A 72,089-nucleotide genomic window follows, 5' to 3' on the forward strand; every position below is an offset into this window, starting at 1 on the left:
TTTAAGCCTCTTTCTGTTTTCTAGGAAGACAAGTTTGACTTAACATTTGAAAAATCACTGTAATTTGTCACATTAATAGAAAAAAGGGAAATTGCTTATGGCCATTATAATAAATGAAACAAATGATGGAATTCAACACTCATTCACAATAATACTTTTTGGAAAGTAAGGACAGAAAAAAATTTGTCAAATCCAACAAATGTATATAAATAAAACTATGTGCAGAATAATGCTTATTAATGCAATATTAAAATATCTTCCTTGAACTCAGAAACATGGCAAAGATATCTACTGTTACTACTTCCATCCACATTTTAATGGAGGTCTTATCTGGTATGGGAAACAAAGTAAAAATAATTTTGAAAAGAAACCAACTGGAAAAGAAACCAACTGGAAAGGAAGAAGTGAAGCTTTGTAGAATCTAGGAATGAGCTAGTGAAATTAAGATAAAGTAAAAATAATTTTGAAAAGAAACCAACTGGAAAAGAAACCAACTGGAAAAGAAACCAACTGGAAAGGAAGAAGTGAAGCTTTGTAGAATCTACAAATGAGCTAGTGAAATTAACAGGTGAAATTAAGAAAGATCAGGTGAAAAAATCAACGTAGAAGAACCAATAATATATTTATATACTGGCATAAATAAGTAGAAAACATGGTCTTAGAAATGTCACCTTGTGATGGCATGAAAAAGTCATCAAACATTTCAGAACATTATTGAGAAAGACCTACGTAAGTGGAGGGATATAACATTGCAGGGGCTTCAGTATTTATGTATGTGTGGGTATAAGCTAAAATGCTCATTCTAAAATCTATGAAGCAACAAAAAGGATGAAGAACAACTAGTAATCTTGAATAAGGACAATAAAGTTGCTGGACAGCCATTTACCTAAATGAAGACATGTTAAAGCATTGCAAGATAAAAAACTGCTGCATTGGTTGAAGGGCAGACTAATACACAATGAAATAGAATAGAAGATCCAGAAACAGGCGCACACCCCCGCCATGTGATTTATGATAAAGATGACACTGCAGTGTGGTAGGGAAGGAATAGTCTTTTCAATCAATAATGCAGAGTCATTAGAGGTCATGTGGACAAACGATGAACCTTAATCCCTACCTCACACCAAACACAAATGCAATTTCCAAATAGACTCTATGTAAAGGTGATGAGTAAAACAATAAAAGTCTTAGCAGAAAAGACAAAATAATAGCTTCCTGATATTTTGTTTAGCAAAGATTTCTCAAACAAGACATGGAAAATCCCAATTGTGAAGGGAAAATGTAAGACATGGGACTGCTATGAAGTTAAAAGTTAAGTTTTTTTTAAGACATTATTAAGAGAGTTCAAATGCGAGCTATAAAGAGGAAGAATTTGCTTTAAATGCTTATGCCCAATAAATAAAGCCATATTCTGACTCTATTAACAAACTCTTACATGACAGCAGGAAAGAGAACTCACAGCCCAGCAGAACGATGGCAGAACACTTGACAAGGCCTTTGTAATATGCACGATGTAATATGTAATAAGCACAATGTAATATTGCTGCACACACATCACAATGGCTACAATGACATATCAGATTCTGTCAGTGTTGGTGAGGATTCACAGTAGTGGAACTCTCATGAACTGAAGAGATTAAGTAGAAACAGGTACATCCATTTTGGAAGACAATTGGCAGTTTCTACTAAAAGTGACTATAACCAAGAAACAAACTCTGAACTCCAGGGAACAAACTGACAGTTGCCAGAGGAGAAGGGGGGGGAGGGAGGATGGCTGAAACAGGTGATGGACATTAAGGAGTACACCTGTCGTGATGAGCACTGGGTGATGCACGCAAGTGTTAAATCATGATACTGCACATCTGAAACTAATATTACACTGTACGTTAACTAACTATAATTTAAATTAAAACTTTAAAAAGTAAAGATTGAAGAAACCTGAGTCTTCCTTAAAAAAGAAAAGACCACAAATGCTGTATGATTCAGCAATTACACCCTTAGATATTTATCCTATTTATCTTCATCAACAGGTATTTTGTATAAAGTCACTACTTTGATTAGCTCAAAGTGAAAACTACCCAAAAGTAGAATAGATAAGTTGTTATATGATCATGCAGTGGATACTATCAGACCACTGAGAGTTAATAATTGCTATACATAACAACCTGGATGAATCCCCAAATATAATATTGAGCATAAGGTGCTAGACAAAAAGTATACATTATGAAATTTCCTATTTGCATAAAGTTAAAAAAACAGTCAAAGTTAATTTATGGTGCTACAGCTCAAGATAATGGTTATTTTTGTGGAAAATATTGGACTTAAGAACTCTGAGTTTGGGGGCACCTGGGTGGCTCAGTTGTTAACCATCTGACTTCAGCTCAGGTCATGATCTCACTGTTCGTGGGTTCGAGTCCCATGTCAGGCTCTGTGCTAACAGCTAGCTCAGAACCTAGAGTCTGCTTCGGATTCTGCATCTGCCTCTCTCTCTGACTCTCCTCTGCTCACGCTGTCTCTCTCTCTCTCTCTCTCTCTCTCTCAGAAAAAAAAAAAAAGAACTCTGAGTTTGTTCTATTTCCTGACCTGGATGCTGACTGGACTGCAAGATGTGTTTATTTCGTGATATTACTTTCATCAGTAAAGTTATGATTTGTGTACATTTTTGTATGTTTGTTATGTAGCAGTTTTACATAAAAATGGGTAAAAACCTATTTTAATGGTTCCCTGAGTGGTGATAAAAGTATGGAACCCAATAATGGAACGAGATGTGTGTGGATTTCTGTGCAGGTGCCTTGTTGTTACCATCAGCTCTTCCCAAACTACAATACACCAGCTTGTTCAATGTCTCACAGTAAATGCCTCCAAATGTTGCAACATTAAAAAAAACCCGATTCAATCTGAAGTACAATCCTAGTCTGGAATGTGTGCATGTCTGTGTGTGTGTGCATGTGTTTGTGTGTCTCTGTGTGTCTGTGTAAGGTTGTAGAGTCAAGGAAGTAGGAGTAAGGTTATCAGAGTATTAGAATTTACCTCTGTCATGCATAATAGCAATATCTAATTCTAACATATAACCAACTGAAAAAGAGCATGAATTCAAGAATCTATTGTTTTCCATTCCAACAGTGGGTATATGAGTCAAAATTACCCAATTATTGAGCAATAAACTTGGGTCCAGAGTGATAATGAAGGGCGGGAATGGTTGAAGTCAGGTAGCACATTTTATGTTTAAATATGATTCTTTGCTACTCGTTTCTTAAGAAACCATTAATATTTTTGTTGTATCCTAAGGAATACGTATTTCAAAACTTCAAGTTATTTATTTTTAAAATTTTTTAATTTTTATGTTTGAGGGAGAGACAGAGTGTGAGCAGGGGAGGGACAGAGAGAGAGGGAGACACAGAATCTGAAGGTGGCTCCAGGCTCCAAGTTGTCAGCACAGAGCCCAACACGGGGCTCAAACTCACAAATTGTCAGACCATGACCTGAGCTAAAGTTGGACCCTTAACTGACTGAGTCACCCAAGTGCCCCTTAAGTTATAAATTTATGGTTACTGGTGACTCTAACAACATGGATGTATGTTCAAAACTCTTTTCCATACCAATTGAAATAGTGTTTGATTATTAAAGTTTAAATAATTATTCTTATCTATGCAGGAAAAGTATCAGGAAGAAATTAGAATGCAAGAGTAGGACATCATTCCAGAAATCATATTCCTGCAACCCCAAGTTACCTGAGAAATAATTTAAAGAATCAGAACCTACACTGTTCACCCAAGTCATGTCAATTTCCAAATCACATTTTACCCTGATAGATGTTGCATCCAAGCCTCTCATCACACAAAAACTTCTTTCCAGTGCTCTCTCACCAGCAAGGGATTTTACTAACCAAACGACCTATTTTAGAAGAATACAAAAGAAGTGCTCAATTTAATGGCACCACTGTGAGTACTCAGAGATTCATGATAAAACCTGAATCTCACTTGTCCTACTCTACTTAGCTGCTTCTTTTCAAGGGCAAGTTCCTTGCTCCATTGTTACAGTTTCACATCCAGAAAAGCTCTCCTCTGTTCTGGAAGCTGTAATTTCCTACCAATAAGAATATTATGATTATTTTTACCACCTAATTGTTATTATGTTAGACAATGTATTTACTCCAAAGTCATTTGGGGTCATTGATTAGGTTGTTCTGTATCAGGAAAAACACAGTTGCCAGGGTCAGTGTGGACCTGAGCTGAGACAAAGGCCTCCCTCCAGTCTCCTGGAAGGGGACAGGCTACAGGGCGGCTGTGCTGGCAAGGCAAACCCTTCTTGCAGTGGGTGGTCCACTGGGAGGTAATTGGAGATCTGCAATATGTCCACTACAATCAACAAAAGGGTACAATAGCTTCTCTGTAGGGAATTGGGGGAAAAGAATTTGTTTAAATAAAATTGCAAGGTTGTCAGAATGTGAAAGCCATTCTCCCACGTTCTGTGCATTGTCTGAGGGAACGGAGATTGGGAATCATTTACTCTTAGGCCAAAGCACTGATAAAAAGAAAAGTTGAGTGGAAACAGTATAATATGAAATAAAAAACACATATGCTGTTACTGTCAGCATGTTGATGGCACATAACAAACTCTATTATAAAGTACTTCAAAGTGTAAATGTTTACGACTATCAACTTTTGTTTGTAGGCTATACCCCTTCACACAAGAGTTAGACGGTGAAACTGCTATTAACTATTTATGTATTTTATATTCCAATGCCAGATCTGATTAGTAAGTGTAAAAACACCCATGAGAAGGAATTGTTATGGAATAAAATTGTCGGTCGCATGCAGTCTAAAGTTTTATTAATGAAGTATAGTACATCTGCTGGTTATCCCTGCCTGGGTGGATGTTTGTTTATTTTGTTTTGTTTTTGTTTTTGTTTGGCTGTTTTTTGTTTTTGTTTCTACCAAACATGGTGCTATGGACATGGAAATTATTGGAGGCCCCTGGGCTCGAGTCTCTAAAGAAATTAAGTCATGGCTAAACCAAATCGTATCCTGAGAAAGTAAGAATGGAAATTGTGGCCCAGGGCAAAGTACTCCAAGTCATTAAGTTAATGGTGCTCCGTACCACTCAGTGATTCTTCACTTGGATTAAAAAAAAAAAAAAAAAAAAAAAAAAAAAAGAGCAGGCAGAGCCTCTGACAACATTCTGGACAAGAACAGAAGTTTTGACTACAAAACTATTTTTTTTCCTACCACGGCAAAATCAATTCCTTACCCCCAAACTCCTTTCCTTTGATATGCTTTTCTTGCCTTTTTGTTCTAGGGTTTGCAAAAGGTTTACAGTTTCAAGGGAGAGCAGGACCATTTGCCATTATGTTAAGTCTACAATGAAAAAAAAAAAGGAACTGAAGGAAAGGAATGAACAAATGAGAACAGGCAAAGGAAGGTTCTTAATATTCCCTCTCTATCTCTAATTTCTGTTGATATACCAAGCCTTGTTTTGAAAAATACATCTAAAGTAAAACATTCTCTATTTTACTTTGAAGTAAGGTGGTCTTCCTTTAGGTAGAGGAAATAGGATGCTGTAAACTCATGCCAGCCTATGGGGTCGCGGGAGTATTTGTTCTGGATGCAATTACGTGATCAAGTTGCTTTCCTGTAGTCAACATGTTGATTCCCGCAAGAAATAATAGAACCAGGAAAAACAAATCGCTCTGCAAACATCTATATGTAAAAAAGCTTGTGTAAAGCTCAGAAAGTAGAAAAGTCGCCATCTCTCAAATGTTGAGTAGACACCTGTCCAGAATGGTGTCCCCCATCCACAGATCCCTTTTGCTGTAAAAGAACAAACAATGCACGAAGGTCTATAATGTCCCTTACTTATGACTTGCATTGGCTTCCTTTTACCGGGACTGAATGTCCCCTAAGCAGAACACAGTGGCTGCACTCAATTGTGAGCAAAATCTGCCCATTGAGCTATGGGTTTCTGGGTGACTAATCATCTTCAGGGTGAATTCTCACATTGGACTTTGATCAATAGTTGGCTTTTGGGTTTGTTGTGTAAACTGTTCTGTGGATGATAAGGGGGTGCATTTACTCTTAGATGAACAGAGAAGAGAAGAGGCTCCATCAGCCTCTTCATATCTGGGGAACTGGATTACAGGTTCTCTTGGCTGAATATTTAATAAATGCTATGTGTTAACTACTATTGTTAGGAAATATTAAATAAGACTATTAATTTTTAAAGTTTATTTATTTATTTTTGAAAGGGAGGAGCAGAGACAGAGGCAGAGTATCCCAAGTGGGATTCTGTGCTATCAGCCCAGAGCTTAACACTGGCCTCAAACTCACCAACTGTAAGATCATGACCTGAGCTGAAATCAAGAGTCAGTCACTTAACTGACTGAGCTGCCCAGGCACCCCCAATAAGACTATTAATTTAACTAAGCCACCATTGATTTTTTTTTCTTGATCATAGGAAACTACTGAGATATAAAATGAATATGGAAAAGAAATAAAAATATGAAAATATATTTACATTTAAATAGATTTTAGGGGTGCCTCAGTCAGTTGAACATCCAACTCTTGATTTTGGCTCAGGTTATGATCTCACAGTTGGCAAGTTCAAGCACCGCACCCGCCTGGGTGCTAAATGTGTGGAGCCTATTCGGATTACCACTCTCTCCCTCTCTCTCTGCCCCTCTTCTGCTCTCACTCTCTTTCGCATTCTTTCTCTCTTTCTCTCTCAAAACAAATAAACATTAAAAACAGATTTTAAAGCTCTAGTTATTCAAATTTCAAGCAAAGTAAGTGAAGAAAGAATTTAAAATTGAAGGCTAAATTCAAAAGTAATACAAAGCTCCAGTTTGAGTAAGGGCATGCCAATAAGCTATCGGCAAAATAGTATTCCAAATCCCCAAGTTGCTAATTATTGATGTCCCTTACAGATTTAGTTCATTGAATAGAAAATGGCCTTTGCACATCACGATGTTTCTAACCTCTATTTCAAGGGTGTTCCTTGCACAAAGCACCTCTAGATGCAGTCTTCTGCTTGTAGGTTTGGGAAGTTCCATTTCACTCTTGTTCAGTGACTCCACGTACAGAGATTTCCTGCAGAAACACATCCTAGTTTTTATTTTCGTTGGCATTTTGTGATGCACACAAATTATTTGCTTTTCCTTAGAAGAACACTTCCTGCGAGGCCCGGGTGTCACAGGAAGATAACGTTTTCCAGGGGCATACTTTCAAAATGCAAAGCTCCAGGCAAAGTTGCCTTGGAGCCCCCTCGAGATCTCTGGGAGAGAGACAGCTCACACGAGGGAGGGATGCCCCTTCAGCCAGGGACGACGCCAACATGGACAGGGAGGGGGCCCAGCATTTTCCTGAGGCCCAATCGCAGAGGGCTGGGGCACAAGGCTCCAGACAACTGTCAGCGTCACGGGTCCACATCCGGCAAGGTCACTACCCTTTTAGTAAACACTACTCTGCTGTCCCCTCTTTGTGGCTCAGAGGCATTTATTTCCGTGAAAGCCAGGAAGCTTGAAAACACCGACCACCTCTGTCGCATCTTTCCCTTCAAGAATGTCTGCGGAACAATGGAGAGCAGGAAGTCAAGCATGGCGCTGCCTTTGGACGTGGCTTCTGCTGCTGATTACTGAATGCGGGCCCTGGCCTCGTCGTCAGGACTCACCAGTGCCCTTTGATTAAACACAGACGTGGATTTAGTTACTGCAACATGCATCAGCTTTGTAGTGCTTCCTCCTGGTCTCGCTTCCTGCTTGGGAAATGAGTTCTCACAGCCCACATTCTATCAGGCGCATCATAAACTCTCAGCTAAGGAGACAGAGGAGGGGGGTGTGCTCTCTGACACACACGGGCAACTTAGACATGGAACTTGAAGCTCTTGCTCCCACCTGCACGCAGACTTACAAGCCCAGCCAAGCGCAGACAGCGAAGAAGGGCACAGAAGAGATCTCAGAAATTTTTGATTAAAATTTTACCCCCCCTGGATGACTTGAAATGTCTTCAGTTTTAATATTTCGGCACTGATCCATGTTGTGCAATCGGAGCACACCAGCTTCACTGTCTACCAGACCCCGCTGAGGACTGAACCACATACATACGCTTTGGTCAAAACACACAAGGTGCTCAATGAGTCTGGGTTACATTATCGAATGAGGTCATCTGTGACCAGGTTTCTCCACTTTTCTTTAAAAAGGATTAGACTTCATTTTCTTCTTTCAAAAACGCAATTACAGATTATCAACTAAAGGAGAATATCTGCTCTCTAATAAATCTATTCGTCCATAGAATCAGAGAACTTTTGAGTCAAAAGGCAATGTAGATGCCGTCTGTTTAGTTCCCTGCCCGATACTAAAATCCCTTCTAGAATAGGTGATAGGCAGCAGCCGCTGTAATGGTTTGGAAAGTTCTTTATTTTATAGAAATTACTCATTGGTCCTAATTCTGGTGACACAACTCAGCAACAATAAGTGAGGTCACACAAGATGCTCAGTGAAATGGAAGAAGGCGCTAGAGGACTGTTCCTGCAATATCCTTCTGGTCCTTTGTCTGGAGCAGGTGAGAGTCCTGTCCTTAGGAGACATGGGGTCCCGTGACACCACCGTGTGCCCCACCCCCATCAATACTCCATGTAGGAGGAAGAGTATGAATTAGGCAGAATCCATCAGCTACTGATCTCTAATATAAAACTTATTTTTTTAAGACTATAGAACTTATACTCTTCACAAATCAACACTTTAAGACATTTTAGGAATTTTTATATAAAATAGTAAGATATTGATTATTTTAATTTCCCAACGTTTATAATGTTGTTTTTCTATTTTGACAGAGAGAATATTGACTTGGGAGCTTTTTGTCTGCTATTGTCTTTCCCCATTGTCTTTGGTTTTGAGCCAGGTCACCTGAGATCAAATCTTGATGTTTGTTCACGGGCCAGCACACCCAGAAAGGTCTGGGTCAAGTATTCCAAACAACCAGCTTCTTGTTCACAAATGTTCATTTGACTCCTTTAGTCATTACCGCTGAAGATTCAGGCACATGGCACCTTCTGACATCTGTCATTATCAGGGGAACCAGAAAGGAACTCCAGTACTGGGCAGGGGACATCACTGGGCCTCCACACCGGTATGGCATCCGTCTTCTTGCAGAGCCCCTGCCAGGAACTTGAATTTTCCTGGAGTTCTCTCTCCATTCTCCCTCCACTCAAATTGTCTGCCCCCCCCCCACCCCACGCAGATTCTTCCTCTTCAGATGTCTGTCAGATTTTTCTAGGTCAGAACTAGGCTTTATAGAGTATAGGGGGAAGGTCCCAGTTATGACTTTATTTCCACCACTTACATCTGAGAACACAGGTGCACAGGGCAGACTGTCCTGAATCTCAGGGTGCCCAAACTGTATTTACAGTCCATAAATCTGCTTCTCATTGTCTCAAATTTCACATTCCTGTCCAAGTATTAGCCTGGCATCATTCACTGCAAATGAGAACAGCTTATTTATAGGGAGGGAAATGAGAGTGGAAGGGATATATTTCAGTGGGTCAGAAATCATATTAAAAATAAGCTGCAAACTATTTGACCTGTATGATAAATGTTCAGGTGGTATATGGACATTGATAACCATGTATCTATTTGTGTGCTAGAAGCAAAGAACAGAGGATAGTATTATTGCCTACTTTCCCCAAATATGATCCCTAAAGCATCCTATGTATATTAGCATACAATGAGAACTCTCAGGTTTCTACATATGACCGCAAACCCAGGGATATATCACCGTGTTAATGTTAGCATGGCCATCAGTCCATAGTCTCATAACAAGAGAAATAATCTGTTGTATGCTCAAATGATGCCAACTGGAATAGTTTGACATCCTGAAATATGACATGATCCCCAAAGCATTTATGTGGTTCACAGGTCATCAGAGGGATCAAAACATTTTTTAAGAGTTAAAACATCACAAATATCATAAAAGCACCTTAAATAGTCAGAGAACAAGAGTGGATGGACTAAGGAAATAAGACAGTCTACAAACCACTATGTTAATTTCACTGTCAAGTCAGCTTTCTTTATCTTTCTTCTATATAGTACCGTAGGAGTAGACAGCCACCTCTTAGACCATTTCATAACTAAGCTATTCCCATCATGGCACTAGAGAAACTCAATCGGGACAGAACAAGAATCACCTCTTGAGCAATTAGACACTAGGTCAAGAGCAAAAGCTTATTGCATGGCCACATGATCATCATGCTGTGTCTCCGCTCATAGTATACTGTGACGACATAAAATCTATTTCAGCTGTTCCACGGCGATGGCGGTTATTTATGAAACATAAAACAATACTGAAATACAGAAGGACGTGAAAAGACCAGAGTAAGATCAGATAAAAAAAAAAAGAGAGAGAGAGAGAGAGAAAGAAACAGGCATCGTGGGATGGTAACTGTTCTGCCATGTACTGACAGGGAGGTTGTATATTTTTAGAATATACTGAACAGAATGGTGCTTTTACTTAGATTTTTATGGTTTACCACGAGATGCAATTTTCTGGCCTTATATGCAGTTGTAACAAAAGTCAGAGACGTTTTATGATAGCTGCCACAGTTCATAAATGATGGGATACACTAAAATATTTATAGAACTGTAAAATCTTGATTTCTCTCTGGTTTAGCAGATGGGGCCCTAAAACCAGTTCACACATTGTCACATCTTTTCGCCCTTTGATAACAAAGAAGCCTGTATCAGTTTTCTTCTCTGGAGAACAAGTTCACTGGTGTGAACAAGGTCACACTTTCCATCGATTATCTTTATTGGAGGAATGCCAATTAAGGAAGCTCTGAAAGAAAGTGTGACTACTCTGTCCCTGCTTCTATGCAGTAGTCACTGGGTGGCATAGAGAAGATACTCTCCAAATGACTTTAGGCCCATTGTCTTATCTTCATTTCCGGGGAACATACTCCGAAAGCTATCTCATCCACAGCGATAAATATCACACTGATATTAAGACTAGTCTGTTTAGCTAGCTGAGAAAATTTCTGCTGTCAAGTATGGTGTGTGTGTCTGCGTGTGTGTGTGTGTGTGTGTGTGTGTGTGTGTGTTGTGCTGCTTTTGGAATCTGTTATGTTCTAGAATAAAATCATTAGTCTGTGTAAGGTCAAGTATGCTTTACCATTAAAAGGGTCACCTGTGAGGGGCACGTGGGTGGCTCACTTGCTTAAGCATCTGACTTAGGCCCAGGTCATGATCTCACAATTTGTGAGTTCAAGCCCTGCATCGGGCTCTGTGCTGATAGCTCAGAGCCTGGAACCTGCTTTGGTTTCTGTGTTTCTCTCTCTCTCTGCCCTTCCCCTGCTCATGCTCTGTCATGCTCTGTCTCTCTCTCCCTTCTTCAGAAAAAAAAAAAAATAATAAAATTAATTAATTAATTAAAAATAGAAGGACCACATGCAAGCTGGATAGTGGTAAAGTAAAAAATACACACTGATGGATAGCTGATGGTATGTTTCCTGATTTTACAAGATCAATCAAAGAAATATAAATATTTAATAAAATTGGTTTACATGGCAATTATTTGAGAAGCATTATAGGAAAGGTAACCCAAATCAAAATTTAGGCCAATAGGTGGGGTGCCTGGGTGGCTCAGTCGTTTAAGCATCTGACTTCGGCTCAGGTCATGATCTCACGGTTCATGGGTTCGAGCCCCGTGTTGGGCTCTGTGCTGACAGCTACCTCAGAACCTGGGGCCTGGTTCGGATTCTGTATCTCCCTCTGTCTCTGACCCTCCCCTGCTCATGCTCTCTCTCTCTCTGTTTCTCAGAAATAAATAAAACATTAAAAAATTTAAAAAAATAAATTTAGGCCAATAGATGCGATAGATAAGTCAGATAGACAGATGATGGATAAGCCAATTGACAGATTTATCAATAGATAGCTAAGAAAACAAACTTGCATAAATGCAGTTTGTAGTCAGAGTTTGCAAATATTCTATATTGTTTTGAGGAATGTTACTGAAGTTAATTGGATGAAAACTACGATTGGGGTGTATATACTGGTGGAGATCCTTCAGCCAATAATGGGGAATCTTCAATGCATCCATTTTCCATAAAGTATATACCTCAAGAAGAAAAAAAACCTTTGGAATAAACATCTTCATACATGCCTTCATTGATGAAAATAGTGAGGAAATGCATCTTACTCGGTGGTGTCCATAACGAACAAAGAGCATGAAAACTTTCAGACTTACTGAATCTGAATCTCAGGGTAGCCAGACATGGAAAGATCCATGGTGCAGCAGACCCCCAGAATGATAAAAATGATTCATTACATTTGTGGACCAAGGACTTCTTTCATTTCTCTGATGCTTGATGAGGCTGCATTTTAAGCCATTAATTAGGATAGGTGAGCTAAATATTTTATTTTTAATCTATGTTTTCAGAATCTTTGTTAGTACAATATTGCATAACTACCTAAATTTGTGTAACACTTTCACGTGGTGCTCTTATTTAAACATGGGTGTTGGTTCAGTCAGTTAAGCAGCCAACTTCAGCTCAGGTCATGATCTCGCGGTTCATGAGTTCAAGCCCCACGTCAAGCTCTGTGCTGACAGTTCAGAGCCTGGAGCTTTTGTCTCCCTCTCTTTATGCCTCTACCCTGCTCATGTTCTCTCTCTGTCTCTCTGTCTGTCTGTCTGGCTCTCTCTCTCAAAAATAAATAAACATTAAAAAAATTTAAATGGATGAAAGTAATTATATGCTAAGATCTATCATTCATTATATTCCAAGACATTAGTCATTCCTTTAATGATTAGTTGAAAGAATTTACTGGAAAGACTTAAAAAGCAATGAGAGTTTTAAAGAATGAAAGTACAGGTCACTGACAGGATGTCTCAGTCGGTTAGGCACCTGACTCCTGATTTTGTCTCAGGTCATGATCTCACAGTTCATATGATTGAGCCCCATGTCTGGTTTTGCAGTGAGCGTGGAGCCTACTTAAGATACTCTCTCTCCCTCCCCCTCTCACCCTCTTTTGTTTGCACTCTTTCTCTCTCCCTCCCTCCCTCTCTCAAAAAATAAATACATAAAATAAAATAAAAAACAGAATGAAAAGAATAATACAATTGAAAGGAGGAATTCCAGTGGTACTGCTGAAGAAACATTTTGTGAAGGTATTGGTGAACTCCAGAAAGGAAATGTTTATCTACCTGAATCCAATGAAACTGCTTTGATTTTATTTTGAAAAACAGAAATACCTGGCAAATAGGAACACCTTTGTGCACTATAGCAAAACTAAATGAGTAAATAATAACTTCCAAGCATATTTATTTGGTGTTAGTCAGTCCCGACAGGGGGTTAGGATAAAAATTCTATTAGCAGATAGATGAGCTAAAAGGGTTTAAAGATGAGCTTCAAGGTGAAGGGTGCTGTCAGAAATCCACAGAGTTACATAATTATCCTAAGTAATGTTGCACCAGCTCACAGGGTACAGAGTTTTGGTTTGTTGTCTTTGGAAGAAACCAACTTGGAAAACTGTTAGAGTCAATTCTAGAATGGATTCGCAACATCACGTTCCTAAATGGAGATTGTCATAGTGAATTTGACAGCTGGGAAGATTCAGCACCGATGTGTCTGTGTTTGTGACTAAACACTCGGTATATTCACAGAAGACAAGAGTGGAAGGCATTACCTGGTTTTCCATCTCTGGGAGGAGTTAAATGGGAAGCTTATGTCACTGCCTCCATTTTATTCAGATTGCTTTCATAGCTCAGACTTTTAATGTAGCGTTCACCTTCTCCTTTACAGTGGCTATGAGCACACAAGCAAAGATTTAGATGTTGAATTCTTCTCCCAGTTACGTACATAGGTATTTAGTCATGAAGCCTCAGAAAACCTATCCTTTTCTTGACTTCATCTGCATGAGGGAAGAAAATAAATAACTATGTGTTTGGGGAGTCTACCCATAGGGTTGACCAAGTTGGTGTGCTTTAGACTAAAATGGCTACCATATAAATATCAAGGCACTTATATATAGAATAGAGCTGAAGAGAAGCAGAACATATTTTAGTTTGAGTGTACCCTTCATTATCGTAGCATCTGACATATTTTGCAGAAACTACCCTGGAAATATACCTGAACAAAAGCGCTCACTATGAGAAAATGCAAGCAGTTTACAGATGAGAATATTGAAGGTAGAGAAGAATAGTTCATTCCTTAATAAGACAAGAGTTCCTTAGCAATTGACTATGTTTAGTCAAAAACATTTCTCCATGAAAGTCAAATATGTCATTACTTACTTTTTCACCAAGGGGATGTTCCTTCTCCCATGAATTTCAGATTGCATTAAAATATTTTCCACATTTCTGTTCCTCCTTGCCCTATAGAAATCAAGGGACTGCATTTAATTTTTTTACTCATGTATTTTATATCTTGTATAATAATTTATTTCTCTCAGAAACAAATCTTTTAATGTCTTTATTCTTTATGTTGTACTCCTTAAATTGGAGTAAGGAGAATTCTCAGATTCCCACCTGCTGCCGTAAATGCCTCACTGAATCCCCTCTCCTTCAGCAAATAAGGTTATGAGATTATCTTGTATGAACAAGGCTGGAGGTGGGGGGGTGGGGGAGATAGTCACTATCATGACAACACTGTGTTATATAAGAATCGGAGCAGAAGGTGAGGGGGAGAATTTTCCCTACTTCTCTTGAAAGAACAGGGAGAGGACTATGGGACAAGGAGCAAGGTGGCCTCCAGGAGCTAAAAACGTCCTCAGTTGACAGCTGGCAAGAAAGTAGGGACCCCAGGCTTACAACTGCGATCTTCCAGCCATCTGAGTGGGCTTAGAAGCAGACCCTGAGCTTTGGATGAGATGGCAATACCACCGGACACCTTGATTTCAGTCTGAAGGGATCCTGGACAGATGGCTAGCTGACCCACCCCCAAACTCCTGACCTTAGGGAATTGAGTTGATAGGTTAGTGTTGTTCTAAGTCTCTAAGTGTGTGGTGATTCATTATGCAGTGATAGAATCCTAACACCAGCGCTACAGATTCATCGAGGGGAAGCTACCTCTCTTTTACCAGATACCTTGAAATCACAATGGATGGGAGGGCACAGGTGGGGTAGGGGTGGGGAGATGGGAGTAAAGTGTGAGAACACCCAAAGCAGGAGGAAGCTGAGGCTGATCATAAAGGCCAGAGCAGGAAAAGAAAAGAAAGTAAAGCTTCACATATTAAAATTTCATTTGAAAAACATTGTATCCGTTCAAGAAGGCATTTGGTCTAAAGTGCGTTAAGGAAATATCATGACAGTGGCACAAAAACTGAAACAGTGAAAGCTCTGATATTCCTGAATAGTTTTGATGATAAAAATAACAGACCAGAAACTATTGAGGTCAAAGCTGTAAAGGCCATCAGTTGTGAGGAAACTGCTATTTCCCTGCCATGTGCATGGTGCCTGAGTGTAGTCACGCACAATGGAGCAAAAGCACTTGTTGCTTGTTGCTTTTTATTCTTAATATTTCTGTCACAGCTTTCTGCTCCTAGTTGCTATCAGGTTCTCAAAATTGGTATTTTGAAACTATTTTGGAGGTTATACATTTATCAGTATGAGAAATAGTAATTATTCCCCTTTGGTGTTGGACATTTATACAGTTTTGCAATATTTATTACTGAAAATAATATTACAGTGAACATCTCTATGCATGAACCATGTCGACGTTTTGGCTTGTTCCTTATGAGAAACTGAGAAAGTGGAGTTATACAGCCTTCACCTCATACCATCGAAGTTATCCTTACAGAAATACATTAACAAGAAGATTGACTTGCCTATAAAGCCACCTCAGCAAATGTTACAGAAAGTAACAAGTATTTACTCTCCAAAAAGTTAACTTGATAATTCAGGAAGCAGGCCAATTCACACAATGACAAGTAATCTAATTACTCATAAATAGATGTGACTATATGCTTGTATCTGTTCCTGGAAGTAACAGAAATATTGAGTGTTAGCTGTTCTAACAAATGATTCTCAGGTATAATAATAGAATTGTATTTAAGAATGTTTAATAATAATAGTAAAAGTAGTGTAGACTTATATATGTACATTTATATGTGTACATATATATGTATGTATGTAATATATATACACACATAGATAAAACCCATGAATGTTACTGAAAATATCAGAGAATATAATTAGGAGAAAAGACCCGTACAAGTAAATTCACTAAAGTCATTACATGTGGCTAAATATTTAAGTCAAATATTTGAGTTTGGCAATGAATTGGTCATAGGCCTTTCAAACATCGCTAAGTCCTGTGACTTATTTTTATCTCATGTTGATGACTAAATTTCAGGAAACGTATATTTGTAACATCTCTGCCCATTGGAGAGGGGGTATAGAAAATGTGGATACCTACACATAGGTGTAAACATTTTGTCCTATATATGAGATTGCATCTGTCAGATTGATTTTCCATCACTAAAATAATTCCTTTCTTTGGTCTGTAATAAAGGCATCTTCTCTTTTCTGGAAGGGAAGTCATACTGTTCCAATATTGGTTGTCAAGTAGGGAAATGAAACTTATAATTTCTGGGATAATGAGGATGTTGTAGTTCCTCTGTGACTGTGTTGATGGAATTCATGTTCAGGTTAGTGCTTTCTGGAATGAAATGACTTTGTGTGTCCCTGTGTAATAGACAGAGCTACTCTGATACTGAAGGCGGTCCAATGTTTCATGAACTTGAATTCTTTATCTCTTCATCATTAGGACTGGATAATACACAACGCACAGTTCTGGGGAGAAACAGGAAGACAGGGAGGGGGAGGGAGAGGAGAAGAAAGAGGGAGGAGGAAGGAGGAGGAAGAAGGAGGAAGAAGGAGAAAAGAAAGATGAAGAGGAGGAGGGGGAGGAGAAGGGGAAGAGGGAGGAAAGAAGGAAGACAGAGAAGAGGAAGGAGGAGGAGGAAGAGGAGAAAGGGAGAAGAGGGGGAGGAAGAGAAGGAAGAGGAGGAAGGAGAACTTTAGATTTGCACAGTCTCTAAAATTATAGGGGTAAGTTTATTGCTTTCAGAAATATATGTCTTTCCATCCAAGCCCAGCGACATCATCTCTCAGGACGATGGATCTAAAGTCAGAGAGAAGGTTTTGCCTTGTGTTTCCTCTTGATCCCTGCAAAGTACTTAAAAGCATTGTGCTAAAAATAGTAGAAAGGAGCACACTGCTGGTGTGTCTGCTCTGCTGGTATAGAGCAAATGCTTCTATTTGGGCCACAATAGGATGTGGAGAAATTACATATCATACTGATGTGGTGTGTGGAATTCATTCTTAGTCCATTATGTTTCCATACATAGATGGTAATTTCTACCCAGGAAGTTGTGATACATAATGCTAATGCCTGATGACTTTAATTATATGAAGAGTTCAGTAAAAGCCAAGCTCCCCCATCCCATTAAAACCACTCCTCACTCTCAGACTTTCTCAGGGAACTGTGCATAACTGTTAAATCCACTTGACTATTATTCTAATCCAGAGGACATGCAATCATTTACATTTATATGCCAGCAATTTCTTTCCTGTTGCCCACAGAGGGCGGGGAAGTGATTTATAAGGATGTAAATGTTCTGGCACAGACTTTCTACAGCTTCAACATGTTCCCGCTGCGTGGTGTGAAGAACGCATCGTCAGATGTACAGATGCTGTCCTAGAGGTAGTGCAAGATAGGACGCCGGTGCCGACAGGTTCCAGATTGTTTTAGTACAGGGCAAACACCGACCCCTGTGATAACAAATGTGTCTGGCGTTCATCTTTTTAGCAGGTCAATACTAAATGCCACCTTTAGGGGAGAGTGGCTGGTTAGCGTCTTGCGATTAGTTTACTTGCCTCTGTTGAATCCCTACTGGACTCCTATACCACACAAACATTTCTTTCTGGAACAGTAGACAGTTTGGTTATGTTTGCCCATCCTCCCAAACTTCCTCTTCCCCAGTTATTCTTTACCTGGGAGAAAAGAAAGAAAAGACCAAGAATACAAACCTGAAAGATTAAAATGATAATAAAAGCAAAACGATTATCCCATGCCATTCCATTCATTTACATATTCCATAACCAGAATCAAATGAATGACTCATTCAAGTTTTGTTGGACTTATGTTGTGCATGGAGTAATGACACTTTTTTTTAAACTTTGAATAAGACTCAGCTTCAGGTATTTTGTTTTTTCTCAGAAAAGAATCTCTGGAGATCCTCCTGCTCAGCCGTCAAGGTGAAAATGGTCACCACAATTCATGTCATTTCCCAAGGTGATATGATCGTTATTATTTCTTATTAACTTAACAAGATGACAATCACAGATAGGCATGGTGTTATACCCCTTGGAGTTGTAACATTTTTGACTTCCCAAGGATAATACAACCAAATCTATAAAAAGGATCTATACACCCCAAATAAAGCCATCCAGGTTGGAAACACATTTCATTTAACAACGTGAAATTTTGTATCATTGTAGGTTAGCTATCAGAACAGTCTTAATGTAGTCTTTTAAAACTGTGCAAAATGGTTCTCAAACTTTTGTCAACCCAAGTAAGGATCACCTAGTGTGCTTTTTAAAAAAGTATATATTCGTGGACATCATCTATGGAATCTCATTTAGTAAGTATGCAAACAGATCAATAATCTTCATTTCAAAAAGTACCCCAGGTAACGGAGTAGTTTGTAGAATAATCTTTTTTTTAAGCTTATTTACTTATTTTGAAAGAGAGAGTACCAGCAAGGAAGGGGCAGAGAGAGAGAGGATGAGAGAGAGAATCCCAAGTATGTTCTGTCCTGTTAGCGAAGAGCCCAACACAGGGCTCGATCCCATGAACCTTGAGATCATGAGCTGAACTGAAGTCAAAAATCAGACGTTGACCCAACTGAGCCACTCAGGAGTCCCTATAGAATAATCTTCAAGGAAAACAGCTGTAGGTCTTTTTAAACAGATATATTTTTTCTTTAGGCTAATAAAATAATATTGATCCTCACCTACAGATTATGATCTATTTTTCTGAAATAATGGGTCCAATTTACCTTTTAAATAGAATCAGTAAGAAGGAATATACTACCTTGGGTGACCACCATATCTCCATTAGGTCTCCATAGGCAATTGCAGTATGTCTTCTAAAGACTAGTTTTGGGAATATTTTTGTGTGTCTTCTTTTTCAGTAAACATTCATTTTTTAGTTTTATTTTTCCAATATGCTTCTTTTTTAAGTTGTTTTTTGTTTAAATGCTTATTTATTTTGAAAGGAAGAAAGAAAGTGAGCCCAACACGGACCTCAAACTCACAAACCATGAGAACTATGAGACTGTGACCCAAACCTAAGTCAGAGGCTGAGCTGAAGTAGGAGGCTTAATCGAATGAGTCCCCCAGGTGCTCCAAGTTTTTATTTTAATTCCAGTTAGTTAACATATAGTGTTACATTAGTTTCAGGTGTGCAATATAGTGATTCAGCAAGTCCATTTTTCACATATTTTTTGGTTTTTATGTTTTATATTTTATATTTTTTTATATTTTATGTTTTATATTTATATTTTATATTTACATATAAATATGTCACTATGAGTGAACATTTCAAAATTAGTAACACTATTCTCTTGTCTTTTGTTTTATCTGAGTGAATGTCAAGGGTAATATATGTGCACAACTACCTGTTAGGTTTTAATATAGTCATTCATTCATTCATTCATTCATTCATTCATTCTAGCTTTAAGATTCCCAACATGATCTGTCTCAAGAAGTGTTAAAATTTAATACAGGAAAATGTGAAGAAGAATCATAGAAATGCAAAATCCCACTTACTAACAGATTGTTAAAAAAACGACTTGCCAGTTTTGCATGGGTTATGTGTCCCTTTGAAGGGGTTGATAGAGTCTAATAGGAGAGCATTCTGTCCTTATTCCCTTCTCAGCCTGGTGAGATAGGGTGCTACAAAGTTGTTGCTTAGTAACCTGCCCAGTATGACCATTTTTCCTCTCCCCATATGCAGATGTCGTTAATTGCCAGATTTTGAATGATTACAGTAATTTTCTATTTCAGTGACCTTATTGGTATAAAAATGAGAGAGTTTCTGAAGTCAAATTTTCTGGTCTAGTGCAGCATAGGGTCATAACACTTTATTACATATATGTGTAAACTACTTCTTAGAAATGAGTAAAGAGTTGATTTTGTCAGTCACATCGAAGAGTGTTGAGCTCAAGAGGCTTAAAACCAGATCTACCTTTTGCCAAATTCATGCCACCCCAACCCAATCACATCGCATTTTATTTGACTATCCTCACCATTAATTTATGTCCCTGATAACTAATGACTAAAATGACATGGGCACTCTTCTCCACACTTCCCATTAGTTCAAATTATTAAATGACACTTTGAACTAAATTTGGAATAAGTTTCCCTAATTACTGACTCAAGGAACTGTAGACAAGATGAGAATTTTTCAGATGTTCTGAGAGCAGAGAATGAACAGATACCCAGGAGCTAGATTCTCTTGCATTTATGCTGATATATCTTGCATTTATGTCTGGCTTTAATCTATATTTGGGAACTATCTATAACCCCAAGTGACAAGATAGTCTGTAGTCTACTTCCATACCAGAATCTTTTTTGTTGCTCTTTGATCTTTGCCCCATTGCTTTTTAATGTGCTTTCTACATTAAAGGATTTTTCACTGTATGTGTGGAATTTCTTGATAAAGGAATTTGTTCTACTTTGGGGTCTATTTATTTTATTTTATTTTATTTTTTTCAAGCACAGCATTTTTCTCCCCATTGTCAGCCAGATTTTATCCTTGGTCTTATCTGTTGAATTCTGGGCTCTTTAATTTTTTTCCGCTGAAACTCAAACCCAATTAATTACTTATTGTCTATGGTTTTATGTACAAGGTTTCTGAAGCTTCTTACTTAAACATCCTCTCCACACTTCTTTGCCTTAATGTTTTCTCCAGAATATTTTTTCTCCTTCTTAACGTATCAGTTTAAAACTCTTTTCATGTGGTTATTCTCTTCCTTTCTTTTGCCAGTTACTCTTTAGCCCTGCCAAGAATCCATCATTTTGGCATAATCCAAAAAACCAAATCCTGTTCTTTGATAACATCTTCATACTCAGCGGTTCATTTCCACATCCTTTTTCCTTGTTCTTTCCCAATTCACAACATTCCATTTGAACTTGCTTTCCTATATTTAGGTTTTCCAGCCATGAATGGAGATAATGTGAATGGAGATGCATTCCAGGTTTTCTTTACATAATTCATCCAGTATAAGAAGTACTTCATCAAGTTTAAGACGGAGGATTAGCAGGATTGCCCTAGAGATTCACCTGACTTCTGGATTAGCCATGTCAGTCTCCATAAACTCATGTCCTTACTTCTCAAGAGGGAGTCTCCAGACAATATGAACAATTGTCTTTTTTCTCAACCTGTCACCTCATGCTCTAAGGTTGTTGCTTATGTCTCAGACCATGTTAAGGAAACTGTTTCAAAAGATGTTCAGATTGGCTATAGGTCTGCTTTCAGTGATACTATTTCTTACAGTCCTTTTTTACCCTTCCTGTGTTACATTCTTCCTATTCACTACCTATGTATCTTTTTTAAAAATTCAAACTTCAACTATTTTCTCAATCCTCTCCAAGAGTTCTTTATTCTTTACAATAATTCAATGTATAAAGAGACTCATATCTCAACTTCTCCATGAGCAGGAATACTCCCTTATTTTTATACATAGAATAGATTTTTAAAAAACGAAAGTATATTCATTCCTTACTACAGCAATGCCAGGAATAGAGTTTTAGCACCCATGCGTCTTAAATATAAAGACATATTCTAGTACTTTGTAATTCTATCTGAAGACTTCTCTTAAAGGTTATCACTTCCAAGCAACTATCTAGAGAGGAGGAGCCTGGAAACTGCTTTGAGGACAGCCAGATGGCACCCTGATAATCTTGGCTTCTATGCTGAAGTGTTATAATTTCCAACTGATTAGCACAGCAAGGATGTTTCAACCCAGCATTCTTCTATCTGGAGAACCATGGAAGCTCTTGCCCTAAATAGTTATCACTACCATTTGGAAGAAAGAAAAGAAGAAGAAGAAGAAGAAGAAGAAGAAGAAGAAGAAGAAGAAAGAAGGAGGAGAAGGAGAAGAAGGGGAAAGAGAAAGGGAAGGAGGAGAAGGAAAAGAAGGTGGAAGAGGAGGAGGAAGAGAAGAAAGGAGGAGGTGGAGGAGGAGAGGAGAAGAAGAAATATTTCTATTTGTGTTTAGGGTTTTGTGGCATCTCAACACAACAGGAGGTGCCTGTGGAAAGCCTCCAGTGCCATTCTTGTTGTCCATTTTGTGTCAGCGTATAACGCTCAGGTCTCACTTTCCCCGGAGTCCATCATTATAGGGAGAGCACATTTCTTCAGCAGTCCAAGATATAAATGGACCTGAAGGGTTGCTTTAGAGATGCTCTGAGTATGTTACGCTGTGATATAAATACAAGTCTTTAGACATTTTTTATTCAATTGTTTCCAAAATTTCTCAGCCACGGGACAAGGGGTTGTGGGTGGTGACAGCTTAAAGTTGTCATCTCCACACTATTTGAACTACTTGTAAGCACAATTGGGGACCAGACACAGCCCTGCTGTACTCAGGCGTTCTGTTTTGCTTTTGACCAAAGCTAAAATTCTTAGGGTGCTGTGTGCATGTGTGTATGCACACGTGCACATATGTGTAAGGAAAGAATTATTGAAACTGGCAAGAAAATCCCAGAAAAAACACTCCAGATTGTTTACATATTTGTTTGCTGTAAGGAAAAAACATTTTACAGAATATATCTCGTTCCAGTGTTCCTTTAGATTCTGCAGTTTTCAAACTAAATCCTTTTGGTGAGCTAGTATCATAAATTAATGCCAGAAGACAATGGTGTGTGTGTGTGAGAGAGAGAGAGAGAACATACACATGCACGTGTGAGTGAACACACCAACTCTAGTGAAGGGGACACACATTTGTATTAGCAGATGGAAGGGAAGACTATGGTAAGAAAAGTTCAACTTTCTTGCTTTTCTCCAAGCATAAATCCTAAACCAGAACCTTATTCCTACTGACCTGTCCGATAGAGTGAGCACTGGGGAAAACAAGAGGAAGAGATTAAGTAGTATCTTGCAGAAATAGTTCTTTTGTAATATTTTACCCCCCAAAGTATTTTTCAACCTCTTTGATCATTCTACGTAGATGGTTAACTATTAGTATATTTCTTATGCTAATTAAGCAGTGATATAGATACTAAGGAAAGGCAGCCCATCTTTTTTATTTTAGGCAGGATCAACGTCAATCAGGATAAAAGGGAAACCTTAATAAAATGCATACCATGGGTAACACAGTGATCTTTCTCCCTCTTCCTTCCTCCCTTTCTAGAAAACCTGTGTGTGGGCCCCTCTACTTAGTACCACATAAAGCCAAGGTTCTGATAACCATGTGATTTTCATGGTCTCCACCCTCAGTGTCTTCAAATGCCTATCTCATAATCTATTCCAGCTCTTTCTGGCTTCAGACTTTACAACATCTCTATTCTGGGGGTGGTTTGAACTCACCCTCAGACCCAAGCTAGAGATCGTTATTTTGTCTTTGCACTTTGACTCCCTCCCTCAAGCATGGCTCAGGCTCAACATTATTATTCTGGTATCCTGTGCCAGGAGATCACCTGTTCTGGCTCAGGTCATGGTAACCACCAAAAACACATCACCATTTGGTTTGTTTCCGTTGCTAGTGTGAATCTGAGCAAAATTCTTCCCACGTAGCAGGGGCAAATTTACAATAAGGACATTCAGCTTCTGTAACATGTCCTGATGTATATTTTAACACCTGTTCCAATCAATACACCAATTCATTCTTTCCTGGTCAACTTTGGTGTTCAAATATTCATACAGTCCATTTTGCAGGTAGTGTTGTACATTGAAACTTGATTGAGCCTAAAAACACTTTCAAAGAGATCATATTACGTTTCTCCTTTCTGCAGATCTTCATTTTGCTTTCAGGGACGTAGGTCTCCTTGGGGGAGGTAGGATAAACCATGCATTTCTGGTAAAGTCATCATTCCCTTTGCTGCTTTGGGCCAAGAACCCTGTTCAGTGTTCCCGAATACCCCCCCCTTTTTTTTTCCACCTCTTCCTCTCTGCAAAGGCTGTCCTTCCATTTCTCTCTACATTTGGGCTATTGGTTTTTTCCTCTTTATCTATTCATAATCTTGTCAACCTTCAACAGATAGGTAAGACAGATCTTCATAACCCTTTCCTTGCTTGTTTCCTTGTTTCTTTCCTCTGAATTCCTGCACTTCTGCAAGTTGGTTCCACATTCATCATCTGTAACTTGACACTATGTTCTATTGTTTCAACCTATATCTTATCTCTCCAAACAAAATTTTAAGGTCCCTGAAGGCAGGAAAAGATTTTTAATTTTTTAATGTTTATTTATTTTGAGAGAGAGGGAGCAAGGATGTGCACCTGAGATGGGGAGGGGCAGAGAAAGAGGGAGAGAGAGAATTCTAAGCAGGCTCCACAATGTTAGCACAAAGCCCAAGGAGGGGCTTGAACTCACGAAATGTGAGATCCCGACCTGAACTGAAATCAAGAGTCAGACACTTGGGGTACCTGGGTAGCTCAGTCAGTTAAGTGCTGACTTCAGCTCAGGTCATGATATCACAGTTTGTGAGTTCAAGCCCCATGTAGGGCTCTTTGCTGACAGCTCAGAGCCTGGAGGCTGCTTCAGATCCTGTGCCTCCTTTCTGCGCCTCCCCCACTCATGCTCTGTCTCTCTCTGTCTCTTAACTTAACAGACACTTAACTGACTGAATCACCCAGGTGCCATCCCACCTTTTAGGAAAGGTTTTATTTATGTTTTTAATTTTTTAAACATCCTCTACAGTAAGTAATACTGTGGCACACCTACGTTATGAAATTGCAAGAAATCGTCGGTAGAAAATCATGGTATTTCTAAGGGACTGAAAACCATGTTAAATGCAGTTTCAGGAAAAAATAGGTAATTGCAGTGTTCAGGCATTTCGAAGCCTATTTAAAATATAACTCCAGAAGGTCATCAGTTCGTCACAGTATTCTCTGTAACACACACCAAAGAAAGGGGAAACTCATAATAGGAACTGTGAAGTGTTTAGCAAACAAACCTCGGTGTATTGGCTACTGCCAGCCCAATCCATTGCTCAAATGCCTCTAAATAAGACAGTGCTGAGGAGGAGAGTTAGAGATGAAGTGGGCAATGAGGTGGAAGGAGTCACAGCTGTTTCTTTTCATTCATTCATTAAATTCTCTGTAAATATTGGTCCGGCTTACACACTGGTAAACAGCATTTCTGTAAATTAAAAGGACTGCTCATCTCCTGTTAAGAATACCAAGGGTCTCAGGGTCCAGCAAAAGCAGATGATGACGTCATACACTGTGCAGGCTTTCACTTCCCCCAAATGTTCCAAATTCACTTGCTCCATAATATTTGAATATATATTTTATATGAGCCAGCTCTTTTATCCAGAAGGTTGGCAATGCTTGTTTCAGGATCATTTTTTTCCCCTGCAGCTTTCAGTTTGCCCCATGAATTGGGGATTGCTTACACTTTTATTTTAAGGGATTTTTTCTTTGCACTAAATTTCCAAACAGACAGATGTCTTTTTGTGAATTTGAAATGACACATCAGAGTTTCAATGCGGTCTTTCTTATATTTGCATATTTAATTGCTTGCATCACATTTTATTAGTATATTATCTGATGAGAAATTCTGACTAATTAATTTCACCTGGAATTCTAGGCGGGCGTATGAAAAATTATAGTCGGCCATTTGTAGAGACCAGCTGTGTATTAGAAATATCTGATCCCCATCTGCAGGATTAAAAAGAGTGAGAGAAAACAGCTGATGGTAAAAAAAAAAAAGTCACTTTTCCTTGCGCCCTGAAGGTATTATTATTGAAGGTATCCTTTATTACTCAGCCCATATTCTGAACATTAACTCAGAAGTTTACTCTGAGCCACATTCACTGGGATGACTTTACTCTCTCTCACTTTGGTTTTAATTTGTAGCAATGCTAATGCGATCGGGTTCCACACGTATCCATGCACTCACTGCCTTCGATTCCAGCCTGCCGCACACACAGCCAACTTCATTTGGACCACAGATTGCTTTGGCCTGACAGCGGAAAACCAATAAACAGAAAAAAATCTGAGAGGGTGGGGATTTCACGTTAAAAGATAACCTCCAGGATTGGACGTGGCCTCTTAGAAACGCAACCGAGTCGTGTAGCATACCACACGCACAGACACACACACACACGCACGCACGCACCCACGCATGCATGCACCAGGCTCTCACTTTCTCTCCTTCTCGGTGTCTTACTCTGTTATTTCTGTTTGGATTCTTTGTCTGCCCTGACAACAGATGGTGTTTTAATAAAGTCCAGTAGGAATATTACTGTGAGTAAACAATGCAGCGCATGCCAATTCCATAATTGCCGGGTACTGATTCAGGCTCTTACCTGCTCCATCCAAGTTGGGAGGGACCCAAGTGCGCGCGCACCTACCGGCAGCAGCCGGCTGGCCCGCAGCTGCGGGGTGCTTCTCATGCTGGCCTCCACCGCGGAAGGTAAATTGCGGCTCCTGTCATGCTTCTTGGCACCGGGTCTGGAGAACGGCTGCCATCTGGCTTGTCATCAAACATGGTCATTGAATCTCTCGGAGATGAAATGGCTTTTTAAAAAAATCTTGCTGTTAAAAAAAAAATCGACACAGAAAACTTATTATCTTTCTCTTTACAGGCACGGTATAGTCTAAAATAACAGTTTGAGCTCATTTGAGCAATGGCTTGCAGTGTTGGTTTTTTCCTCACGGATTCCCACGCTCAGAGGGATTTATAATCTAAACCTATTATATGCTAATGGAAAATTTAAATTCATTGGCTCTGGCCAAGAAATGAATGTGCTCATTTGTTTCTCTCATTGGGGAAGGGCAAAAAGTTAGGTCCACTGTTTGAATGGTTGTTGCTTTCTTTCTTTGAATTGTATGCAAACATACCCTTAATGCTTTTACAGATGTACTTAAAAAACCGGGGCAGGTGATGCTCTTGAACATGGTAATCCAAATGGATGCTCTCCGTCCCTTCCCAGTGATCTCCTCAAACTACCCACTAACTAGAAGGCTCCAGGAAAATAAAAGAGGCTTGGCAGCCAGAAAGAAACAAAGTCAGGGTTCACTTATTTTGCAAGAAGGCCAGCAGCGTGCAATAGTTACCCAAGGATCATATTTTAAGCGACAACTAGTTTCTTCAAGCACTGCTATTTTCAACAGGGTGCTCTAAATATTCTTGGTGGTGCCTATAACCAGGCCAAACCACAGCAGAGAGGAAGCATTGGCAGTAGAGAAAGGTTAACATCACTGGCTGACACACTCAGAGAGAAACATCCGGTTTCCTGGTTTAGCTGTTTAAGTAAATCGAGCATATTAAGCGGATATGATACTAGGTTCTTAGAACTTAACACAAACGTTTTTCAGTTGAGGCAGTTCCCCAGACAGACTGGTTGTTACATGAAATGTTAATATTGCATCATGTTCCCTTCCACAGATTTTTAGATAAAATGGCCCTATTTTTTAAAACTTTTTAAGAAGAATTTGAAATACCTGTAAAAGCAGACAATAGGGTCGACTCTGCATCCCCTGTTCCCAGAGGCTGCTCATCCACAGTTAACAGTGCCCTGTTCAAGGGGGACCTCGGTGGCTCAGTCTGTTTAATGTGGTTTTTTAGGGGGTGATAGTGGGGTTCGTGGGGTCCGGAGCCCACGGCCAAGAAAGAATTCTTGAAGACATCTTTGATGCAAAAAGATGATTTTATTAAAGCTTGGTGACAGAACACATGGATAGGAAGAGCTTGGACCATGAGACTGGTTATATACTAAGGAGTTGGGGGAGGTAAAGTCAAGGGGAAGTTTCCAGTGAGATTTTCATATGCTAAAGAAGACTCACAGGATACCAGAGACCTAGCTATTGTCAAGCTAAGGTTGTTTTTCCCTCTAGCAAAGCACTAACATTAAGATAGTAGGGAGTTCCTGGAGAAATCCTTTTACTCTGCTGACCTCAAGTGTTTGTCAATGGGCTGCAGATCATAAGGAAATTTGATTTTATCTGTCATCTCCTTCTGCCTTTGTTTCCTACATCTGGTTGAGTGACCCTTAGTTCGCTCAGGTCAAGATTCCTTGGACCCTGGTATGGAGCCCTGCCTCTGGCTCCCCACTGCCCCTAGAGCCTGCTTGGGATTCTCTCTCTCTCTCTCTCTCTCTCTCTCTCTCTCTCTCTGTCTCTCTCAAAATAAATAAATATACTAAAAAAAAAAAACACCTTTAAAAAAGAAAACAGTGCTCTGATTATATCCCACACAATGTTCTTTTCCTTGGTTTTTTTTTTTTTTTGGAAGCAAACTCTATGTACCCATTTAAGTATCAGTATTTCTCCATCTTTACAAGCCAATGACATTTTTTTATATCGCTGTTCATGTTAATATTAATTTAAACTTTAGAAAATGGCAAGAGTAGTATAAGAAACTTCTAAAGACTCTTAATCAAAATTTGCTTCATGATTTATGCTTGCTTCATTTGTTTCATATTATCTCTCCATACAGTTCCAAATAAATGCATACTTTTTCTGACTCATTTGGAGGTGTAGTCATTTTTGTCACTACTGTAACACATTACCATAAAGTTAGTAGCTTAGAACAACACAGATTAATCATCTTATAGCTCTAGAACTCAGAAGTCCAAAATGGCTCTTCTGGAGCTAAAATCAGTGTATCACGAGGGTCCTCTGGAGGGTCTAGGGAGAACCTCTCACTTGCCTTCTCGGGATTGTATTCATGATCACAATTCTAGCTTCTAGAAGCATCTTTGTTCCTTGGCTTGTGCTTCTCTTCCGTCTTTAAAGTTAGTAATTGTGTCATTCTGAACTCTGCTTTGTCCTTACCCTTCCTTCTCTGATTCTCCTCCTTCATTCTTTCACTTAGAAGACTCTCAGGATTGCCTTGGGCCCACCATGATGATCCAGGACTGACTCCCCATTTCACAATCCTTAACTTAATCACATGTTCGAAGTCCTTTCTGTCATGTAAGAAAATGGGTTCATAGGTGCTGGCATTCGTGGGGCCATTGATCTGCTTACTGTACAGAGTGTAATGGAGATGGTGTGGTTACACTCTACCTCTGATACGTCAGTGTGGACTTCCTAAGAAAGGACTTTCTCTTATTTAACCACTGCAAGATGATCAAAATTAGAAAATTGTTTAACCATGCTCTGCTATCTAATTTCATCGTCCCAATAATATTCTTCATCCAATAGTGGATGAAATCAAGATGCAAATGTAGTTGCCATGTATTTTTGATCTACTTTACTATACATTAGGTTTTCTTCATTTGTGTGCTTTACTTGACATTTTTGAAGGCCATAAGCCTGCTTTTTCACAAAATATCTCTCCATTTGTATTTATCTAATATTTTGTTCACAACTGGAATAAGACAATGACTTTTGGCAGATGTGGTGGTTAAATTTTATGTGTCACTTGACTAGGCTATGATGCAAAGTTTTTTGATCAAACACCAATCTCGATTCTGCCATGAAAGTATTTCATAGATGTGATTGACATCTATGATCAGTTGATTTTAAATAAAGGCTATTACCCAGGATAATGTTAGTGGGCTTCATCCTATCAGCTGAAGGCTTGAAGAGCAAAACTGAGTTTTTCTGGGGAAGAAGGAATTTTTCCTCAAAACTGGAACATGAAAACCTGCCTGAGTTTACAGCCTGCAAATCTGCCCTACAGACTCAGGACTTGTCATTCCCACAATGGCATGAGCCAGTGCCTTAAAATGTATCCCTTTCTAGAAATGTATCCTATTGATTCTGTTTCTTTGGAGAAATGAGAGTGACTCAGAAGGTAGGCGAGAGAAAGTGTGGCCCTCCCCAGGACATCCCAACCAGAGGGTCATGATGTCGGTTTGCCCCGTGCTGGGAATCCTAAAACATTGATGACTCAGTTAAAGTTATACTGGTGAAGTCATTTTTTTTTTTTGTAATTAATAAAGAACTTGTAGAGTGGTTCTTTGAGATTGTGCACATTCAAAGTCCTCACTAAATTGTACCTGACTAGTTTTGGTGTCTGTTGATTGTTTTTTTACGCCAACATTCCCTTTATATTTATGAATTAAAATTTTATGGTAAGCAAGAGCTTTTAAGTGATTTGATCATTCATTCACTAATATCCATTTAAATGTATGTATCCTTATTTTACTCTATGGTTATAATAATGGGATAATGTGGCCAGTTCCCACTTATCCATGAGAAACAACTTTAAGCATCTCTCTACAATGCTGCAGTCAATGGCATCATGCTGATAATCTGAGATCATCAATACTGGTAAATATATACAGTAGAAATCAGCAAATACCACCAATCAAGGCACGCTCTCTCTCTGTCTCTCTTTTTTTTTTTTCCTTTTGAAGAACCAGTTTACCAGCATACCACATGATGTAATCATTTACCATCAGTATTTATTTTAATAAACAAATTGTCTGAGATTTGAATGGTGGGAGCCTCATGTTGTATCCTGCATCCTTTTGACACATCTCTATGATTCTTTTAGCACTTCCTTGTTTCCTGGCTCAATATGATGTTCTAGCATCACTATGTACTTTCCCTATCCTAGCCCTAAAGTCATTTTTATTCCAAGGAAATGTTTCCTTTTGGTTGAGAATCATGTTTAGATGCAAAATGGGTGCTGAGTCTTTGTCAACAATACTGATATGTCATTGCTTCTTTAGTAGAGAATATGTAGAGATACCCATATCCATTTTTATACCTCTATTTAAAATGGTGGATTTATTCTGATACCTCCAATTATAATCTAAAACCACAGGGTGAAATTTAATATTTCCCCTTTCCGTACTTGCCAACTTTCTTTCCAACAATGAGGAACCTGACTCCTATTACCCTCAGTAGATTTGATAATTTTCTCAAGCTTAGAATATATCGAAATATATGAAAAGTACAGAATTGCTAATTCATCTCACTGTGAAAAGCAATTCTAGCACCTAAAACTTTGAATATTTGTAATTATTTTTAGGAAATGTTTATAGCAAGTAAAATGCATGCATTTTTAAATTAAAAGCTTGAAGAGTTGTAAAAAATTTGTAAGTTCCTAGCCCACACCTGTATAAAAATAAAGAATATTTGATTTCATAAGAGCATCCCATTGTTCCCTTTTTAAATTAATCTCCATATTTATAGGCAATAGTATCCTGATGTTTTGCACCATACATTAGTTTTGCCTGCTCTTGAACTTCATGTAAATGCATAATAAAGTAAGTACTATTTGTGTCCTGCTTCACCAAGAATAATATCTGTCAGATTCATCCATGCTATTGTGTAGTATTAGAAAGTTATTCTTTTTTCTTGTTGAGTAATATTTCTTGGATGAATATGTCACATTTGTTGACTGGAATTTGAATTGTTTCCCATTTTTTGCTATTATTAATGAGGCTGCCAGGAAAATTCTCATGTCTTTTTGAGCATGTCTTCATTTATCTTGAGAAAATATGTAGGAATAGAATTGCTGGGTCATAGTGTTTGAATAACTTTAGATTTCACTGAGAAAACATTTTAAAAGTAGTTATATGTACCATAATTTTTTTCTGATCAATATGGAATAGCAGATGGATTTACCATCTAATCTTAAATAGTAAACTAAACTGGGCAAAGCATATGAAACAAAGGATTTAAACATTGGACAGCTGGCAATTAGCATGGTGATTCCTTGAAGAATGAAAACAAACCAAAATTTAAAAAAAAGTGATCTACTAATTTCATCTGCTTTCTACCAACAGGATAGATAACTAAAGATATCTTTACATAATAATGTAGTAGGAAGGTTCCAGAAGAGGACATCTGAGAGCAATTCAGCACCAGCAGACTGAGCCGACAACCTCACTGAATTGAGGAGGAGACCACAATGAAAAATTTAAGGTATACTAGAAGGTACTCAATATCACCAATCATCAGGGAAATGCAAATGAAAACCACAATGAGATGTCACCCCACACCTGTTAGAATGGTTATTACCAAAAGGCAAGAGAAAAGAAGTGTTGGCAAGTACATGGAGAAAAGGGAATCCCCATGCACTGTTAGTAGGAACATAAACTGGTGCAGCTACTACAAAAGAGTATAATTAGTCCTCAGAAAGTTAAAAACATAACTACCATATGATCCAGCAATTCCATTTCTGGGTATTTACCTAAAGAAAATAAAAACATTAAATTGAAAATATATATACACCCCCCCCATATTCATAGCACCGTTCTTTATAATAGCTAAGACAGAAGGAACCTAAATGACCATATTATTCAACTATAAAAAAAGAAGGTAATATTCTTTTCAAAAACATGGATAGAATTTGAAATCATTATGCTAAGTGAGGTAAGTCAGACAGAGAAGGACAAATATTATATGATCTCACCTATATATGATGAAAAATATCCCACAACTCACAGATATAGAGAACAGATTGGTGTTTGCCAGTGGTGACAGAGTGCGTGAAATGGGTGAAGGTGGTACAAACTTCTAGGGGCAATTGGGTGGCTCAGTTGTTTGGGCATATGACTCTTGCTTTTGGCTCAGTTAGTGATTACAAGGTTTGGAATCGAGCCCCGAGTCAGGCTCTGTGCTGAGCATGGAGACAGCATTGAATTCTCTTTCTCTCTCTCTCTCTCTCTCTCTCAAATTAAAAAAAAAAAAGGTACAAACTTCTAGTTATGAAATAAATAAGTCCTGGGAATATAATGTACAATATGATGGCTATAGTTAATTCTATTATTTGAAAGGTGCTAAGAGAGTAAATCTTAAAAGCTTTTATCCCACAAGAGAAACATTGTACCTGTGTGGTGATGGAGATTAACTAGACTTACTGTGGTGATCATTTTGCAATATTGAACCATTGTGTTGTATACCCAAATCTTATATGATGTTAATGTCAACTGTTTCTTAAAAAATAAATAAATAAAAAGATTAAGTACTGAAAAGGACGAAGCTACACAAAGAGAAACCTTAAAGACTATAAAGAGGTCCTGAGAGTCTTGACCACTGACTCCAAAGGTGTGTGAGAAAATTGCCTGAGGCTAAGGGAAAAAAAAAAATCTATAGAAAGGGAGAGGTCCGAATATTCCTGGGGCTCACACAGGCCTGTGAATAGGTTACATTCCAACCAGCCAGAGTGGAAAGATTTCATCATACATGGGCTTTCAGGTAGAATTCTCACCAGACTATCAGTTTCTAGGTCAGGCTGAATTACCCTAGGTAAAGACTGCTCTGAATATATGTCAATATGCTAAAAAGTAAGTTGTCAAAGATTCAATGGATTCAAAGTAACTCAACTGCACAATGAATCATGAGTCGACATTTTAAAAGGAATATAACAAAATCCACCACTGTGGGTGGATCCACAGTGTATTGTATATCTTCAACAGCCAGGTGGATTTTTCTTTACATTTATGAACTTGCTTTTCCATTTGAGCCAAAAGAGCAAACCATGTATAGAACAATGCAGTAACAATTTCACAGACTCTATCTAGAAGAAATTCTGGGTCAATGCTATAGTCCATAACAACTCTCACTTTTGTGTTGAGGCTGATCTATATGCCTTGCAGGGATGAGATGGTTATCATTGATCACTTCAGCTGAAGTCAAGCACAAATTTTGTTCCACATATTCTAGTGGGATGACTCTAATTCGAGGTAAAACTGCCACAGAGTAAGCATAAACAATGTCCGTTGTCCCTCCAAAAAGAATCACAGATGACCAAGAGTACGTTCATTTTAGAGAAAACTCTGCAGACTGTACATGCTTATGTTATATGTATTCATATTTATATTAAGAAATGCCCTTTAATCTTTAAAAATTTATTTCACCAGAAACAGGTCTTGAAATTTATGTTCAAGGATTTTCAATTGTTTTATGGATAGTCCCATGATCTTTTTTACCTCTTAGATATATTAAAATGGGTAATTATGTTAATTATTCAGCTAGTGATGAATCACTCTTCATTCTAAAAATCCATTTACATGTAAGGTAATTAATAATTGACATTATTGAATTTAAATCTATATCATTTTGCTGTTGCTTTCTGTTTATTTATCTATTTCTTATTATTCCTCCATTCCTACTTTCTTCTCTTATTTTAAGATAATAAAAAATAGTATTTAATTTTTATTCCTCTATTGTATTTTTAGTTATACCACTTTGCATTCTTTTAGTTGTCGATCTGATATTGCTATACAAATCTTTAACTCTCCTTTCTTTTGGGGATTCTACCTGATATTGTCACAAAAGTCTATTCATCTTTTTAATACTTTTTACATTGTTTAAATGTTAATTTATTATTTTTGAGAGATAAAGAGACAGAGTGCAAATGGGGGAGGGGCAAAGAGAGAGGAAGACACAGAATCTAAAGCAGTCTCCAGGCTCTGAGTTGTCAGCACAGAGCCCTATGTTGGACCTGAACTCATGAGTTGTGAGATCAAGACCTGAGCTGTATTTGGACACTTTAACCGACAGAGCCACCCACGTGCTCATCTTTTTAATACCTTTAAATATGCATTTTCATATTAGGTTACTTGATTCATGTATTTTCACATTCAGTGACCCTCTCTTTTTCTGTCTCTGATCTGCTGTTAATTCAATCTGGTAAATTTCATCATGGGTATTGTAGAATTTTCACTTGTTGTTTTTAATAATTTCTATTATTAAAATCACCCAAATATTCATTAATTAAGACTATAACTTTCTTTAAGACCTTAAACATATTCAAAATATTTGTTTTAATAATCTTATCTTCTAGGTCAACATCAACATTGACTAGGAGACATTTCTATTTATTTCTTTTTTTTCTTGACTATTGATTACATTTCACATTCCTTCATTCTCTAGTAATTTTTATTTTATGCTAGAAATTATAATGCTTTAAGAAGTTTAGATTGTGGTGCATCCTTTTGAGGAATTTTTAACTTTGTTTAGGTATACAATTAAATTATTGAACAATCATTTTGGACTTGTTATGCTTATGTTGATGTTTTAGATGCATTATGTATTTTTGAACTTAATTGGATAGCATGCCCCTTATAAACTATGGGTCTTACTTGTTAGGCATGACAATCACGAGTCTCTACTAATTACCCATGATGGCTGAGATCTCTGCTGAGGCAGGGCTAGAACTTAAAAATCAGCCAATCTTGCATAGTATCTGATATCATTCTCAGCCCTGTTACATGTGATCTCTTCTAGGCATTATGGAATCTAATGCTATATATGCACCAATTGCAAATAGGAATCAAGAGAGAGCAAATGGTCCAACTTATATGTCATGATTTTCTCCAATGGCCTTTCTCAACCAATGTTCTTCATATTAACCATAACACAGAACATGATATAAGTGACTATTTTCTCATTTATTTCCCAAAAAAGGTGTATAACAAGAACCACTCTAAATGCAAAAGAGATAAGTCAATGGCTACATACAGATTATGCCTTAGGTTATTAATGCTTAATTATTTCATGGAAGGAAATATTAAAGAGACTTACAGAAATCAACAGTAAGATGAAAAGAAAAAGAGAATGAAAAATGAGCAAGAGATCCAGAAAGCTTGCTCACTGGAATAACCAACATCTGATTAAACTCGTAAAGGGATCCATTCTCTCTGGTACCTTTTTGAATTTTTGCCCTTTTTGGGAAATAATAGAGCTAACCTAGTTGTACATTACTTATCATGAAATAACATATGCAAAACCCCAATTACTTTCCTTGTAGCCAAATAAGCACTCAATAAATGGTGGCTCTAATTAATATTGATGATGTATAAACTACTGGAAGAATAATACCGATTTTCAAAGAACATTATTGAATTTATTTTTTTAAAGATTTGATAATTTTCTTGGTCTACAAGCAATTTGGAGATATTTAAGAAAACACCTCAAATTTGTTAAATTAAACTTATTTGTTTCCTTAGTCATTAACTTTGGGAATTTTACTTCTATAATTTATACTTTTCCTCAAATTAAATTCCCCCAAGAATGTTTGAAAACAAATATTAAAATCCTCACTTTAATGTGGCGTAAAAAATTGAGCACAGCTTCGTATTCCAAAAGCATCAAAGTGTATCACTGTTTTGAACCATGGTTAATGTAAGCAAGGTTTATAAAAACTTTCCATATTCAAAAATGAATTTTTCCATGTATAATGACCTGCAAAGCTGTATGCTTTACCATTTCAAATATAATTAATAGGCTTCTCTAATGACTTGTGATGTTATTTAAATCTCCAACTTAGTGACTATTTCAGAGTTTCTCATTTTGAAGCTGTTATTTTTAATCATATTTCTTATACATTTTAGATAAATCTGACCATTTCCTTGTTTTGAGTGCTCATATTCTAAAAATTCTCTGTGTAGTCTTGTGATTTCTGGTCTCCTCGAGAATAGAATTTCATGTGATCATACCAGTATCCGTGTCTGTTGACAGTTACAGTAATGATATGTCAACATTTTATGAATAGTTAGCTTTGAGAAATACTCACATGCCAGGATGTGGATTTTTCAAACAATTTAATGTGCTGCCATCTGACAGCAACATAGACCTTTGTAGAAAAATGTTTTCTTTCTTCTGTATTGACCTATAGTGAAATGAAGATTTTACCAATATGAAATTTCTGATAACTGGCTCCTGACTCATAGGAATAGAAAGCTAGATAGCTCGCTTGCTTGCTTTCTCTCTCTCCCTTCCAAATTTTTTATGTTGCTAGAACTGAATGATGAATTATCCTTCATTCTTGATGCAGGACTTTGAAACCCTTTAACAAAAACCAAGATTTTTGCTTACCATAATAACTGTTGTTATTTTGAATCCAAAATTTGAATGTTTAGAAATTTTCTCTATGGCTTTTGCAGTTGAATAACTGCAGCAATATTTCTTATTGAGATTCCCTTTCTAAAATTACATTTGATAGTACAGCTTGACATCTGCCATGACCTTCATTAATCAACATTTGTAAGGATGGCAATCTTTTTGTTCTATCTTATTCACACTGACTTCTTATTTATTCTTCCACGATTCCTTTTATTTTAAAGGCCAAGAAAGGAGAAACATGTGTGGCCTAGTTTAACAAAATGTAGCTAGCTACAATTGCTCATACATGCTTAAGGACTTGAAACTATCAGTCACACTGCAGACTCCTGTGTGTTCTATTTTTATCAAAATGTGCCTGCTCTTGAGGGGATGTACATAAATCGTTCATACATGTTTACATCCTGTGGATTCTCAGATCATACCTAAATAATGGGTAGCTCTCTTAAAAAGTAGCCCTACCCATCCTTTCCCTGGTTCCTAAATTTTCTATTTCTATTTTATTTATAAATCAGTAATTTAATTTATACTTGATTATAGAGCTTTCTGATATTACTAAGATAGATAGATGATAGATAGATAGATAGATAGATAGATGATAGAATATCATACTTGCTAAACCATGTTGAGGACGTCCAGCTTCTGCTTATGATGCAGAAAGCTGGAAAAGCTTTGCTCCCAAGATTATAAGAAGATACAGAAAATTTACAAAATCACAGCATTTTAAAATCCAACAGAAACCTGGAATCATGGGGGGGAAAACTAACTTAAAGTCTAATAACAAATGAGCATCTCCAAGGAGAGAGGAAGAGAGGAGAACAAACACTTTATTATCTGAAGCAGATTCCAAACAACATAGAAAGCAAAAGATAAATTTAGCTAAATTGTCTAACAAATTACCGGAAACTAAGTGGGGGCTAATGTGAGAAACTAGAATCTGTGGGAGTTGCTCACCCAAGGGGATTCACACCACAGATCTCACTGAGACCAGAAGCTAAGTGTGGGCTGGTGTAAGCATCCAGATCTCTGAGAGCTGCTCACCCAAGGGGATTCACACCACAGATCTCACTGAGGGCTCCTGAGCAGGGATGATGGCAGAAGGAGTCCCCACAAAGCCTCTTCTGCTATACAGGCCTGGAAGAAGGAATAGTACTGATGTGTATCAAAATGAGTACCTTCAAAATTAGTATTTTAAAGCCCTAATCCCTGATTTGATGGCATTTGGAGGGGAAGTCTTTGAGAGACAATTAGGTTTAAATGATAATATGAGGGTAGGGGGCTCATGATGGGATCAGTGTCCTTCTAACAAGAAACACCAGATAACTTGCTCTGGTTCCCTCTCTCTGCCATGTGAAGTCCTAGCAAGAAGGTAGCCTTAGCAAGCCAAGAAGGCCCTCCAAAGAACCCAACCATGCTGGTATCCTAGGCCTGGACTTAAAGACTCCAGAACTGTGAGAAAATAAATTTCTATAGTTTAAGCCAACAAGTACACGGTATTTTGTAATGGCAGCCTCATGGGACTAAGACAAATGCCCAGTACAAAAAAGTCATGAAAGCCTGGATCCTTTCTGCTTATCAGCCCCATGGAACAAAAGACTTAAGCTACCTGTAAAAAGACAAACACCAAGTCCCCTAAGACTACAGGTGAAGACCCACCACTTATGTGGACGTAGAGTAAGAGAATCAAAACCAAATTCCTAGATAAAGAGTTTGCTGCCTCCAGGAAAAGGGCAGGAATATGTCCTGGGCCCAGATAATCAGAGATTTTCCATATCACAATACCACTGAGAGGTTCCCACTACTCAGTCTCAGGGACACAATGCCTGGATAAGACTGGTGACTAAACATAGTATGATTATGCTCCTTTTCCTCTTTTCTTAGAATAGCAAGTATGAAGTAACAATCACAGCTTGGAGGAACTCAAGAGTACAGAGAGAAGCCTTATCTGAGGCACAGGTACAACAGGAAGACCTGAAACAAAAATTGAACACTGATAAAAATCCTCTGGCAAATCATTCCTACATGCATTAAAATTTAATGCTAGAAGAATCTTAAAGTTGGGTGCACTGAATCTTATAACAGTAACAACAAAAACTAAATCTATCTAATTCCTGGTGGGATTTACATAACCTACTATACTCAAAACCTAGCTCTCTCCCCCACTCCCCAAAAAGATGTGTACATGTTAATTACTTCTATTTCTATTGTTCTACACAATATACCATCTTTCAATTAAAAATGATACAATACACATAGAACCAAGAAAAATACTTAACTATCAAGAAACAAAACAATCAATAGAATCAATTTCAGATGGGACATAATTGTGGGAAATATCAGAGAAAGAATTTGAAATGATGATTCATATGTTAATGTCTTTAGTAGAAAATTTGGCCAAAATGCCAGTTCAGATGGTGAATTTCAGCCAAGAGATGGAAACTCTAAGAAAGAAAATAATAGAAATGCTAGAAATGAAAAAATTATAACATCAGTGCTTGCAGTAGACTAAATAATAGATTCAACAGAACTGAGGAAAGAATTAATAAACATTAAAATTGATCAATAAAATGACACAAATTAAAGCACACACACACACACACAAAACTGAAAACAAAATAAAACAGTATCTAAGAGGTGTGGGATATCAAATGGTCCAATATATGTGTATGTGGAAACTTTGAAGGAGAAGCAAGAAATAATATGGCAGAGTAATAAATAATTTATAAATAATTGAAGAGGTAATGGACAGGTTCTTTAAAAATTAATGAAAAATAAACAGAGATAACATTATCAGTGGGCCCACTGTAAAGAAAATGTTAAAGGAATTTCTTCCTCCAGAACTAAGAGAACAGCAAGCAACAACTTGGATCTACACAATTCAATAAAAAGGCATGGAAAGAACATAAGTGAAGACAAGCATAAAGCTTATTTTTTCTTAAGGGTAGTTGCTATAAATGATAACTGACTTCTAAAACAAATATTATACTGATGCACTTTGGCTTCATTTCACATGTAGAAGTAAAATGAATGACAAAATAAGCAGTAGGAAGCAATCCTTTAATGTAAGGCCCATATACTATACACAAAGTGATATAATATTATTTTAAGGTAGATTATGATTAATTAAAGATGCATATTACAGTCCCTTGCTTAAACTACTAAAATCGTGTTTCAAAGATTTAAAATACATAAGTCAACATTGAAGATAAAATGGGGAAAATATTTAATTAATTAATAAAAGAGCAGAAGAAAAGAAAACTAAGACGTAAAGAACAAACAGAAAATATCTAACAAGGCTATACATTTTATTCCAATGATATCAATAATTACTTTAAATATAAATGGCATAAAAACACCAATTAAAAGACATAGATTTCCATTTGAAATAATAAAAAAAGGAATGGCTATATGCTGTCCAAAAGTAAACCAATTTATATATATGTATGTGTGTGTGTATATTTACACACACACATACACATATATATTTACATATACAGATAAAATTACACATATATGTTAAATATAAATGTAAAAAAGTGAAAAGCAAATGGAAGGAAGATTATAAAGTCATGTAAATGTGAATAAAGAGTGTTGAAGTTATATCTATATAAATATCAAGTAAAGTAGGTCTCAGAACAAGGAATCTTATCAGAGATAAATAGGGAAATTACATAATGATGAAAATGTCAAATAGCAAAAATATATGAATATCACAATTACATAAAAATTTAACAGTTTCAAAAAGAGTTTTAAAATTCATAGAATCCAAAGAATTAATAGTCAAATATATTTGCAGCACTTCTAACACTCATTCTTTAGTAATCATTAAAATAAGTAGACATAAAATTAATAAATATAAACCTCAAACAATGACATCCAGTTTGACCTAATCATCATTTATAAGACACTCCACCTGACAGTAGCAAAATACCAGAATACACTTTTTAATTTTTTTCCCCAAGGCACTTGGACTTTGAAGCAAGATGGGCCATACTCCTGGCCTAATCAAGACTTTTTAAAAATAAAGGAACGTAACTCATTCAAAATGTATTTTCTTACCAGAATCTAAGTGAAATAGAAATGAACAACAGGAAGCTATTTGGGGAAATTCCCAAGTTTTTGGAAATTAAAAAACATGTTTTTAAAGCCATACATCAAATTAAACATCACAATGTAGATTAAATAAAAGGAATTCAATGTAAAGAAAACACAGCATACATAGAATGCATTTAAACAGTGCTTACAAGACAACATATAGCATTAAAAGCTTGTATAAGGAAATAGGAAAACTTTCAAATCCCAGACATAAGTTACCTTAATATACTTGAAAAAGGGGAGTATTTAAATCCCAATAGAACTAGAAGGAAAAAATATAATGAAAGTTAGAGCAGAAAACAATCAAACTGAAAACAGAAAAGCAAGAAAAAATACAATTAAAAGTTTGTTCCCTGAAAAGGTAAGTAAAAGTGCTAAACCTATAGTCAGAATCGCCAACAAATAAAAAGATAAGACAAACCTACAAACATTAGGAGAAACAATGATATTATTACAGATCATACTATAATGGAAAAACTAATAAGGAAATGCTATGAACATTCTATGTCTATGAACACCACAGTTTAGATTCAATAGACCACACTTAACATTCATCCATGATGAAATGTTCCAGCAAAATAAGAATAGAAGGAATCTAATCTGATAAAAAGGAATCAATGAAAAACCTATGAGTAGCATCCTATTTAATGGCACAAACTAAATGCTTTAACATTAAAAACAAATTATGGCTGTTCACTCATGCCATGACTGCCATCATACTGATGTTCTTAGCTAATGTGATAAGAAAAAAAGAACGAAAGAAAAAACATAGATTAGAAATGAAAGAATAAAATTGTGAGGACAACAAGATATTCCTTATAGAATAAAGTCAGAGGACACATATTATGTGATATTTTTTTTAAACATTTTTTAAAATGTTTATTTATTTTTGAAAGAGAGAGAGACAGAGCACAAGAAGGGGAGGGGCAGTGAGAGAGAGAGAAACAGAATCCAAATCTGAACTGTCAGCACAGAGCCCAATGTGGAGGTCTAACTCAAACCCAGATATCACGACATGAGCCAAAGTTGGAGGCTTAAGTGACTGAGCCATCCAGCTGTCCCTCATAGTGTGTGATTTTAAGACTGATTATAAAGCCATTCTAATCAAGAATGCACCTGGAGAAAAAAATAGATAAATAAATGTATGGGACAGAATAGAGACCGTGGAAACAGACCCAAGCATACATAGTCTACTGGTTTTGAAGAATGTTCGAAAGCAATCTAAGGAGAAAGATTTCTTGCAGCAGATGGTGCTGGAAAATTTTAATACATATGCAAAAAAAAAAAAAAAGAGAGAATTGCAACAGATTCCTCAAAAATTAAAGATTAAAGATTAAAAAATAGGATAAAAACCTATTTGTAAAATGTACAACTATAGAACTTGTAGAAGAAAACATTAGAGAATCTTTTTGTGATTATATATGACACGACAAGCATGACCCGTTAAACCTTTGATAAATTAATTTCATCAAAATTAAAAATTTCTGCTCTTCAAAACTACTGTAAAGATAGAGAAGACAAGCATATACTGAGAGAAAATGTTTGCAAATTACGATTCTGATAAGGAACTTTTATCTAGACTATGTAAGAAATTCTGGCAACTCAGTAATAAAAAAATCAGAGGATGCAGTAAAAAATGGACAGAAGACTGGATCAGTCACTTACTTCGCCAGACATATAGGGATGGTAAATAAGTACATAAAAGATGCTTGATATTTGTTATTTTAGAGATTCAAATTAAAGTCATGATAAGATACCACAATGCACTCAGGAGAATAGTTAAAATTAAAAGATAGATAACACAAAGTGCGGCCAAGGATGTGGAGTCATTGAAACTCTTACATATTTGGGATTTTTTTTAAAAAAAGGATTACAGACACTTCAGAAATTGCTGTTGTAGTTTCTAGTAAACATAACTTTTTGAAAGACCTGGCAATCTCCCTTGTAGGTATTTATCCAAGTGAAATGATAACGTATGTTCACACAATAACTTGTCAGTGAATGTTTCAACTGATTTCATTCATAATTCCCACAAAGTAGAAATGGCTCCTATGTCACACAATTTAGGAATGGATAAACAAACTGTAATATATCATATAAATAAATGAAACTGAGAAATGAAAAGGAAAGAACTCTTGACAGATGTAACAAGATAGATGAAGCTAAAATGCATTATTTTAAGTGAAAAAAGGCAGATGTAAAAGACCCTACACTGTTATGTCTTATAAGACCTTTGGGAAAAAGCAAAATTAAAAGGAGAAGAAACAAATCAGTGCTAACCATGAACTATTGGTGTTGAGGGGTCTACAAATGTCCAGGCATGGGTGGGGGTGGTATTCTGGGCTGATGGAGCTATTCTATACCTTGATTAAGCTAATGATTATATTATCATATGTGTTGCCAAAACTTTTTGAACTTCACACAGTCAAGAGTAGACTTTTGCTCTATCTAAATAAGACTCAAATTTAAAAAATGAAAAAAAAAAGTTTGTCCTAGTACGGAGCACAACCAGAGAGTCTATATAAATCATAGCTGATTGAATTATTTTGTATGTTTGTTTCTGATACATCAAGGATCCAACTTAATAAACAGTAGAAGCTTTGCTGCATCTATAATATTCCCTTTAATATCCTAAAAGTAATAGCAATATCCACTTATGTTCACTATAGGAAGGAATGCATCCATCTAAGCACTTAATTATCAGTTACTTTTTTGAGGTGTTGTAATATGAAGTTGGAAAAAAAAAAAAGATACACTTTCTATCTTTCCTGCAGTGAGAATGTCTTGATGGGGTCAGTCTTTAATGAAATAACCATGCAAATGAATATAAATGGTTACAAGTTCTGTGATAATAAGTTTCTTGGTATAGTCAGAGTTTATAAACAGTAGGGATTTATCTATTCTGGGGGATTAGAGAAAGCACCCCTGAAAAAGTAAGGTTTCTGCTGAGATCTGAAGTACGAACTGGGTAAACACTAGCTTGACAAAAGCAGGAAGGAAAGTATCAAAGCTACAACAGCAGTATATTCAAGTCCTTGTGATGAGGGGGAATCTGGGTGGCTCTGTCCATTAAGCCTCTGACTCTTCATTTTGGCTGAGGTCATGATCTCACAGTTTTATGAGTTCGAGCCCTGAGTCACGCTCTGCACTGGCATCTTGGAGCTTGCTTGGGATTCTCTCTCTTCCTCTCTCTCTCTCTGCTCCTTCTCCACCTGCATTATCTCTCTCAAATAAATAAATAAGCTTAAAAAAATGTCCTGGCAGGGAAATCAGTGTGGTGCTCTGGGCATGGGAGAGGTAGCATGGCAAAGGCTTGGCTGAAGACAGGAAATGTCTTGTGGGCTATTTTCAGTATCTAGGTCTTTAATCTTAAGACTAATTGGAAGCCTTTCAAGGGTTTAAGGGGAAGGAAGAAATGTGAATGGGTGACATTATATGTTTAAACATAGATTAAAAAATAAGTTTATTTACTTTTAGAAAGGCAGAGACAATGCAAGCACGGGAAGGGGAGAGATAGAGGGATGGAGAGAGAGAAACTCAAGCAGCCTTCACACTGTCAGAGCAGAGCCCCAGAGCCCAAAGTGAGACTGGAACTCATGATCATAAGATTATGACTTGAGCTGAAACCCAAGAGTGGGATGCTGAACCGACTGAGCCACCCAAGCACCCCAAGATGCATTTTTATTTTTTAAATTTATTTTTAATTTTTTAAGAGTATTGATTTATCCTGAGAGAGACAGAGATGGTGCAAGTGGGGGGAGAACAGGGAGAGAGAGAGAGAGAGAGAAAGAGAAAGAGGGAGAGAGAGAATCTCAAACAGGTTCTGCACTGTCAGCGCAGAGCCCAACACGGGGTCGAACTCACAAAACCATGAGATCTTGACCTGAACCAAAACTAAGAGTTGGACGCTTAGCTGACTGAGTCACTCAGGTGCCCCTCAAGATGCAGAAGGGTTAAGAATCTCTGTGGTTAGTCTAGCAGAGCAGTGTGGGGAATCTGGCAGCTTGGACAAGATGGAGCAGTGGAAGGGAGAATAGCATGAACTGAGAAGCATGCAGGATGCATACTCTGCAGAACCTGGTGATAATTGGGACATGGAGAGAAAGAGGAGCCTTTATGGATGACTTACCAGCTGTGTCTTGCCAAATCTGATGGCTGTTTGTGCCATTCATTTGGTGGGAGTCCATCTTTGTCAGGAAAGATCATGACTTTATTAATGTATACATTCATGCCTGAATGTTTCTTAAGCATCATACACCAGAAATTGCCCTATATGCTAAAACAAAAAGAAAATCTTTATTCTAATAAGACTTTCTTCGGATTTGATACCACACCCCCTCATTTTTAAGCCCATGATTAAATTATTGTGTGGTCATAAATTTGTCTCCAAAGTAGATCCACTTCCCTTTCAAAAGTGTATAATTTATTGCAGTTACCACAATATTTAAGAGAGCAACCACCCTTTACAAGCTTTGTTTGAACAATTGTGTGACCTAAATAATGCCTTATTTATAGCCTAATTCAACTGGGTCTGGATCAACTTCAGTGAAACTGGAACATAATTGCATGGTGGTTTAACTTATTTAAATGCATTTAATGGGCTTGTTATTATTCAGTAGGGACTAAAGTTTTAATCCATGTTATATTACAAATATTTAAGACTCCTATTTGTAGGCACAATCAGATTAATGACTTGTAGAATAAAGTAGAAGTAACAGAGTCATGTCTTGTATTTCATTTTTCCAACCTTCTGTTTCTTTCGTTCAATCTTTGGCAAATTCCTTGGTCCTTTCAACCACGTCACCTTATACGTGGGTAACTTTTGGAAGCTGCTTCAGCTGGGGGTATGTCCTGTCTCTTACCTCCTTATGTATCACCTCAGTCATCTCCAGTTGAAAACAAGCATATAGGTAATTGCATTATTATTGACAAACAGGCCACCTTTTTTGGGGGGGATCATGGGGGAAAGAAAACAGAAGAAAATAAGTTGCCTCTAGCAGCTTTATTGACTGCACGCTCATGAGTTTGTGTATCATCTTAGCTATCTGCTCTCCCTCTGACTTTCTCTCCAGCTACTTGTCCATTACAGTATCTGCTCCCCAAACCCAAGAGCAGGAAATGGGCCATTTCCTTGTTTAGCTGCTCTTTATGAATAGTTATGTCTCCAGAGAAAATGAGACTGAGTGAAAAACTATTAGTGGGAACCCAGTTGTTGCTGAATACGATTATAGGAGGAAAATATGTGGTGCTGCCATATATAGACCCCCTAAATATGAGCATCAGAGCAAACTGGCAGACTCCAAAATGGCAGCTATGCCAAGCCCCTGACTCATACCCTTCCTGTACCTAGATCTCCTTACTCAGATCTCCCATTGTCTTGGTGACCCCACAGTGCCTGCTCACAAAAGCAAACTAAGAGAAGGAGGAGTGTGAGTCTGGCACGGTTCAATGATGGGAACTTTCACCAGGATGGTTAAGTTAATTATGCCTTTGAAGTGAGTGGAAGAGAAAGAAGAGACATGACCTGGTCTATGAGTCATTGGTTATATTCTTGTACCTTCTTTTTTTAAGTGTTCATTTATTCATTTACTGAGAGAGAGGGAGAGAGAGAGAGAGGCAGAGAGAGAGAGAATCCCAAACAGGCCCCACACTGTTAGTGCAGAGCCTGATGCAGGGCTCTATTCCATGAACTGTGAGGTCATGACCTCAGCCAAAATCAGGAGTTGGACACTCAACCAGCTGAGCCACCTAGGCTCCCCAATTCTTGTACATTCTTTAAACTCCTGTAGCAGTAGGTTAGTATTACTTATAGAGCTTATTTTCTTTCTTTTTTTTTTTTTTAATAGTTTATTGTCAAATTAGTTTCCACATAACACTCAGTGCTCATCCCCACAAGTGCCCTCCTCCATGCCCATCCCCCCCTCCCCCCACATCCATCAGTCCTCAGTTTTTGTCAGCATTCAAGAGTCTCTCATGGTTTGCCTCTCTCCCTTTCCCCCACCATTTCCGCCCTTCTTCTCCCCCTTGTTCCTCTGTCAAGTTCCTCCTAATCCTCCTTATAGAGCTTATTTTCATCCCAAAATTATATCAACCAATGCTAGCGACCTTTACCAGTATAGTGACAATATTTACATATCAGCCAATCTTATTAGATCCTCACTCATATACTCTGGGGGAAACTGACAAGACTAGCTGTAAATGTGAATTCTGACTAGATACTTGACAATAAGAATTATTACCATTTTGGGGGTGTGATAATGGTTTATGGTTAGATTAGAAAAGAATCTTTCTCTTTTGTACATACATGTTGAACTATTTAGAGATAAAAGATGATATCTGGGATTTGCTTCCAAATAATATAGGGATGGAAGAGGATGCAGCTGTGGATGAAACAAGATAGGCTATAAGCTTTTAATTATTGAAGCTGGGTAGTAGGTTCATAGGGATATGTTACACAATTCTTCATACACATTTTTTTTCTTGATAGCATGTGAGTATTGTAATAATTGACATTTAGTGAGCATTTATTTTATGTCACTGACTTGAAGTATACTTTCCCGTTTAATCCTGTTTAAATCCTGATTATTTAAAACTGATAATATCCAGTAGGCTGATACTATTAGTTTGCTAAAGTCAAAAGAGATGATGTGTATATTTGGAAGGGTAGCATGTCCAGGCCCATCTGATTCCATACATGGCATCCTTTCTACTACATGGGACTATGAATAATTTCAGGGCCATTTCTTTAGAAGAGCAATAGCTTTCTTTCTTACTCACATACATTGACATTACGCTTTGCTTTGCATTCACGAGTACTATTTGCCTGCCTGATGATATTTTCAGATATATCCCTTAAAATGTCTGCAATTATAGGGGCACTTGGGTGGCTCAGATGGTTAAGCATCTGACTCTTGATTTCAGCTCTGGTCATGATCTCACGGTTCTTGAGATTAAGCCCCACATCTGGCTCCAGGATGACAACATGGAGCCTGCTTGGAATTCCCCCCCCGCCTCTCTTTCTCTCTCTCTAAAAATAAATAAATATAAAAAAACTTTTGCAATTATAAAATGTCAGAGTAGCTAGTTTGATGAGTAAGTGTGATCAAGTGAATGGGTAGAATTGCTATTTTCCTTGTTTTCTTTTCTGTATAGTGTGGGATAAAATAAAAAGTCTTTAGACAGTAATGTTACTTACCTGTAATTTTCACCTCTTGATTAATGACATATAGTAATAAATACAAACAATGGGGTCAACTTGACCCATTTTTAAAGGAACCTTGGTAACCACCTGGTTTGTAGTGATTAGTCTGTCTGCTCTTACTGCATCCCATATCTCAGTAATTTGCAGCAAGATCCTATGGGCTGAATGCCTTTTGAAGGAAATGTGTTGCAGAGGAAAAAGCCTTCTGCAGACAAGGAGGCAAGACCTGAGTCTGTGGTATTTCTTTTTTTTTTTTTTTAATTTTTTTAATTCTTTTTAATTTTTTAAATTTATTTATAGGAGAGAGAGAGAGAGAGAGAGACAGCGTGAGCAGGGGAGGGTCAGAGAGAGAGGGAGTCACAGACTGAAACAGGCTCCAGGCTCCGAGCTGGCAGTCAGCACAGAGTCCAATGTGGGGCTCGAACCCACGAACCGCGAGATCATGACCTAAGCGAAAGTCGGACGCTTACCGACTAAGCCACCCAGGCGCCCCAGTCTGTGGTATTTCTTAAGACATCAAGTCAATTTAACCCATCTTGCTTCATTTTGCACATCTATGAAATAAAGAACTTGGCTATAGATAATTATGAATTTCCTTTCAGCTCTATTGTTCTCTCCACTGGTGCTTATCTCATTACACCTTATAGTAAATGCTTCCTTACCCTCTTGTCTTCCGTTCTATATGTTAGTCCCTAAATTACTTGATTACCTATAAAAAGGCCAATTGAAATAGGTACAAATGAAGAGGGAAGTTCTGATTAACTTTTGTTTGCAATGGAAGTTTTACACTAGAGTGATATCATAGCCCGTTGCTGGGGAAAAGCAAAGGATGATGTTGCCTGGTCTGCAAAATGGATTCTGACAAGTGAGCCTGTGAAGTCTGATTAGAATGCAGATCTCTGGGCTGTTATCAGCATTCTCTGCATTCCTGAAGCATTTATGAATATATTTGTTTGGAAAGATGGTTTGTTTGTATGTTGCTCAAGTCAAGACATAATGGCAAAATCACTGTATCATCTGTTATTACCAATTCCTCTGAACCATCCAGTTCCCACAGAAGCTATTTGAGAAACATTAACTATTCCCTAAAGGAAGCATTGTAGAAGAACCTGCATTTACAGGTCATTAGGTACCTTCTGCATTACATTACCTCAGTTATTTTTAGATAATCTCACTAATCTGGTATTCAGGGTAATTTCTAAATAACTTAGTCCCTGATGTATTTGGATTTCCAAATTCAAACCCTACCGAAAGTACACAGGGAGATCTCAGAAAAGGGAAAATTTATGACTCGTGCCAATGAATTCGCATTTTGAAATATGAGGTAGTTAATCTAGTGAAGGTCTTTTCTTCCTTGCATTTAAGTCAGCAAAACAATTTAACATTTCTTTATATTTAATGCTTCAACTTTGTCAGTAATTAAAAATATAAATGCTACGTATGGGATTTTTTTTTTTAAATGAAGTCTAGTTGACACAGGAAGTTCGTCACACATGAGTTTCAGGTGTACAACACAGTGATTTGACAACTGTAATGGGGTTCTTAAAGGCAGTCTTTGACTGTGTTCCATTGTTGAAGTCAGTTTATGAAAATGCTACAGAAGGACATGTGCCCAGTAGACAGAGAACAAAGCTGTGCTCCAGGAAGAATAGGGAACCCTGGTTTCCATGAACCCTAATATTGGACAAATGTAAAATGTAAAATCCTTGTTCTAGCAGAATTAACCATCCCAGGATCTTGAGGAAGGAGCAAAAGTGGAGTAACACTCATATATGCCCACAGGGGTCACCAGTGCTCAAAGACCCAAGTAGTTCCTTTGGATCTTGATGCAGAAAAATGGCACAGCACTTAAGGGGGAAGTCTGAGACAAGGTCAGATTTATTTATTACATTCTTGATGACTGCCTTTCATGCCATTTCCTATTCTTTACTAAAATTCTCTGTGTGATTTAGCTCCCTTTTTCCTTGTGAAATACAACACGGGTTTTTAAATTTAAATTTACCAATGATCTAAGAGAGGCTCTAGTTGCCAATTTTTATTTATTTTTAATTTTTTTATAAGCTTATGTATTTATTTTTAGAGAGAGAGAAGTAGAGAGAAAGGGAGATAGAGAGAGAATCTCAGTCAGATTCCCTTCTGTCAGCACTGAGCTTGATGCATGAACCATAAGATCATGACCTGAGCCAAAATCAAGAGTCGGACACTTAACCGACTGAGCCACCCAGGTGCCCCAATTTTTTAAAAATAATTAAAAATAAGCAAAAAACACAACTGTTTAATGTCTTAAGCCGTCTTCCAGGTAAGTCTTGTTTTTTTTCTTCATAAGCGTCTTTATTTTCACATATCATTTCCCTATAGAGGTACAACATGCAATCCATATAGTCACAGACAGTGAATCTATTGAATAGGGGTAGGGTCAAAATCTAAGGCATTTCAGTGAAATCTAAAGGGGAATGAGTGGGTTGGCATGATTTTTTTTTTCTCAGAAAGAGAGAAAGAGAGCATGTGCATGTGTGGATGAACATGGGAGGGATAGAAGAAGAAAGAGAGGGGGGAAGGAGAGAGAGAGAGAGACAGAGACAGAGAGAGACAGAGAGAGACAGAGAATCTTAAGCAGTCTCCATGCCCAGAATGGAGTCCAACTCAGGGCTCAAGAATCGAATCAGAAGCTCAACCGACTGAGCCACCCAGGTGCTCCTGAATGAATCCCTTTTGTCTGTATCTCCTTCCACTCACCATTTTCCCTTTCCACTCATCCCCTTTATGAATACGATGCATAAGATTATAATCTGCATACAGGTAATTTATTTGTGAAGTGATTTTAGAGCACAGAGTGAAAACTGGAAAGAGTATTGCAGAGAAGAAAGGAGGAAATCGGATGCAAAGGTATATTAACCATGACTTTTTATTTTCTGTATTTCTGATATTTTCATATCTGGGCTGACCCTGGAGGGACTTCCACTCCCAGGGAAGAGCCAATTCCTAGAGGTAGTAAATGAGTCTCCTGGGAGTATGCTTTTCACATGCAAACCACTCATATCCCTCAAACAGTGCCCCGGATCAGGCTCTTGCACTATTCCCCTAGCTCAGAACCAGGTATCAGGAAACTCCCTGATCCTCCAACCTGGAACCTTCTGAAAGCATTCAAACTGGCCACCCTGCTTACCTCACTTACCCTACCTCTCCCATTCTGTTCTGCAAACATTGCAATAAAGGCCCTTATCCATGTTTCCTATGCTCTCTGGCTCTGGCCTCCTGACCCACGTTGGCATTGCCCTGTGTGGCCCTGCATGGCAGAAGAACTGTAACAAATGATCTTTTCAATAGTAGTGATCTGATCTGTTGGCCTCACCATACCTGAATAAAAAGAAAACCAAACAGAGAGTATGTCACCTCAACGGTTATGCTATGTGGATTGGGGGCCTCAAACCCATCAGGACCTTTTGAGAAGCTCAATAGAATGTACCTTATGGGGATGGGGTGGGGGGGCATGTATTCACTGCCTCCTACCCTCTACTGGTAAGATTTTCCATGAGGCATTTATAGCCCATGTCTCCAGGTTTCAACTGGGTAAATGCTGAGTGGGTTTCCACAGGATTCCCCAACCTTGGCTTCAGAGCAGCCCCAAGGGAAGAAGCTAGAAAGACATGATACAGCTGAGGCAAGATACTGCCAGATTACACCTGTGCAAAGCTGGTTTCCACATAAGTGGCTCCAGTGAAAGATGGGTCCCATCCCTTACACAGTTCAGATTTTCTTGGGTCCTTCATTAAGTCAAAGCCCTACCTGCTCATGGGGTAGCAGATGGTAATTTATGCAAATGGCTTCAGCTGCCACTTTCCTGAGATAGTAATTTATATGCATCCTGCCTTTCCTATACCGTTTACTCCTTACTTTCACTCAGTTTTCACCTGGTTTAGGATGCTTGCCTGGCAGCATCAACCAGCCTTTAATCCCTGAGGGACTGATCCCTTACTCACTTTTCATTCTTTTTTTTTTATTTGTTATGATGATTGCTGCAATTGCCTGTGCTCAGTTATCACTGGGCATTGAGTGTCCAAAGCTCACTCCACAAATCTCTTGGGTCCAAGATGCACCTTTTGCTGTCCATAATTTGTAGCAGCAACCTTAGTTTTTCATGGTAGTTAGGGTCAGCTCCCCTTAATAGTCTAGTAAGTCTCTTTGTCTGTTGATTCAGGGATATGAGGAGCCCAGAGTGACTGAGTGGTAAGATAGCTTTAAGTCCATTGAAAGCCGTTCTGTGTGCTCTAGTGGAAGTAATTCCCTTGGAGGCTAGAACGTTTAGTTTAGCAAAATCTACATGTCCAGAGATGGGAAATTAGATTCTACAGCTGATCTTATTGAAAATAATGATAAGAAGGCTAATCTGTTTCACTCGTTCATTCCAGAGTCCTTATATTTGAAGTTGGCATCAGATAGCAATCAGCACCATGTATCCACTATGAGCTCAACACGCATACCCCATCCTGGAGAATAACACCCAAATCCCGGAGTGTTTTAAAGTCTAAGACTTTAATTGGCCCTTCCACTATTCTATTAGACAGGCTGCTTCCAAGTGATGTATTATATGGTAGGCGAGTGGATACTGTGTAATGGCTAGTAAAGTGGTTCTTTAAGAATGGATCCTTTTATCTAAGATGAGGACACAAGTGATATCATGCTGGGAAATGAGGCATTTTGTAAGTCCAACGATAGCAACACAATCCCATATCCAGAAATGCGATAAATTCTGTTAGAATAATTCACTTCCCTCTCAGTGTGGTAGGGTTCCACTATAATCAACCTCCATCAGTAAACTACATCTTCTCTCCAAGGGATGCTATCATTCAGAAGGCTTACCATCAGACTCTCAGCAGGTTTGTCATTCAGCTGTGGCTCTACCTAGATCATGATTGGCAAGAAGATATCCATGATATTTTGTGCATATATAATGTCCCCGCTTGCCTCAATGGTTGGTTGGCTCAGGAGTGCTTTGTTTAGATGTCACAAGTAGCATTGAGTGCTTCCTCTTTTCAAATTCTTTTAGAGGATACAATGAGACAGAATTGGCTTTGGACCACTCCTATAGGATAAGCCTATAAGCTTATCCACATGACTTCCCTCAAATTCTCTATTTCTAATCTTCCAACCTTATTCTTTCCAACTCCATGATTAACCAGCCAAGACCTTTGTGCTGCCCAGAGTTCATATATATCTGTAGTCAGAAATATTTCTGTCTCCATTCAAACTGAAAAAGCCATATTTCTTGCAGCTCTGCTCACTGGGAGTAGTTCCTTTCTCCTTCATACATTAGGTCTACCCCAAGTGGGACAGCATGCAGCAGCAATCCTTTTTAGACAAGTATGCATATAGCTAGCTGGCCTATTCTTGAAACAGGCCTGAGATTTGTTACTTCTTGGTTAATATTTTCAAAAGGGTGAAGATGTCTCAACTGAGCAAAAGGCATCATTTAGAAAAGACAGATGCTGTGGGAGCCTTACCCCCATACTCGTGATTTTCTTTTGCTTTCTGAATCTATTCCAGTCTCATCCTGAATATACTATTTCCAACGTACAATGAATTGCTATGGTTCATGACTTAGTGAATGGGATAATACCCAACACATGATGGGAAGTGCTGATCGCACAGTTAATTGATGCCTCATGATGAAATACTTAGTGTCTGCTAAAACTTAGGAGCATACCAGAAATGATTTTTCACTAATGATGTGTCTCTTCTATATGCATAGTATACTTCAATAAAAGGCTTAGAAAATTCAAAGATTCTCCCACTAAGATCTGTGCCTCTTTCTTAGTGATGAGTACAAGGAGTAACAATTGGTCCTTTACCTTGAAGGAGATTTCTAAACTTACCTTCCAGACTACTTATATTAGTCTTCCCGGGTCAGCCATCACAAAATACCATAGACGCTGTGGCTTAAACAATAGAATTTTTTTCCCCACAGTTCTGGAATCAGGATGTCTATGAGCAAGTGGACATTCTGGTCAATCTGGTTTTGGGTGAGAATTCTCTTCTTGGCTTGCTTACAGCTGCCTTCCTACAGTGTCCTTACCTGGACTTTTCTCATCCCTGCATATGGAGGAGGGAGGTAGAGAAAGCAGGCTCTCTTGCATTTCTTTCTATAAAAACACTCATCTTATCAGATTCAGGCCCTATTCCTATGATCTCATTTAACTTTAGTTCCTTCTTTTCCAAATATGGCCACACTGGGCATTAGGTGCTTTAACATCTGAATTTTGGGGAGACACATACATCCAGCCCATCACATCATTTATCCCTAATAAACAGTGATATTGCAGACTCTGAAACTTTATCTGTTTTTTTCCTACCCTGTGGCACACATGAGTCTTACTAGTGATGTGCCAGCTTACTCCCACACCTGGGGAGATTAATATCAAAGGCTTCTTCTTGGCTCCCCACTCCCATTTTTTTTAATCATCATGGCTCCTATGTCTATAATTCAGAGAAGGATGAGGGTTCTGCTAGCTTCTTAGTATATCTAGCCTATTATATTCCCAGATGCCAAAGAAATAATCATGGGGAAATTTTCAAAGGCTAATCTTTGGCTTTCATGCTAGTTGGAGGATCTAGTTGATAGAAGGTGTCAAAATTTTTGAAAGCTCCCCCAGATGATTTTAATGAGTAACAGGATTTGGGAAGGACTGTTATATACAAGTAGACTCACAGTGAGACAGACCTGGGCCAGTACTCTTACTTCTCACCTGGCCTCCATGAGCCCCCTTCTAACAGGAGAAACACTGTGGTAACTCAAGTGCATTCCACTAGTGTCAACTCACACTCTGCTTCCAACAGACCTAGGAAGATCTGTGCTTTCCCATTTCCCCAGGGCACAGCTGCATGGCTACCGGTCCTTTGGGATGGTTTGGAGAGTTCCACTTTAAGAGTTCTACTTCAAGAGAGTTTAAAGAGTCCTACTTCAAGATGGTTTAGGAAGTTTTACTTTTCCAAGTGTCACTTTTTTTCTTCAATGAGTTTTGGGCATTAATAATATAGTTTAGATCTAAAAATTGGATAAAAGTTTTCAATTTTCCATCACACCAGCTGATTTCAGTAGTTTGCTTGTCAGCTCCTGTTTTTATTTTGTTTTGGTGGGGTAAAGGGTGGGTGGGGGATTAAAAAGTTCTTTAAAAATTTTTTAATATTTATTTATTTTTGACAGAGAGAGCTAGAGACAGAGACAGAGAGACAGAGTGTGAGCTGGGGAGGGGCATAGAGAGAGGGAGACACAGAATCTGAAGCAGACTCTAGGCTCTGAGCTGTCAGCACAGAGCCTGACATGGGGCTCAAACTCACAAAATGCAAGACCATGACCTAAGCCAAATTCAGACGCCCGACAGACTGAGCCACCCTGGCACCCCAGCTCCAAAGCAGAGGATGGTTTCAATCCATCGACCTATGGATTATAGGCCAAACACACTTCCGCTGAGCCACTCTGCTTCTAAAATGGTCTAACAGTACCACATTTGACTGTCTATCTTGTACCTAGGAACACCATGAACTAAAAAAATATAATTATGATGCATCCTTGAAGAGCAAGGCATTCTGGTTGCCACTTTGGCCTCTCTGCTCATGTTATTCACTATGTGTACTTTGACTCTAAGATTTGGTGTCTCCACTGGCCTTTGTCATTTCTGAGCCACTCATGATATTGGGGAGCCTAGTGACGCAATAGGATCTCATACTGGCAACTCTGGTCTATGAAGACTGCCACCAATCATTTTAACATTATTTTCTTAACGATGGCGTGTACTTCAAGTCCTCATGGGAACATAGTCAGATGGTGGGTTCTCTTTTCTTCCAACATAAATCCATTAAAACATTCTTGTCTCTTGAGCTTTTTGAATTTTTCTCAATACTATAGCAACACGGCTCCAGTATCTGAATCTCATTTACGATAGCTGATATGTTCAAGTTTCAAGGAGACCTCTTTGGATTATGGTATTCTCAGTTCCCAGTGAGCTTTCTGGGAAGTCAAACTTTGAATCATGCCAGAGCAAAGTCAGAGCAGTCAAAATTTGAGTCATGCCAGAGCAAAGTCAGAGCAGGGTTACATGCCAATAAATACTTCTTTCTTTACTTTTATATTCCACATTCCTCCATTTCGCCTCTAGATCCACTCCTTAGTACATGTTGGAACATAGTAGCCATTCTGCAATTATTTGTGTGTGTGTGTGTGTGTGTGTGAGAGAGAGAGAGAGAGAGAGACAGAGAGAGAGAGAGACAGAGAGAGAAAGAGAGAGAGTGTGTGTGGGCAGGGGAGGGGCAGAAGGGGAGAGAGAGAGAGAGAGAGAGAGAGAGAGAGAATCTTAAGCAGGCTCAACACCCAACATGGAGCCCATGGATCTAATAATTGTAGGTCATGACTTGAGCCTAAATCAAGAGTTGGACCCTTAGCCAAGTGAGCCACCCAGGCACCCCATCAGCGGAGTTCTTTATAGGGACTCCCAGCACAAATACACCATTCTTCTCTAGCAAGGAGGCTTTGGTACAAAGTCAGAGTCCAAGACCTTCAGGCTCATCATCCCAAATGTTCCTATCGTGGTGTCAGGTGTCCTCTCTGATTGATTCTGACACTTTCACACAGAACTCCATTGAGACATTTATTCTCCTAACTAGTGTTGCTGCCATTGTACTTAAATGTGAATTCTGGTTTACAGCACAATTTTCCCTGCAGATACAGAAATCGAATAACTCTTTAAAGATGGAGGCCTCTAGCTTTCACAGCATGTTTGAAGCTGATGATTATCAGCTAAAAACCTGTTATTTTGATTTTACAAGTCTTCTGAAGCAGTTAACATAAGGCTACTGGCCTATGTTTACCACCACCTCTGATTGTTCAAGATCAGTCAGTGGTTATCTACTGCAACTCATCCTAAACCACAACCAGTGAGAGCTCCAGCACCTGTAATGATTCTAAGTAGCATCTGGCTTACAACCTTACACCTGACTCATTGCCATAGAGTCAGTGAGTGGCCAGTACCAGAATTTCCTCTTTCAGGTCTGCTCCCTAGGATATTTCTTGTACCAATTTTCCTAGTCTTGGTATGCCCTCACCAAAAACAGAGCTGAGTCATTAGCTTGTGTGTAGGTGTTTTGTTTGGAAAGTAGTCACAAGACACTGGAGATGGAAACATGAGGTTGAAATGGGAAAAGGGAGGGATCCAATACAAGACACATTATTGAGCTGATCATTGTGGAAGGTGACTGAGACTCAATCCAACTGAGTCCCTCTGAGAAAGTGCACAAAATGATTCCAGCCTTGTGCTCCTGAGGGATAGAAGGAGGGGGCAGTTAGCTTCCTAATCTTTTTTTTTTTTTTTCCCCATTGCTCAAGATTGCTCCATTGGCTGTTAAATTTCCACCATGACTAGTTTGTGCATGCATGATTTTGTGATTTTCTTGTGATTCCCTGCCACAACATCACGGGACCTTCACATAGAAAGCAACAAGCACAATTCAGGTGGGGTGATAAAATGCTAATTGCCATTGTAGTGACTGGAGTAAAAAGTAAGTCAAGAGGATAAGACATGATACATGATCCATTATCAAGTTATGTATTATGTTTACATATGTATTTGTTAAAGGGTATTTATGCTCATCAATGAAAATTAGAGTATCCTTTTTACAAAGTTCTTTCAAGGATATATATTTTCAATTCTTCTCTATAGTCAGAAGTACTGCCAATTTGCAAAAAGCAAATTTGTGTGCTGGTGTGTGTATTCATGTATACAGGTCAGATGATTATTCTACAGCTTGAAATCAATAGAAATAGAACTAGAAAATATTAATTCTTGAATCTAACAAGAAACTAATAAATAAATATATTTATTCAACAAATGAATAAATTAGAGCTTATACAGGATAAACGCTTGCCATATAATCAATCAATCACACATTAAATTAGTGTCAGGTTCAGGAACATGACACTGAACACTTGGCTCCTCATCTGATCTTTTGCTCACTATTCCTTGTCATTTTTTATATACAGGGTAGAATTGTAGGATCACAGATAACAACATACTGACACTGCTAGACTGTCACTTACAAATAATAAAATGAGAATAGGTGAGTTTCTCAATAATATAATTCTTATTGAATTTACAGAGGAGATTTCTCTGGGGTCCTGGCAAGGGGAATTTGGGGAATAGGCAAATATATATGAACAGCTGTTCTTACCAGAAAAAAATTCAGAGAGACTAAACTCATTTCATCTTAAAATTAAATCTTTTTCTTCAAGGCTATATACACTAAGTTTTCCTGATGAGATGAATAATTCCAATGAGATTTCTACTACCAAACCAGATATGTTGTTAATATATTGGGATAATAATCATTTGGATTTATTCGTTCATGAGCAAGAACTTACTAGAAATAATTATAATTTTTCATCTTTGATAATTACTCTTACATATTTTTTTCTTGTGTTTATTTTTGGCTACACTGATATGCACCCATTTCACATGTTGTCTTAACACTGAATATTTATGTTTTTCTTACCTCTGTTTCTAATTGTTCTTCCCAAAACATAGACTCTATTCTTATAGCTTATAACAGAATCTGTTAAATGTCTGTACCATAATAAAGAATATACCTGGTCTTCATCCTTAGTTCTTGACATGGAATGTCAAAATGTCCAGAGGTATTTTTTTGTTTTGTTTTTTTAATTTTTTTATAACAAGCCCCTTTTAACCATACCTGAGAGGAAATGCTGATGAGATGACTCATGGTGAGTCCTTAATAGTTTCAGAGGTGGAGTTGGCCATGCCTAAAGACCAAGCATTCATTAAAGGATTGGAACTTTTGGTTTCTTCCCTGACATCCCTGGAGAGGAAGGAGCTGGAGATTGAGGTCAATCATTTGGCCAAAGATTTAATTAATCATGTCTATGTAATGAAATTCCAGATACAAACTCTGAGCAGTGAGGTTTGTGAACATATCAGTGACAGAGAGGGTGATGCACCCCAACTCTATGGGGACAGAAGCTCCTGTACTGGGGATCCTGTCAGACCTGTCTCAGGGCACCTGAGTGGCTAGTTGTTGAAGCATCTGACTTCCACTCAGATCATGATCTCATGGTTCATGAGTTCAAGTCTCACATCTGGTGAGCTCAAGCCCCACTTTGGGTGAAGCTCACTTCTCTCTCTTCCCCTCTCTCTATTCTTGCTCACTCATGCTCCATGTCTCTCAAACAACAACAACAACAACAACAACAACAAACCACCAGCAGCAAAAAATATCTTCTTCCTCTAAAAAAAAAATTCTCTCCCTCTCTCCATTTCCCCTACTCATGCTCTCTCTCTCACTCTCCCTAAAATAAATTTTTAAAAAGTATAGTGTTTTTTACAAGTTTGTGAGTTTGTGAGTCATTCCAGCAAATTATCTACCTAAAAGAGGGGATGTGGGAACCCCCAAATTTTTATCTAAGTCAAACGGAAGTTGGGTAGCTTAGGGAAATCTAACATTTGAGACTGGTTTCTGAAGTGGGAACTATCTGGTGAGACTAAGCCTTTAAATTGTGGGGTCTACCCTAACTCCAGGCAGTATCAGAATTGAAATGAATTGTAGAACACCCAGTTGGTGTTGCAGCATTAACGTTGGAATATAGCATCACTTTATATATATATAAAATTACCTAATCTGACATCATGGTGCCATTTCCTTGAATCTTTAAGTAATCAGTAGCTCTAAAATTCTGCATCCTTCTTAGATATAGTCAACACTGGGATTGTCAGTATTATCTCAAGATAATAAGTTAAGGGAGAATTTGGTTTTGGGAAAGCCAGAAAAAAAATGAGGTATTAGATTTTCTGAAAAATTATCCCCAGACCCACTTGGACTTCAGTTGGAGTTTTCTTCCCCAAGCCAGGAATAGTCTTGCAATTAAATGTGGGATTCTATTTGCTCATTCTTTGGATAGCTAGATTTACACCTAAATAGAGACCTCAAGATTATCTGATGTATAAGGTTTTATAGATTAGCAGAATCTTCTGCTTTGGTGATATTCTTTGTATTGTAGAAAGTCATATAAGTTTTTCCACTAAAAAAGTATCAGAATAGTAATTAAGTTTAGATCTAGGCAACATTATTGATATACTCATATTCAAAAGCAGCCAAAAAATGTTCTTTGAAGTTATGAGGTAACAGTGTCAATTATGCTATCTAAAGTGGATAACTATTTTTTCCCCTATTTGGTAACATTAGACCCTAAATGTCATAAAGGGTAAACAGAATTTTGTAAATCAGTCAAAAATAAAAGTAAATGAGATCAACACAAACAGCTTTAAAGTACATGCAGCACTTGCATACTTTTGCATGAGGAAGAGAAACCTAAACAATAAGGAGTATGTGTATGTAAACGTATGTGCTTCCAGTACTGTAAAGTTGATATAGAGAGCTTATATCCTAATATAACTGCATGAGAATCTTTGGGGAAAAAAAATTAAGAAGAAATAAATAACTCTGGGAGCCTGGGTGGCTCAGTCAGTTGAGTGTCTGACTTTGGCTCAGGTCATTATCTCACAGTTCATGGGTTCGAGCCCTGCATCGGGCTCTGTGCTGACAGCACATAGCCTGGAGCCTGTCTTCGGATTCTGTGTCTCCCTCTTTCTCTGACCCTCCCCTGCTCACGCTCTCTGTCTCTCTCTCTAAAATATATTTAAAAAAACATTAAAAAGTTTTTAAATAAAAAATAAATAACTCAACTTCTTCATTTTGCAGTATTTAAAATGTTGCATCTGCAGTATTTAAAAATGAACAAACTAGGGACACCTATCTGGATTAGTCGATAGAGCATGTGACTCTTGATCTTGAGGGCTGCGAGTTCAAGACCAACATGGAGTTTACAACAACAACAGAAAAGAACAAAGTAGAAAATAAATAATACCTAATTTATCTCAAAAACCTGGGGACGGGCGACTGCCATGTGCCAGAAACAAAGAGTGAACTCCAAGCCTCAGTAGAAAATAGAAGAGACTGGAACCACAGTGGAACTTAGATAATACTCGGGTCAGAGTGAGGATGTTATCTTAGGCCATCCTAGACTTAGACTCAGACTTAGAAGAATGCCCAGAGCTTTGGAAGTTTTGTTCACATGTGAAGCAGTCACTTGAAATGCTTTGTTCAGAAACTTCAACTCGGAGCAAAGATAGAGTAATTATAACCAACCTTTGCACTGAAAACAACTAAAAAGACTATATGTAATATTTTTAAAAAATATTTTTACACTTATTTATTTTTGAGAGACAGAGAAAGACAAAGCACAAGTGCGGGAGGGGCAGAGAGAGACAGGGAGACACAGAATCTGAAGCAGGCTCCAGGCTCCAAGCTGTCAGCACAGAGTCTGACACGGGGCTCAAACTCATAAACTGTGAAATCATGACCTGAGCCAAAGTTGGACGCTTAACCGACTGAACTACCCAGGCGCCCCTACTGTATGTATTATTTTTAAAAAATATTTTTGAAAGCTTCAAAAAACTTACCTACTATAGTGAGAAATTACTTGGCCCATATTCAAAGAGAAAGTGAGGTCCCAGAGAGAAAAGCCCAGCACTTAAAGCTGTTTTTGCTTTGAGGGAAATTGTCAGTCCAGAAGGATGCATAAAAAAGTAAGTTGTAAGGAAATCTAAGTTAGGGAGTCTTAACCTTGCTCACCCCAACTAATGAGATCTAATGAGATGGGGACCTAAATGTCAATACCCCCCAAAATGTCAATGGTGACCCCAAATTAAAATAATCATAAGAAGCCTTTGCATGGAGGTCCATGGAAACTCAAAGCTTGAATTTTGATTAAGCTCATTCCACATTGTCTGTACCAGTGGAAGTCCATTAAAGTCTTCTCAGGAACAAGATACTGTCATCATGGGCCTCGAATCATTAATAAAAATAAATATTCAACGGCAATGATTAGGCACAGGAACAACACAAGGGAAACCATTACACACAAAACACAACAGGGACAGTTACAAAGACTTCTCATCTTGCCATTATCAGCCACAGATCAAAAATCATCTATTTGTACTTCAGGCAAAGAATTATTTTTAAATGTGGAAATTACAGCAGGAAACTGGCAACCATAATATGTTACAGTGCCAATCAAAGAAAAAAAATAGAATATCTAATTTTAATTAAAAATTGTTATATACAAAGGGGCTTTCAGACCCTCAATATTCTTCTGATAGGAAGTAGGTCAATGAAAGTGTTCAGCTGCAAACTCATGTGAAAGAAAGAATGACCTGGATGGCAGAAACTAGAATTTGTGGGGGGTGGGATGCAGCGGGGAATATGAAGGGGAAAACTGAGAGCCACAGAGAATTAACCTTAGGCATTGAAGCCCAAAGCAGGTTGATGACTGGATTTCAAAACTACTTGTGGTTGGCAACTCCTTTTAACCTTCCAGTTTCCTCCTTTTCTGAAGTGTAATGTCTTTGGCTGTTAATGCTAAGCCTGAGCCCCCATGGTGGGTTCGGAGTGCTAGGGGCACATAATTCCATCTTTAGTTTCTTGGGTCCACAGAGGAAGCAGTCTTGTAACAAAGGATGAATCACATCTGGGAGCCTCCTTAGTGCCTGAGTTAAAGGATGACATTTGGGGCATTCGGTATTTAGATGAGATTTTGGACTTTCAGTAAACTGGTACTAAACCAATATTATTATGGGACAAGACCCTTATAGACTGTATTGGTCAGAGGTCCACTAGAGTAACAGAGCCAGTAGAAGATGTATATATTTATATATGCATATACAGATATAGTAGATGTATAGGAGATACAGGAGAGATATATGTATGGCATTTTAAACACCATGTAACATTTTAAATATGTTATATATTTTACATACATTATACATATACATTATATACACATTTACACATGCATTTATATATTTATACATATATATACATTCACACATGTATATATGCATATGCTTATGTATGCATTTAGAGATGTAGATATATACTCACACATGTATATATATGCATATACATATGTATATGTATACATTTATACCTGTACATTTTAAGTATATTACATATACATACATATGTATAAAATAAATCAATTTATTGCATGGAATTGACAACTGTGGGAATTGGCTGGGCAAGTACCAAACCCATACAGCAGGCCATCAGCAAGAATCAGCTGGAAACACTGATGCTGCCATCCACAGGTGGAATTTCTTATTCCTCAGTTCTGTTCTTAAAATCTTTCAACTGATTGAGTCATCCCACACCAATAATCAAGGACAGTCTCCTTTATGTAAAGTCAACTAGTTGTAGATATTAATAAAGCCTAAAAAATACCTTTACATTGACATGTAGATCATTGTTGTCCCCTAGGCTAGAGTGCCTTAGCCAGACTGACACAGAAAAGTGGACCCTGGTGAGGACTTTGGAATGGAATCAATGCATTGTGGTATTTAGGAATGATGTGGATCTGGAGGGCCAGAGACAGGCTTTGAAAGGCAGAATTATAAAAATAACCCCCTAAATTCCAATCCTCTGGTTATTTATTTATTTATTTTTAAATTTTTAATGTTTATTTATTTTTGAGAGAGAGACACACACAGACAGAGCATGAGTATGAGCAGGGTAGGGGCAGAATCTGAAGCAAGCTCCAGGCTCTGAGCTGTCAGCATAGGGCCCGACATAGGGCTCTAACCCCTGGAGTGTGAGATCATGACCAGAGCTGAAGTCAGACTGAGCCACCCAGGTGCCCCTAGTTATTTAATTAGAGTCTGCAGGTATAATTGAAGTTCTAAGTCATCTGATTATCCCAGTAGACCTGATTGAACCAGGCAAATCCTTAAAATTGAAAAGTTTTCTCTGGCTGGTCAGAGAGACTTAAAGCACATGCACATTTTGACATACCATTGCTAATTGGAAGGAGAGAGTCACATGCAAGGACTAAAGAGAGCTCTCTAGAAGCTTCCAGTAGCCATAAAAAGCCAGCATCGAAACATTCACACCCTTATGGCACAAACACCATATTATAATTATGGACTAATATGGTAAGTTTTACCCTGACTTCCCTGACTTCCCTTCACCCTGACTTCCCTGATCTTGGAAGAGCTCATAGCACTTCATTGAGTGGAGGAGAAGTGGAACAGAAAAGTGGGAAAAATGTAAAAGAACAGAACACTCCCATTTCCTTTCTCTGAGTTAAGAGAATCCACAGGTCAGAATTAAGTAGTGTTAGAAGTTTTCAATTGGATGACAGATTGCAGTCCAGATTTCATTCCAACTTGACATTTTCAGTCTAAAAAATGTCTGTTGTAGTGCCTGAAAATTGCTGGAGAAGCTACCAGCTGTACCAGTGACATAACCAGAGAGGAGGAAGGGACACCTGATGGAATGGAGTGGAAAGGCAGTTTCATAAGAAGCCTGAATGAATTCACTGTATGGCATCAGGCAATCCCATAAAATGCAAGTACTGTGGGGATGGGGAAAGGAAGATTTCAGAACAGGTGAAGCTAAAATACCAGCACTCCCAAGGTACTGCCCTAATCCATTGTCTGCTTCCTCAAGTCTTAGGTCCACAACTCTGTAAATAGTCTTTTTATTAGAATCTTCTCAATTATTCAATTACAGTGGACTATTTACAGCCAGGGCGCTAACAGATATTTTCACAGAAAAATCAAAGTATAGGCTATAATGATTATAAAACAATCTTTCAGACAAAAAGGATAGAATCACAGCAAATTGGGGTGGATATTACAGATGATGTGGATAGGATAATTTTGGATAGGTAATATGGATGGTATAGGTGTCATGGATAGAATGCATCACAGAAATTTAACATCTTTTTAGAACAAAATAAAAATAAAAATCTTTGATGTGTCAAAAAAACATTGCTATTGAAGCCAAAATTTAAAGAAATGCAAAAAATAAAATAAATAAAAATAAAGTTAAACATCTAAAATAACAGTAAAACATTTTAATATAGTTCTCTCAGTATCAAAGGTATATAATAGACAACAAATATTAAGAAAATAGTACTAGAAGTTTCCTCTAATGAACATATACAGTAACTGGAGCTAACTATGTAAAGACTTCATGTTATTTTGATGTATTATTATGAAATATTTTGAACATCCTAAAATATATAGGGAGTATTTTTAGAATATAGACATGTATCTGACACATGTTGGGAGATAATTCTCTACAAGTCTCTTGCTTTTCTGCTTGTCTTGTTCCAGCTTTTGTTCCAGACTAAATGGAGAGCCTTAGAATATGATACAGTATCTTTCTCTGAAGTGGATGGTAGGTTCAAAATCCAACGTTAAGAAAGAAAATGTCTTTATTAAGGGATATATGTTGAGTGAATTTACTAACAGCTTGCTTCTAAGGTTGGGGCCCTGAAACAAGGACTTCTCTAACAATGACACAGACCCACTATACTTATATCATCCATTTGGGCCCACCTTCCCATCATGCCATGAAACTTGGGGTACATGAGGAACTGATGTGCACACTTAGGTCTAGGGGTGATGACAGCTTTCTAGTTTCTCAAGGTCCTGAGTGCCTCATTATGTCTCCTTGTTTGCTCCCTATATCCAGCCCACTAGGCTGAAAAATGAAATTTAGGGTTCTACTCTGAGTAAGATGAGAACTCACTGATGGGGTGAACAGAGGTAATGTGATCAGACATGTTTAAATGGAAAGCCCTGGCCACTCTATTGTGCATGGATAGATGAGATGAAAGCATAAGAAGAGGAAGAAGAGATTTTATATACTTACACACACACACACACACACACACACACACACACACACACACATATGATCATGTATGTGATTTTAAAACTCAGAGGTTTCTTAAGAATTGTGTGGACTTTCCTGTCTTGGAGAGTATGGAAAAAAAAAAAATGAAGCCTCAAGCATGTTTTAGCATTCTAGAGTCCTAATGATGAGTTATGTCCTATTGACTATTTCCTTGTATGGCCAATTGTCCTAATGCTTCATGAGCTCAGAGGGTAGTAATCTCATTTTTCTCAAATTGTCTCACAACGTGTGAACCAAATTCTTTTCAAACAAAGTAGATTCTGAACTCTACAAAAGTTGCTCTCATCTTTCCCATTGAGAGATATTTCAAACAAGAGTAAACACAGACAATCTGAACTTTTGCCATGCCATTTCAATGCTTCCAAATCTATTTTAATCAAATCTTTCATAATTATGTCTCAGAAAGCTTGGCCTAATTATGAATGTCTGATGAACCACAAAACTGAAAATAAATTCGTTTTTCATGAATGTGTCATTGGTAATAGACTGTTTTCTACAGTGTCTAAGTTTGGACATTCAAGATACCACTTTAGTAAGTTTCCTGTGATTCCTATATTGCAAGACTCAAAACGAAAGAGCTTTATATTCCGTTGGAAAACCCCTATGGGTTGAATGTATCATATCAAAGACTTTTGAAAGTTCCCACCAAAAGAACACAGAATCAACTTCAAAATAACTCCACATTATATTTAACAGTATATACTGTTCATTTATGTGCTCTGCATTGCAAGTAAAAAAAAAATCATCAACCTTTATTCACACTAAGGCAGCCATAAAAACATAAAATTAATCAGGAAATAGAAACTACATTTTATTTTTATGCAAAATAAATTACATTAGTGAATAAAATTGTAGATTTTTTTGAGGTGGTATGGAGTTTGTAAAAAAATAAACCAAATAATGAAGCAAATTTAACAGGTTATGGAGATAATTGTCACCTAAAAAAATGAAGATATCTTAGAAGGCATGTGTGAAACCATTGGTTGGGGGTAAGGTATGGAGGAGACAGTATTCACTATGCTCACATTTGAGGGTCTATCTGGCCTATTTCTAAGTACACCATATCCTTCTCCAAGTATTTATGAGGTCCACTGGGAAACAAAGAAATATAATTCTGGTTAGCTTATTTACTTTTTGACAGTCTTAAGAACTTTATTTGAAATTTCCATCATGGAACACCCATTATTTGATTAGGAATGCATTAGCTGAGCAAACATTTCTGTAAAAATAAATATAAATCTGATTATATTTGGTGGGTTTTAAAAGCACTCAAATTCTTAGACTCAAACCTAATGTTTGGTTTTCTTTCTGTTTTTTTTTTTTTTTTTCTAGTATCAGTCCCCTAAGAACACTTGACTTGCATCTAGGATTTATGTTGAGGGAGGAATTTAAATTCAATTCAAAAACCTCATAAATACCTCAGTGGAACAAGATATTTAATATTCTCCACACAGTTTTATTTTTACTTTATAGAGGAAAATATATTTGTTTCCCATTATCTGAGGGATATACCCTGGGCATTTTTTCTGAGGCTGTGATGGATTCACCCTGACCCAGAAGTATCAGATCATTTATATTTTTATACAGTAAAAGTATTTGCTTCTTCGTCCACAGTGTTTCAGGTAGTATATTAGTTGCTCATGGCACAAAGAATAAGACAAAGTTCTTGCCCTCAAGAATGTCAAAACATAGAGCAAAAAAAGAAATGTTAAAAGGAAAACAAATCAAAAAACCCTAAAGATTCGGTATGATATGTGCAAGATGCTATAGGAACATAGAGAGGGAAAATTATTACAGTTGTCTAAAGGTAGTGACAGAAAGCATTACTTAATCTGAGCTTTGAATGATGAGTATAAATTTTCCAGAATGTTAGCCAGAAAGAACAGATGATAGGGTATCATGCCTCTCAGGAAATTGCCCAATTTATTCTTGAGGATCAAGGTAAGAAATAGACACACAAAAATAAACTCTTAAGATCATGTTAAGGATCTGGAATATAACATTTTGAGCAACTCAGGTTATACTGAAGTAAGCTGTACCCGTGAAAATGGGAATAGACCACAAAGAAACTAACTCAAATGTTAAGAATGGAGCCCTCAACTAATGTTAAGAAGAAATAAGGAATACTTGAGCCAAAGGCAAAGCACTAAAATTGGAGAAACAAGAAGAGATGAGAGAGATGCCTAGACAGTGACTTAGATTACATTTGTTGATCAAATCTATATAGGTGATGTTATAAAAAAGAAGAAATCCAAGTTTTCCAAGTGTTTGTTACCACAGCTTTGTAATCTATTTTGAAAAGTGTGGTTGTGATACCTCAATTTTGTTCATATTTCTCAAGACTGCTTTGACTTTTCAGGGTCTTTTGTGGGTTCCATATAAATTTCAGTAATATTTGTTCTCGTTCCATGAAAAATTCTGTTGATATTTTGTTTTTTAAAAATTTTTAAATGCTTTATTTATTTCTTAGAGAGAGACAGAGACAGAGACAGAGACAGAGACAGAGACAGAGAGCATGAGCAGGGTAGGGTCAGATAGAGAGGGAGATACAGAATCCGAAACAGGCTTCAGGCTCTGAGCTGTCAGCACAGAGCCCAACGCGGGGCTTGAACCCATGAACCGTGAGATCATGACCTGAGCCAAAGTTGGACAGTCAACCGCCTGAGCCACCCAGGTGCCCCTCTGTAGGTATTTTGATAAGGGTTGCATTGAATCTGTGATTACTTTCGTAGTATAGACATTTTAACAATATTTGTTTTCCCAATCAATGAGAATGGAATATCTTTCCATTTGTTAGTGCCATCTTTAATTTATTTCATCAATGTTTTATAGTTTTCAGAGTACAGATCTTTCACCACGTTGGTTAAGTTTATTCCTAGATATTATATTACTTTTGCTGCAACTGTAAATGGGATTGGTTCCTTAAAATTCTCTTTCTGTTGCTTCATAAGTAGTAAATAGAAATACAACAGATTTCTTTATATTGATTTTGTATTTTGCAACTTTACTAAATTCATGTATGTATTCACAGATACATATCATGTATCTGTATTTGGTAGTATCTTGAAGGTTTTCTGTATGTAGTATCATGTCGTCCATGTGTAAGTGTAAGTTTTACTTCTTCCTCATCAATTTGCAAATAACATAGAAGAACCTAGAAGTATAATACTAAGGGAAATAAGTCACACAAAACCAAATACCATATATTTCATTCATATGTAGAATTTAAAAAACAAAACAGATGAACAAACAATGAAAAAAAAAAAACAGACAAACAAACAAATTCCAGACTCTTAAATAGAGAGAACAAAGTGGTGGTTACAAGAGGGAGGTAAGGGTGGAGGAGGTATGAAATAGATAAAGTGGATTAAGAATACACACCATGATGAGCACTGAGTAATGTATCAAACTACTCAATCATTATATTATACACCTGAAACTAATATGACACTATATGCCAATTATACTTCAACCAAAAAAGAAACCAGAGGTGCCTGGGTGGCTAAGTCAGTTAAACATCCCACTCTTTCATTTTTCTTTTATAGTTTATTGTCAAATTGGTTTCATTTTAGTACCCAGTGCTCATCCCAACAGGTGCCCTCCTCCATGCCCATCACCCTCTTCTTTTCTCCCACCCCCATCAGCTCTCAGTTTCTTGTCAGTATTTAAGAGTCTCTTATGGTTTGCTTCCTTCCCTCTCCTTAACTATTTTTTTTCTTCCCCACCCCCATGGTCCTATGCTAAGTTTCCTCTGTTCCACATATGAGTGAAAACATATGGTATCTGTCCTTCTCTGCCTGACTTATTTCATTTAGCATAATATCCTCGAGTTCCATCCCTGTTGCTACAAATGGCCAGATTTCATTCTTTCTCATTGCCAAAACATCCTACTCTTAATTTCAGCTCAGGTCATGATCTCACAGTTTACGAGATCAAGCCCAGTGTCAGGCACTGCACTGACAAGATGGAGCTGCTTGGGATTTTCTCTTTCCCTCTTTCTCTGACCCTCCCCTGCTATCTCTCTCTCTCTCAAAAATAAGTAAAAATTTTTTTAAATGAAGAAAGCAAAAAGAAATAATATGAGGTATTCTTTTTTTTAGTATGACAAAAGGTCAGAAGAATAATTATTTTTCCCTAAAATAAAAGCATATTGTCATATTCAAAGTCTATCAGGAAAAGTTAATCAAGAGTATTTTCAGTTTATAAAAGTAGTTAAAAGTTCTTTTCCTAATATGCCACCAAAATATGTTAAAATATCATGACCTATTAAAATACGTTTGTGAGTATACAAAAATCAAAAAGTAGCAATAGCTCAATGAGGAAAATGCAATACTATGTCTAGGTACAGTCAGAACTTTTACTATTCCCATAATTCATAGCGGTGAACAGAGAAGTGAATTCATGGATAAAACCTATAATATCAGTCCAGAACTGATTCCTCCAAGTAGTCAGAAAAAAAGGCTTTACGTTATTCTGCCCTTACGTAAATCCCAAATACATGCTGCAAGAAAAATATATGTCCATGGGATCGACTTTCTTTCTAGAACTCTTTCTACCCATAACTCAGGTCTCTATTTTCTTTCTATTTATAAACACTTCAAAACAACACTCTGCATGAAAGCAATAGGAAGAAGGGGACCATAAGAAAAGTTGTATAGATTCTTAAGTTTATTGTTTCCACAAGAAAAAAGTTATAGACAGATGCAAACACAGAAAGGGCACCAAATGGAGTATATGGGGGAGAACTGGCTGGTCAATTTAATGCCTGCCACCCTCCTACTCCCATCCCAAACCTACAGTTCCCTGCTAAGAAAACTCTTTAAGCACTAATGACATGATTCAAACCCTGGTTTTCTTCTATGAGTATATCACAAGTGTTCATCATATAAAAGCACTCATGTTATCTGCCGGGCAGAAAACTGGAAAATGGATTCATGCATAAGTGTTGTCTAGAAAGAAAAAAGGAATCATCTATATCCATGATGTTTTCATTCTCAGAAATTGAGACTATGAACTTCACTGTCTATCTATGAACTTTCAGCTGATAGATGTGAGAAGATGAAGAGAATTGGAGGCTGACGAAGTGGTGGTCATTTAAGTGGTGGAAAATTGAGAAGATAAATATTAATGAAATGTGCTTCTAGGAGTTAAACAAGAGAGCCTGATTCTTACTGCCACGCTGAAACTCTTCAGTTCTCGAACTATATTCCAGGATCTTTGAATTACCATTAATAGGTTGTTCCTAAAGTTCCGAGAGATGTCTGTCTCCTTCCTTGCCATACCTATCTCTAAAATAAGCCCCTATTTCTGGAGGCAACTGGGTGTACCTACGTCTCATCAAAACAATAAAACCAAGAAGAAGCCATGCAACTTGCCATTAATTTTGCCATGAAGATATTACCAATTTTGTTAGGAATTATGTACATCAATCTGATAGTCAAATGTAGATCTAGGGTCTTAATGAAGGGTGAGGACAAAAATAGGCCAAATGTTTTTCCTGTTGGCAAATATCAGGTACTATATATATATAGACCTTTATTTTGCCAGTGAAAGACTGTTGATTAGAAAAAACGATGACAAAATGGGCTCTGTGAAAAGATACTGGAACACAAGGAAAAAGGAATACGCTAAAGATCAGGGAAAGAGCACATTTTCAAAAATCAGAAGAAAGTACAAGAATGATAAAAATAATTTTAATGTGTCTGTTTGGTATCTTCAAAGAAATGAAAAAGACTTTGTCTCCGCAAGGTAGAAACGATACACTGAATCAATTTTGGAGAAGTAAAATGAGGAAAGTAAAGTGACAAATGATTTCAAAGAAATGCAAAATGCAACAATAGATGACAAAAGAAGGAATGAAGTATAGAAAGAACATTGTTGTGTGTTAAGTTACAGATAAGAAAGAAAAATCTGTGGAAACAACCAAATGCAGAGATAATATAAAGATAATAATGCCCAAATGTCTAAAATAACTCAGGCTATATACAAAGAAATAAGGAAATGGTAG

The 72,089-nt window shown here is 37.6% G+C and overlaps 1 long non-coding RNA gene across 1 annotated transcript in view; it reads right to left on the bottom strand.

Moving 5' to 3' along the window:
• Nucleotides 1-1,490, bottom strand: part of LOC144236318 (uncharacterized) — a 22,338-nt gene extending 20,848 nt beyond the window's left edge. Inside the window, exon 1 of the long non-coding RNA XR_013336485.1 lies at nt 1,436-1,490. This is a non-coding gene — a long non-coding RNA (uncharacterized LOC144236318). The remainder of the gene's footprint in view (nt 1-1,435) is intronic.
• Between the last annotated feature and the right edge of the window lie 70,599 nt (nt 1,491-72,089).

Source organism: Crocuta crocuta, unplaced genomic scaffold (assembly GCF_008692635.1).
Source record: "Crocuta crocuta isolate KB4526 unplaced genomic scaffold, BGI_CrCroc_1.0 scaffold24, whole genome shotgun sequence".
Taxonomy (NCBI): Eukaryota; Metazoa; Chordata; class Mammalia; order Carnivora; family Hyaenidae; genus Crocuta; species Crocuta crocuta.